This window comes from Salmo salar, chromosome ssa28, assembly GCF_905237065.1.
Source record: "Salmo salar chromosome ssa28, Ssal_v3.1, whole genome shotgun sequence".
Taxonomy (NCBI): domain Eukaryota; kingdom Metazoa; phylum Chordata; class Actinopteri; order Salmoniformes; family Salmonidae; genus Salmo; species Salmo salar.
Window position 1 is genome coordinate 39,742,154 of NC_059469.1, and position 61,406 is coordinate 39,803,559.

General features: G+C 42.8%; 1 protein-coding gene across 1 annotated transcript; it reads right to left on the reverse strand.

The window, feature by feature from the left end:
- Positions 1–715: 715 nt before the first annotated feature.
- LOC106589993 (uncharacterized) lies at positions 716–42,256 on the reverse strand. The gene is made up of 13 exons (XM_014180472.2): positions 40,670–42,256; positions 37,071–37,221; positions 35,946–35,995; positions 29,853–29,958; positions 14,352–14,510; positions 13,929–14,049; positions 13,770–13,822; positions 7,425–7,550; positions 5,815–5,864; positions 5,039–5,236; positions 4,353–4,549; positions 2,049–2,178; positions 716–1,514 (listed from the first exon to the last, which is right to left on the reverse strand). The coding sequence occupies exons 1-13, from the start codon at positions 40,691–40,693 to the stop codon at positions 1,473–1,475; spliced, it is 1,407 nt and encodes a 468-aa protein (XP_014035947.2). The 5' UTR covers positions 40,694–42,256; the 3' UTR covers positions 716–1,472.
- Between the last annotated feature and the right edge of the window lie 19,150 nt (positions 42,257–61,406).

A 61,406-nucleotide genomic window follows, 5' to 3' on the forward strand; every position in this document is an offset into this window, starting at 1 on the left:
TGGAGACCTCAGGTTCCTGATGCTCATTGTGCTGGTAGAGTAGAGAGGGGCTCAGTGGAGACCTCAGGTTCCTGATGCTCATTGTGCTGGTAGAGTAGAGAGGAGCTCAGTGGAGACCTCAGGTTCCTGATGCTCATTGTGCTGGTAGAGTAGAGAGGGGCTCAGTGGAGACCTCAGGTTCCTGATGCTCATTGTGCTGGTAGAGTAGAGAGGAGCTCAGTGGAGACCTCAGGTTCCTGATGCTCATTGTGCTGGTAGAGTAGAGAGGGGCTCAGTGGAGACCTCAGGTTCCTGATGCTCATTGTGCTGGTAGAGTAGAGAGGGAGCTCAGTGGAGACCTCAGGTTCCTGATGCTCATTGTGCTGGTAGAGTAGAGAGGGGCTCAGTGGAGACCTCAGGTTCCTGATGCTCATTGTGCTGGTAGAGTAGAGAGGAGCTCAGTGGAGACCTCAGGTTCCTGATGCTCATTGTGCTGGTAGAGTAGAGAGGGGCTCAGTGGAGACCTCAGGTTCCTGATGCTCATTGTGCTGGTAGAGTAGAGAGGAGCTCAGTGGAGACCTCAGGTTCCTGATGCTCATTGTGCTGGTAGAGTAGAGAGGGAGCTCAGTGGAGACCTCAGGTTCCTGATGCTCATTGTGCTGGTAGAGTAGAGAGGGGCTCAGTGGAGACCTCAGGTTCCTGATGCTCATTGTGCTGGTAGAGTAGAGAGGGAGCTCAGTGGAGACCTCAGGTTCCTGATGCTCATTGTGCTGGTAGAGTAGAGAGGGGCTCAGTGGAGACCTCAGGTTCCTGATGCTCATTGTGCTGGTAGAGTAGAGAGGAGCTCAGTGGAGACCTCAGGTTCCTGATGCTCATTGTGCTGGTAGAGTAGAGAGGGGCTCAGTGGAGACCTCAGGTTCCTGATGCTCATTGTGCTGGTAGAGTAGAGAGGAGCTCAGTGGAGACCTCAGGTTCCTGATGCTCATTGTGCTGGTAGAGTAGAGAGGGGCTCAGTGGAGACCTCAGGTTCCTGATGCTCATTGTGCTGGTAGAGTAGAGAGGGGCTCAGTGGAGACCTCAGGTTCCTGATGCTCATTGTGCTGGTAGAGTAGAGAGGGGCTCAGTGGAGACCTCAGGTTCCTGATGCTCATTGTGCTGGTAGAGTAGAGAGGGGCTCAGTGGAGACCTCAGGTTCCTGATGCTCATTGTGCTGGTGTCTATGGGGTGTCAAAACTCATGGTAGATGGGATCAGCCTGGTGGTCAATAGGGTGTCAGTCTCTTGGTAGATGGGATCAGCCTGGTGTCTATTGGGTGTCAATGTCATGCTTGATGGGATTGCCTGGTGGTACTAGGTGTATACTAATGGAGGATGTTGCTTCAAAGAGGAAGGGGTCTTCTGTCTCTTGGGCTGGGAGGAGGAGGAGGAGGAGGTCTACTCAGGATGACTATCCGAGCACTTGGTCCCTGGCGGAGTAGGGGGCTCAGCTCCTCTTCACTGTACCCCATCACCAGTACCCCATTCACCTCCACAAGCCTACAGGAGAAAAACAAGACAGGCTTAGGGCGAGTAGTTGATGTAGGGTTTCAGGGTTAACACAGAAGCTTTAACATTACTAAATAAAACACATTATTAAAACTTCTTCGGGATCGGTGTCCCGTCCACGGGACGGTTGAGCTAACGTAGGCTAATACGATTAGCATGAGGTTGTAAGTAAAAAGAACATTTCCCAGGATATAGACATATCTGATATTGGCAGAAAGCTTAAATTGTTGTTAATCTAACTGCACTGTCCAATTTACAGTAGCTATTACAGTGAAATAATACCCATGCTATTGTTTGAGGAGAGTGCACAGTTTTGAACATAAGAAGTTATTAATAAACAAATTAGGCACATTTGGGTAGTCTTGATACAACATTTTGAACAGAAATGAAATGGTTCATTGGATCAGTCTAAAACGTTAGGGAACCCTTTCCTGGCTGTCCTGCAGTGCAGTCTGTAGATGAGCCACCTGTCTGTCGAGCTGCACCAGGGTCAGGGGTTAAGTTAGGGTCAGGGGTTACGTTTACCTTTACTAGGCTGTCTTGTAGAGCTGTCTGTAGATGTGACACCTGTCTGTTGAGGTAAACCAGGGAGATCTCTTCTTTAAACACCTGACAGTTCAACTTCATCGTATCCAGAAGACAAACCTCTGACGGCCTGTAAGGTCACATGACACAGATGAAGATATATTATAAGCCTTACAATGAGGACATACAGGGAGCTGCCATAATAACGGAAACACAAGTAAATGAAAGATACATATATATTGAAAGGAGGAGCTTCCACACAGGTGTGGTTCCTGACCAGTATCCAATAACAACAACCACCTGACCTTTCAGCCTATCAGTATCCACCAACAACAACCACCTGACCTTTCAGCCTATCAGTATCCAATAACAACAACCACCTGACCTTTCAGCCTATCAGTATCCAATAACAACAACCACCTGACCTTTCAGCCTATCAGTATCCAATAACAACAACCACCTGACCTTTCAGCCTATCAGTACCCATCTATCTTTAGCATATGCGTCAGATGCATTTCAACCCACAAGGTGCAGCAAAGATGAGCACCAACGCTTGATAAATACTCCATAAACTATTTTAAAAGATAAATTGCTTGAAGAAATATAAGTGGAAATATATATATATTTTTAAATAACAATGTATAATTCCACAAAAGTCCTAGAAAAAAAACCGTTGACATTTCCTTTTTGTTTCCCTTCCAATAAAAACATTACAGTGTAATCAATTTGATGTACTTTATTTGTAGATTAGATTAGTAATAGAGTTATATTAATTAATAACGTCCAGTTAAAGCTTCCTTTGACAGAGTAGAAACTAAACTATGATAATAATAATAATAATATAACCAGCCGGAATGGTGAAATGATTTGCTGTATTCCTAAACAAAAGCACGAGTCCAACTGTAAAGGATGAATTGCATAAATAAATAGCATATTTTAATTGACATTTTATTATGTTACTGGTGAGTGAGGGAGTGAGTGAGTGAGTGAGTGAGTGAGTGAGTGAGTGAGGGAGGGAGGGAGGGAGTGAGTGAGGGAGTGAGTGAGGGAGTGAGTGAGTGAGTGAGTGAGGGAGGGAGGGAGGGAGGGAGGGAGGGAGGGAGGGAGGGAGGGAGGGAGGGAGGGAGTGAGTGAGGGAGGGAGGGAGGGAGGGAGGGAGGGAGGGAGGGAGGGAGTGAGGGAGGGAGTGAGGGAGTGAGGGAGGGAGGGAGGGAGGGAGGGAGTGAGTGAGTGAGTGAGGGAGGGAGGAGGGAGGGAGGGAGGGAGGGAGGGAGGGAGGGAGGGAGGGAGTGAGGGAGGGAGGGAGGGAGGGAGGGAGGGAGTGAGTGAGGGAGGGAGGGAGTGAGGGAGGGAGTGAGGGAGGGAGGTGAGTGAGTGAGTGAGTGAGTGAGTGAGTGAGTGAGTGAGTGAGTGAGTGAGTGAGTGAGGGAGGGAGGGAGTGAGGGAGGGAGTGAGGGAGTTTTGAATTATGAGAAAGTTCTGAGGAACTTCTTCTTTTAACTGCTTTCCTTGGTTGACCACCAGAATGACTTTTCCCACCATGTGAACGTGACCATATATAGGATAGATACCCTTATCTTAAAGATACCCTTATCTTAAAGACTGATTTTACACCACCTACTGTATATCTGTATATCTGTATATCTTAAAGACTGATTTTACACCACCTACTGTATATCTGTATATCTGTATATCTTAAAGACTGATTTTACACCACCTACTGTATATCTGTATATCTTAAAGACTGATATTACACCACCTACTGTATATCTGTATATCTGTAAATCTTAATGACTGATATTGCACCACCTACTGTATATCTGTATATCTTAAAGACTGATATTACACCACATACTGTATATCTGTAAATCTTAATGACTGATATTACACCACCTACTGTATATCTGTATATCTTAATGACTGATATTACACCACCTACTGTATATCTGTATATCTGTATATCTTAAAGACTATTACACCACCTACTGTATATCTGTATATCTTAAAGACTGATTTTACACCACCTACTGTATTGTATATCTGTATATCTTAAAGACTGATATTACACCACCAACTTGTTTAGATGCACTATTGTAAAGTGGTTGTTCCACTGGATATTATAGGTGAATGCACCAATTTGTAAGTCGCTCTGGATAAGAGCGTCTGCTAAATGACTAAAATGTAAAATGTAAATGTTTCTGTGAGCTGCTGCATGTCTCATTCTAACAACAACAATGCAGGGTCTGTAGTGCATTGCATTATGGGAACAGTAGGCTTTGTTGTCAACACATAGCAGCCACCTACTTGTTCCTGTGAGCGCCTGTATCTCTCATGGTCTCTCTGAGGCTCTGTAGACTGTGTCTCTTGTCCCTGAGCAGTCCCATAGCCAGCCCCAGGCGCTGCTCCAGCTCAGGGAAGCTCAGCCCTGACGTGTCCACCTCTACATCCATGCTCTTCAGCTCCGAACAGAATGCTACCAGGCCGTGGTGGATCTCCTGCACCTGAGGTGTCAGAAAGAGGAGTCAACAATGAATTAAAATACTCCTAGATGCTATGCTATCCTTAGTTATGCTATCCTTAGTTATGCTATGCTGAGTTGTTATGCTATGCTATCCTTAGTTATGCTATGCTATGCTTAGTTATGTTATGCTATGCTATCCTTAGTTATGCTATGCTATGCTTAGTTATGTTATGCTATGCTATCCTTAGTTATGCTATGCTATGCTATGCTATGCTTAGTTATGCTATGCTTAGTTATGCTATCCTTAGTTATGCTATGCTATGCTTAGTTATGTTATGCTATGCTATCCTTAGTTATGCTATGCTATGCTATGCTATGCTATGCTATGCTTAGTTATGCTATGCTTAGTTATGCTATGCTTAGTTATGCTATGCTTAGTTATGTTATGCCAAGCTATGCTAGCAGAAGGCTACCAGGCAACATGAGGAGAAGAAGAAGAAGAGTTAGCGGTGGGTCGTCACCATCTCACCTGTAGGATGACGTTTTGTAGAGAGTCCACCTGTTGTTTGAGCTCCCGGATCTTTTCCTCTTTACCTGGCTGGCTGACCACCTGTATCGGCCGTGAGCTGACAGGCTGCATCTGGTGGTTCTGACTGACATGTCCGTTGTCACGGTAACCGTTAACACCAGTGGGTGGGGCCTCGCTTACGCTTTTAGATGTCTCCTCCTATTGGAGGGACAGAGTTTATTAAGAGCACAGAGACGACTAGTTCAACAACCCACAGAAAACCCCGTAGGACAAGGCTTGTTGGTTCATCATTAGTTTCTTTATATAAGAGAAACAACTTATTAAACTTGTAAGTTGTATAGTCGCATCTTCTCTTTGATGTATTGAAGCTGGCTGGGTGTATTGAAGCTGGGTGTATTGAAGCTGGGTGTATTGAGACTGGGTGTATTGAAGCTGGGTGTATTGAAGCTGGGTATATTGAAGCTGTGAGTATTGGAGCTGTGAGTATTGAGGCTGGGTGTATTGAAGCTGGGTGTATTGAAGCTGGGTGTATTGAAGCTGGGAGTATTGAGGCTGGGAGTATTGAGGCTGGGTGTATTGAGGCTGGGTGTATTGAAGCTGTGTGTATTGAAGCTGGGTGTATTGAAGCTGGGTGTAGACTACCAGAACCAATACTTTAACTTGTAAGTGGAAATTATTGTGAGCATTTCAGTGATGTCTGGCACAAGAACGAGCTGTTGTCTGTGAAAGCCAGATTGTACATTTTATGCGACAATGTTATTGGGTTCAGTGTTTACCTTTTTGTTATATGTTATATGTTGGTCTGGTATCAGCTCCTCTGAAGAACCTTCATAGCACAGACAAACATGATTTATTGTCACCTATCAATTATACATTCAATGATAAAGTATGGCATAGCCCTAGGCTGGTCCAAGATCTGTTTGTGCTGTCTTGTCAACTCCTACAGTCATTGTCTATGTTTGGCGTGTAACAATGAAAAGAAGTGTTGAGAATACAGTACAAACAGATCTGGGACCAGGTCAACTGAAGTTGAGTAAATTAGAGTAGAGTAAAATAGAATACAGTAAAATAGAGTACAGTAAAATAGAATACAGTAAAATAGAGTACAGTAGAGTAGAGAAATAGAATACAGTAAAATAGAGTACAGTAGAGTAGAGAAATAGAATACAGTAAAATAGAGTACAGTAAAATAGAGTACAGTAGAGTAGAGTAAAATAGAATACAGTAAAATAGAATACAGTAAAATAGAATACAGTAAAATAGAGTACAGTAGAGTAGAGTAAAATAGAATACAGTAAAATAGAATAAAGTAAAATAGAATACAGTAAAATAGAGTACAGTAGAGTAGAGTAAAATAGAATACAGTAAAATAGAATAAAGTAAAATAGAGTACTGTAGAGTAGAACAAAGTAGAGTGCAGTAAATGGGAGTACGGTAAAGTAGAGTAGAATAAAGTAGAGTACAGTAAAGTAGAGTACAGTAAAGTAGAATAAAGTAGAGTACAGTAAAGTGGAATGCAGTAAAGTACAGTAAAGTATAATAAAGTAGAGTACAGTAAAGTATAATAAAGTCGAGTACAGTAAAGCATAATAAAGTAGAGTACAGTAAAGTAGAATAAAGTAGAGTACAGTAAAGTAGAATAAAGTAGAGTACAGTAAAGTATAATAAAGTAGAGTACAGTAAAGTAGAGTACAGTAAAGTATAATAAAGTAGAGTACAGTAAAGTACAGTAAAATAGAATACAGTAAAATAGAGTACAGTAGAGTAGAGAAATAGAATACAGTAAAATAGAGTACAGTAGAGTAGAGTAAAATAGAGTACAGTAAAATAGAATACAGTAAAATAGAGTACAGTAAAATAGAATACAGTAGAGTAGAGAAATAGAATACAGTAAAATAGAGTACAGTAGAGTAGAGTAAAATAGAATACAGTAAAATAGAATAAAGTAAAATAGAGTACTGTAGAGTAGAACAAAGTAGAGTGCAGTAAATGGGAGTACGGTAAAGTAGAGTAGAATAAAGTAGAGTGCAGTAAATGGGAGTACGGTAAAGTAGAGTAGAATAAAGTAGAGTACAGTAAAGTAGAGTACAGTAAAGTAGAATAAAGTAGAGTACAGTAAAGTGGAATGCAGTAAAGTACAGTAAAGTATAATAAAGTAGAGTACAGTAAAGCATAATAAAGTAGAGTACAGTAAAGCATAATAAAGTAGAGTACAGTAAAGTATAATAAAGTAGAGTACAGTAAAGTATAATAAAGTAGAGTACAGTAAAGTACAGTAAAGTAGATTAGAGTAGAGTACAGTAAAGTACAGTAAAGTAGATTAGAGTAGAGTAGAATAAAGAGGTCGGCCAGTCTGCCAGTCATACTATGAGTGGTTAATTCAGACCTCGTTTGTCGGTGAGGCTGAAGAGGTCCTTATTATCAGTCATTCCCAGCATCGTAAAACACGACTCCATCACCTTCCCCACTGTGGTCTCTCTGGGGGTACGCAGGTGCACAATCTGCTCCGACGCTGAAACGTAGAAAAACAGAGAGGACATCAACTTACAGTAGATTGATACGGTAGAGAGGACAGCAACATACAATAGATTGATAAATCAAATGTTATTTGTCACATGCGCAGACCTTACAGTGAAATGCTTACTTACAAGCCCTTAACCAACAATACAGTTAATAAAATACCCCCCAAAAAGTAAGAGATAAGAATAACAAATAATTAAAGAGCAGCAGTAAATAACAATAGCGGGGCTATATACAGGGGGTACCGGTACAGAGTCAATGTGGAGGCTATATACAGGGGGTACCGGTACAGAGTCAATGTGGAGGCTATATACAGGGGGTACCGGTACAGAGTCAACGTGGAGGCTATATACAGGGGTTACCGGTACAGAGTCAACGTGGAGGCTATATACAGGGGGTACCGGTACAGAGTCAATGTGGAGGCTATATACAGGGGGTACCGGTACAGAGTCAATGTGGAGGCTATATACAGGGGGTACCGGTACAGAGTCAATGTGGAGGCTATATACAGGGGGTACCGGTACAGAGTCAATGTGGAGGCTATATACAGGGGGTACCGGTACAGAGTCAATGTGGAGGCTATATACAGGGTATTACGGTACAGAGTCAATGTGGAGGCTATTTACAGGGGGTACCGGTACAGAGTCAATGTGGAGGCTATTTACAGGGGGTACCGGTACAGAGTCAATGTGGAGGCTATATACAGGGGGTACCGGTAAAGAGTCAATGTGGAGGCTATATACAGGGGGTACCGGTACAGAGTCAATGTGGAGGCTATTTACAGGGGGTATTACGGTACAGAGTCAATGTGGAGGCTATATACAGGGGGTACCGGTACAGAGTCAATGTGGAGGCTATATACAGGGGGTACCGGTACAGAGTCAATGTGGAGGCTATATACAGGGGGTACTGGTACAGAGTCAATGTGGAGGCTATATACAGGGGGTACCGGTACAGAGTCAATGTGGAGGCTATATACAGGGGGTACCGGTACAGAGTCAATGTGGAGGCTATATACAGGGGGTACCGGTACAGAGTCAATGTGGAGGCTATATACAGGGGGTACCGGTACAGAGTCAATGTGGAGGCTATATACAGGGGCTACCGGTACAGAGTCAATGTGGAGGCTATATACAGGGGGTACCGGTACAGAGTCAATGTGGAGGCTATATACAGGGGGTACCGGTACAGAGTCAATGTGGAGGCTATATACAGGGGGTACCGGTACAGAGTCAATGTGGAGGCTATATACAGGGGGTACTGGTACAGAGTCAATGTGGAGGCTATATACAGGGGGTACCGGTACAGAGTCAATGTGGAGGCTATATACAGGGGGTACCGGTACAGAGTCAATGTGGAGGCTATATACAGGGGGTACCGGTACAGAGTCAATGTGGAGGCTATATACAGGGGGTACCGGTACAGAGTCAATGTGGAGGCTATATACAGGGGGTACCGGTACAGAGTCAATGTGGAGGCTATATACAGGGGGTACCGGTACAGAGTCAATGTGGAGGCTATATACAGGGGGTACCGGTACAGAGTCAATGTGGAGGCTATATACAGGGGGTACCGGTACAGAGTCAATGTGGAGGCTATATACAGGGGGTACCGGTACAGAGTCAATGTGGAGGCTATATACAGGGGGTACCGGTACAGAGTCAATGTGGAGACTATATACAGGGGGTACCGGTACAGAGTCAATGTGGAGGCTATATACAGGGGGTACCGGTACAGAGTCAATGTGGAGGCTATATACAGGGGGTACCGGTACAGAGTCAATGTGGAGGCTATATACAGGGGGTACCGGTACAGAGTCAATGTGGAGGCTATATACAGGGGGTACAGGTACAGAGTCAATGTGGACGCTATATACAGGGGGTACCGGTACAGAGTCAATGTGGAGGCTATATACAGGGGGTACCGGTACAGAGTCAATGTGGAGGCTATATACAGGGGGTACCGGTACAGAGTCAATGTGGAGGCTATATACAGGGGTACCGGTACAGAGTCAATGTGGAGGCTATATACAGGGGGGTACCGGTACCGAGTCAATGTGGAGGCTATATACAGGGGGGTACCGGTACAGAGTCAATGTGGAGGCTATATACAGGGGGTACCGGTACGGAGTCAATGTGGAGACTATATACAGGGGGTACCGGTACAGAGTCAATGTGGAGGCTATATACAGGGGGTACCGGTACAGAGTCAATGTGGACGCTATATACAGGGGGTACCGGTACAGAGTCAATGTGGAGGCTATATACAGGGGGTACCGGTACAGAGTCAATGTGGAGGCTATATACAGGGGGTACCGGTACAGAGTCAATGTGGAGGCTATATACAGGGGGTACCGGTACAGAGTCAATGTGGAGGCTATATACAGGGGGTACCGGTACAGAGTCAATGTGGAGGCTATATACAGGGGGTACCGGTACAGAGTCAATGTGGAGGCTATATACAGGGGGTACCGGTACAGAGTCAATGTGGAGGCTATATACAGGGGGTACCGGTACAGAGTCAATGTGGAGGCTATATACAGGGGGTACCGGTACAGAGTCAATGTGGAGGCTATATACAGGGGGTACCGGTACAGAGTCAATGTGGAGGCTATATACAGGGGGTACCGGTACAGAGTCAATGTGGAGGCTATATACAGGGGGTACCGGTACAGAGTCAATGTGGAGGCTATATACAGGGGGTACCGGTACAGAGTCAATGTGGAGACTATATACAGGGTATTACGGTACAGAGTCAATGTGGAGGCTATATACAGGGGGTACCGGTACAGAGTCAATGTGGAGGCTATATACAGGGGGTACCGGTACAGAGTCAATGTGGAGGCTATATACAGGGGGTACCGGTACAGAGTCAATGTGGAGGCTATATACAGGGGGTACCGGTACAGAGTCAATGTGGAGGCTATATACAGGGGGTACCGGTACAGAGTCAGTGTGGAGGCTATATACAGGGGGTACCGGTACAGAGTCAATGTGGAGGCTATATACAGGGGGTACCGGTACAGAGTCAATGTGGAGGCTATATACAGGGGGTACCGGTACAGAGTCAATGTGGAGGCTATATACAGGGGGTACCGGTACAGAGTCAATGTGGAGGCTATATACAGGGGGTACCGGTACAGAGTCAATGTGGAGGCTATATACAGGGGGTACCGGTACAGAGTCAATGTGGAGGCTATATACAGGGGGTACCGGTACAGAGTCAATGTGGAGGCTATATACAGGGGGTACCGGTACAGAGTCAATGTGGAGGCTATATACAGGGGGTACCGGTACAGAGTCAATGTGGAGGCTATATACAGGGGGTACCGGTACAGAGTCAATGTGGAGGCTATATACAGGGGGTACCGGTACAGAGTCAATGTGGAGGCTATATACAGGGGGGTACCGGTACAGAGTCAATGTGGAGGCTATATACAGGGGGTACCGGTACAGAGTCAATGTGGAGGCTATATACAGGGGGTACCGGTACAGAGTCAATGTGGAGGCTATATACAGGGGGTACCGTTACAGAGTCAATGTGGAGGCTATATACAGGGGGTACCGGTACAGAGTCAATGTGGAGGCTATATACAGGGGGTACCGGTACAGAGTCAATGTGGAGGCTATATACAGGGGGTACCGGTACAGAGTCAATGTGGAGGCTATATACAGGGGGTACCGGTACAGAGTCAATGTGGAGGCTATATACAGGGGGTACCGGTACAGAGTCAATGTGGAGGCTATATACAGGGGGTACCGGTACAGAGTCAATGTGGAGGCTATATACAGGGGGTACCGGTACAGAGTCAATGTGGAGGCTATATACAGGGGGTACCGGTACAGAGTCAATGTGGAGGCTATATACAGGGGGTACCGGTACAGAGTCAATGTGGTGGCTATATACAGGGGTACCGGTACAGAGTCAATGTGGAGGCAATATACAGGGGGTACCGGTACAGAGTCAATGTGGAGGCTATATACAGGGGGTACCGGTACAGAGTCAATGTGGAGGCTATATACAGGGGGTACCGGTACAGAGTCAATGTGTCAATGTGCGGGGGCACCGGTGTCGAGGTAATTATGTACATGCAGGTAGGATTATTAAAGTGGCTATGCATAGATAATAACAGAAAGTAGCAGCAGCGTAGGGGGGGGGGGTGCAAATAGTATGGGTAGCCATTTGATTAGATGTTCAGGAGTCTTATGGCTTGGTGGTAGAAGCTGTTTAGAAGCCTCTTGGACCTAGACTTGGCGCTCCGGTACCGTTTGCCAACAGTCTATGACTAGGATGCCTGGAGTCTGACAATTTTTAGGGCCTTCCTCTGACACCGCCTGGTATAGAGGTCCTGGATGGCAGGAAGTTTGACACCAGTGATGTACTGGGCCACAGGCACTACAGTGGGGGAAAAAAGTATTTGATCCCCTGCTGATTTTGTACGTTTGCCCACTGATTAAAGAAAGGATCAGTCAATAATTTTAATGGTAGGTTTATTTGAACAGTGAGAGACAGAATAACAAAAAAATCCAGAAAAACGCATGTCAGAAATGTTATCAATTGATTTGCATTTTAATGAGGGAAATAAGTATTTGACCCCCTCTCAACCAGAAAGATTTCTGGCTTCCAGGTATCTTTTATACAGGTAACGAGCTGAGATTATGTAGGAGTTGTTTGTCACTGGGGTTTGTCACTGAAGACAGCCGTTACAGATTAGGAGCACACTCTTAAAGGGAGTGCTTCTAATCTCAGTTTGTTACCTGTATAAAAGACACCTGTCCACAGAAGCAATCAATCAGATTCCAAACTCTCCACCATGGCCAAGACCAAAGAGCTCTCCAAGGATGTCAGGGACAAGATTGTAGACCTACACAAGGCTGGAATGGGCTACAAGACCATCGCCAAGCAGCTTGGTGAGAAGGTGACAACAGTTGGTGCGATTATTCGCAAATGGAAGAAACACAAAAGAACTGTCAATCTCCCTCAGCCTGGGGCTCCATGCAAGATCTCACCTCGTGGAGTTGCAATGATCATGAGAACGGTGAGGAATCAGCCCAGAACTACACGGGAGGATCTTGTCAATGATCTCGTCAATGATCTCAAGTCAGCTGGGACCATAGTCACCAAGAAAACAATTGGTAACACACTATGCCGTGAAGGACTGAAATCCTGCAGCGCCCGAAAGGTCCCCCTGCTCAAGAAAGCACATATACATGCCCGTCTGAAGTTTGCCAATGAACATCTGAATGATTCAGAGGACAACTGGGTGAAAGTGTTGTGGTCAGATGAGACCAAAATGGAGCTCTTTGGCATCAACTCAGCTCGCCGTGTTTGGAGGAGGAGGAATGCTGCCTATGACCCCAAGAACACCATCCCCACCGTCAAACATGGAGGTGGAAACATTATGCTTTGGGGGTGTTTTTCTGCTAAGGGGACAGGACAACTTCACTGCATCAAAGGGATGATGGACGGGGCCATGTACCGTCAAATCTTGGGTGAGAACCTCCTTCCCTCAGCCAGGGCATTGAAAATGTGTCGTGGATGGGTATTCCAGCATGACAATGACCCAAAACACACGGCCAAGGCAACAAAGGAGTGGCTCAAGAAGAAGCACATTAAGGTCCTGGAGTGGCCTAGCCAGTCTCCAGACCTTAATCCCATAGAAAATCTGTGGACGGAGCTGAAGGTTCGAGTTGCCAAACGTCAGCCTCGAAACCTTAATGACTTGGAAAAGATCTGCAAAGAGGAGTGGGACAAAATCCCTCCTGAGATGTGTGCAAAGCTGGAGGCCAACTACAAGAAACGTCTGACCTCTGTGATTGCCAACAAGGCTTTTGCCACCAAGTACTAAGTCATGTTTTGCAGAGGGGTCAAATACTTATTTCCCTCATTAAAATGCAAATCAATTTATTACATTTTTGACATGAGTTTTTCTGGATTTTGTTGTTGTTATTCTGTCTCTCACTGTTCAAATAAACCATTAAAATTATAGACTGATCATTTCTTTGTCAGTGGGCAAACGTACAAAATCAGCAGGGGATCAAATACTTTTTTTCCCTCACTGTAGTAGATTGATACAGTAGAGAGGACATCAACATACAGTAGATTGATACGGTAGAGAGAACATCACAAATCATTCTCTCTCTGTGATCTGCTCTAGTGTACAGTATGATGTTAAATGAACATTGACAAATCAACAAAATGCAGTTATTACCGTTTATGGTGGTCTCCATCAGCTGAGAGTTCCTCTGGACCAAAGGGTTAGGGCTTTGGCATCCATTACAGGCAGCAACCAAAAGAAACAAAGGAAATATATATTTACAATATAGAATAGAATTATGGGTTAGTCCTGATAATTGGTAGACATACATACTTGAACTTGAAGGAATTCATTGGATTAATGTTGAGGCAGCTTATTTGCGGAGAGGACTTCGATTTGCTCATATTCACTAATGCTGCTGTGAATTTCTCTACGTTATTAGGACCCAAGGTTTCTACAGGGAAGAAAAATACACTGCTTATAAAGGAAATGCTTGTTATCCAGTATGAAGTACTTGACGGAGGATTGACAGAGTAACATTGAAAAACGCTTTGATAATCTGGAAAAAACGCAATAGAAATCCAAATCAATCATTATTTGTATTACTGATGAATGACATACTATTTGAGACAACACATTCAACAATAAAGATCAATCATTGTTTGATTGATTTATTGATTGATTGATGAATGGATCTTATAATCGATTAACCAATTGATCGATTGACCAACTAATCAGCTGATTAATTTATCATACCCAGTAGTAAGTCCAGTCTCTGTGAGGTTGTGGATGGTGGGTGCAGTTCTCTGTAGACGGCTGACAAAAGCTGCTCTCTCTCCTGCAGGCTGGAGATGTGAAGGACATCGAGGGTGTTGAGGTCTATGGAGGCTATATCAGCCCCACATAGCTCTGCCTCTGTCAAGGGTCAAAGGTCAGTAAAAACTTCAGCGGACTTAAGCCTGGAATACATTGCAAGTTTTCCCTTGGAGTTCCATCATCGGATCGTATTTTTCAAATTAATTTTAAAAGCCTATAGCCTACATTAGCCACACAAGTTCATTTATTTCAACGTTTTCAAGAAGTAAAAACAAATAGTCTAATAATTTCATTAAATATTAAAGCAACACAATGCAGGCTTTCAATCCACAACAAGAACTTCATATGTCGGCATTAAAACTGAAAGTACAGTAGTTCTGTCAGAGTTACTATCAGGTTCTTGGTCACCTCCGTGACCAAGGCCCTTCTCCCCCGATTGCTTAGTTTTGCCGGGCGGCCAGCTCTAGGAAGAGTCTTGGTGGTTCCAAATTGCTTCAACGCTGCAGACATTTTTTGGTACCCTTCACCAGATCTGTGCCTCGACATAATCCTGTCTCGGAGCTCTACGGACAATTCCTTCGACCTCATGGCTTGGTTTCTGTTCTGACATGTACTGTTAACTGTGGGACCTTATATAGACAGGTGTGTGCCTTTCCAAATCATGTCCAATCAATTGAATTTACCACAGGTGGACTCCAATCAAGTTGTAGAAACATCTCAAGGATGATCAATGGAAACAGGATGCACCTGAGCTCAATTTTGAGTCTCATAGCAAAGGGTCTGAATACTTATGTAAATAAGGTATTTAAGTAGCACGCGCTCCAGCAGGTATATCTCTCTGGTCACCCCCAAGGCCAATTCCTCCTTTGGCCGCCTCTCCTTCCAGTTCTCTGCTGCCAATGACTGGAACGAACTACAAAAATCTCTGAAACTGGAAACACTTATCTCCCTCACTAGCTTTAAGCACCAGCTGTCAGAGCAGCTCCCAGATCACTGCACCTGTACATAGCCCATCTATAATTTAGCCCAAACAACTACCGCTTCACCTACTGTATTTATTTATTTTGCTCCTTTGCACCCCATTATTTCTACTTTGCACTTTCTTCCACTACAAATCTACCATTCCAGTGTTTTACTTTCTATATTGTATTTACTTTGCCATGGTCTTTTTTGCCTTTACCTCCCTTATCTCACCTCATTTGCTCACATTGTATATAGACTTATTTTTCTACTGTATTATTGACTGTATGTTTGTTTATTCCATGTGTAACTGTGTTGTTATATGTGTCGAACTGCTTTGCTTTATCTTGGCCAGGTTGCAGTTGTAAATGAGAACTTGTTCTCAACTTGCCTACCTGGTTAAATAAAGGTGAAAAAAAAATGCTTTTTTATTTTTAATACATTTGCAAAAATAATGTTTTGCTTAATCTTATGGGGTATTGGGACGTCATTATGGGGTATTGGGATGTCATTATGGGGTATTGTGATGTCATTATGGGGTATTGGGACGTCATTATGGGGTATTGTGACGTCATTATGGGGTATTGTGACGTCATTATGGGGTACTGGGATGTCATTATGGGGTACTGTGACGTCATTATGGGGTATTGTGACGTCATTATGGGGTACTGGGATGTCATTATGGGGTACTGTGATGTCATTATGGGGTATTGGGACGTCATTATGGGGTATTGGGACGTCATTATGGGGTATTGGGACGTCATTATGGGGTATTGTGACATCATTATGGGGTATTGTGACGTCATTATGGGGTACTGGGATGTCATTATGGGGTATTGTGTGTAGATTGATAAGGGTTTGTATTTATTTAACGTTATGGAAGGATAATGAATCACTGAAAAGAAGCAGCCACACCTCTCTGCCCAATGAGGTTCTATTGAACTACGATTCTATATCAGACTGAAATGACATGTTATTACAGCAGGCCAGTTATCAGACTATCAGACTGAAATTTCATGTTATTACAGCAGGCCAGTTATCAGACTGAAATGTCATGTTATTACAGCAGGCCAGTTATCAGACTGAAATGACATGTTATTACAGCAGGCCAGTTATCAGACTATCAGACTGAAATGTCATGTTTTTACAGCAGGCCAGTTATCAGACTGAAATGACATGTTATTACAGAAGGCCAGTTATCAGACTGAAATGACATGTTATTACAGCAGGCCAGTTATCAGACTGAAATGACATGTTATTACAGCAGGCCAGTTATCAGACTGAAATGACATGTTATTACAGCAGGCCAGTTATCAGACTGAAATGACATGTTATTACAGCAGGCCAGTTATCAGACTGAAATGACATGTTATTACAGCAGGCCAGTTATCAGACTGAAATGACATGTTATTACAGCAGGCCAGTTATCAGACTGAAATGTCATGTTATTACAGCAGGCCAGTTATCAGACTATCAGACTGAAATGACATGTTATTACAGCAGGCCAGTTATCAGACTATCAGACTGAAATGTCATGTTATTACAGCAGGCCAGTTATCAGACTATCAGACTGAAATGACATGTTATTACAGCAGGCCAGTTATCAGACTGTAATTACATGTTATTACAGCAGGCCAGTTATCAGACTGAAATGACATGTTATTACAGCAGGCCAGTTATCAGACTGAAATTATATGTTATTACAGCAGGCCAGTTATCAGACTATCAGACTGAAATGTCATGTTATTACAGCAGGCCAGTTATCAGACTATCAGACTGAAATTACATGTTATTACAGCAGGCCAGTTATCAGACTGAAATGTCATGTTATTACAGCAGGCCAGTTATCAGACTGAAATGACATGTTATTACAGCAGGCCAGTTATCAGACTATCAGACTGAAATGACATGTTATTACAGCAGGCCAGTTATCAGACTATCAGACTGAAATGACATGTTATTACAGCAGGCCAGTTATCAGACTGAAATGTCATGTTATTACAGCAGGCCAGTTATCAGACTGAAATGTCATGTTATTACAGCAGGCCAGTTATCAGACTGAAATGACATCTTATTACAGCAGGCCAATTATCAGACTAAAATGACATGTTATTACAGCAGGCCAGTTATCAGACTGAAATGTCATGTTATTACAGCAGGCCAGTTATCAGACTATCAGACTGAAATGACATGTTATTACAGCAGGCCAGTTATCAGACTGAAATGACATGTTATTACAGCAGGCCAGTTATCAGACTGAAATGACATGTTATTACAGCAGGCCAGTTATCAGACTATCAGACTGAAATGTCATCTTATTACAGCAGGCCAGTTATCAGACTATCAGACTGAAATGACATGTTATTACAGCAGGCCAGTTATCAGACTGAAATGACATGTTATTACAGCAGGCCAGTTATCAGACTGAAATTACATGTTATTACAGCAGGCCAGTTATCAGACTGAAATTAGATGTTATTACAGCAGGCCAGTTATCAGACTGAAATGACATGTTATTACAGCAGGCCAGTTATCAGACTGAAATGACATGTTATTACAGCAGGCCAGTTATCAGACTGAAATTAGTCATGTTATTACAGCAGGCCAGTTATCAGACTGAAATGACATGTTATTACAGCAGGCCAGTTATCAGACTGAAATGTCATGTTATTGCAGCAGGCCAGTTATCAGACTATCAGACTGAAATGTCATGTTATTACAGCAGGCCAGTTATCAGACTGAAATGACATGTTATTACAGCAGGCCAGTTATCAGACTGAAATTACATGTTATTACAGCAGGCCAGTTATCAGACTACGACGAAATGACATGTTATTACAGCAGGCCAGTTATCAGACTGAAATGACATGTTATTACAGCAGGCTAGTTATCAGACTGAAATGACATGTTATTACAGCAGGCCAGTTATCAGACTGAAATTACATGCTATTACAGCAGGCCAGTTATCACACTGAAATTACATGTTATTACAGCAGGCCAGTTATCAGACTGAAATGACATGTTATTACAGCAGGCCAGTTATCAGACTGAAATGTCATGTTATTACAGCAGGCCAGTTATCAGACTATCAGACTGAAATGACATGTTATTACAGCAGGCCAGTTATCAGACTGAAATGACATGTTATTACAGCAGGCCAGTTATCAGACTGAAATGACATGTTATTACAGCAGGCCAGTTATCAGACTGAAATTACATGTTATTACAGCATGCCAGTTAACAGACTGAAATGACATGTTATTACAGCAGGCCAGTTATCAGACTGAAATTAGATGTTATTACAGCAGGCCAGTTATCAGACTGAAATGACATGTTATTACAGCAGGCCAGTTATCAGACTGAAATTAGATGTTATTACAGCAGGCCAGTTATCAGACTGAAATGACATGCTATTACAGCAGGCCAGTTATCAGACTCTCACACTGAAATGTCATGTTATTACAGCAGGCCAGTTATCAGACTATCAGACTGAAATGTCATGTTATTACAGCAGGCCAGTTATCAGACTGAAATGACATGTTATTACAGCAGGCCAGTTATCAGACAGAAATTATATGTTATTACAGCAGGCCAGTTATCAGACTATCAGACTGAAATGTCATGTTATTACAGCAGGCCAGTTATCAGACTATCAGACTGAAATGACATGTTATTACAGCAGGCCAGTTATCAGACTAAATCTTTATTACAGCAGGCTAGTTATCAGACTGAAATGACATGTTATTACAGCAGGCCAGTTATCAGACTGAAATTACATGCTATTACAGCAGGCCAGTTATCACACTGAAATTACATGTTATTACAGCAGGCCAGTTATCAGACTGAAATGACATGTTATTACAGCAGGCCAGTTATCAGACTATCAGACTGAAATGTCATGTTATTACAGCAGGCCAGTTATCAGACTATCAGACTGAAATGACATGTTATTACAGCAGGCCAGTTATCAGACTGAAATGACATGTTATTACAGCAGGCCAGTTATCAGACTGAAATGACATGTTATTACAGCATGCCAGTTATCAGACTGAAATTATATGTTATTACAGCAGGCCAGTTATCAGACTATCTGACTGAAATGACATGTTATTACAGCAGGCCAGTTATCAGACTGAAATTACATGCTATTACAGCAGGCCAGTTATCAGACTGAAATTACATGCTATTACAGCAGGCCAGTTATCAGACTATCACACTGAAATGTCATGTTATTACAGCAGGCCAGTTATCAGACTATCAGACTGAAATGTCATGTTATTACAGCAGGCCAGTTATCAGACTGAAATGACATGTTATTACAGCAGGCCAGTTATCAGACTGAAATGACATGTTATTACAGCAGGCCAGTTATCAGACTATCAGACTGAAATGTCATGTTATTACAGCAGGCCAGTTATCAGACTATCAGACTGAAATGTCATGTTATTACAGCAGGCCAGTTATCAGACTGAAATGACATGTTATTACAGCAGGCCAGTTATCAGACTGAAATGACATGTTATTACAGCAGGCCAGTTATCAGACTGAAATGACATGTTATTACAGCAGGCCAGTTATCAGACTGAAATGACATGTTATTACAGCAGGCCAGTTATCAGACTGAAATGACATGTTATTACAGCAGGCCAGTTATCAGACTATCAGACTGAAATGTCATGTTATTACAGCAGGCCAGTTATCAGACTGAAATGAAATGTTATTACAGCAGGCCAGTTATCAGACTGAAATGACATGTTATTACAGCAGGCCAGTTATCAGACTATCAGACTGAAATGACATGTTATTACAGCAGGCCAGTTATCAGACTGAAATGACATGTTATTACAGCAGGCCAGTTATCAGACTATCAGACTGAAATGTCATGTTATTACAGCAGGCCAGTTATCAGACTATCAGACTGAAATGACATGTTATTACAGCAGGCCAGTTATCAGACTGAAATGTCATGTTATTACAGCAGGCCAGTTATCAGACTGAAATGACATGTTATTACAGCAGGCCAGTTATCAGACTACGAAATCACATGTTATTACAGCAGGCCAGTTATCAGACTGAAATGACATGTTATTACAGCAGGCCAGTTATCAGACTGAAATGTCATGTTATTACAGCAGGCCAGTTATCAGACTGAAATGACATGTTATTACAGCAGGCCAGTTATCAGACTATCAGACTGAAATGACATCTTATTACAGCAGGCCAGTTATCAGACTGAAATGACATGTTATTAAAGCAGGCCAGTTATCAGACTGAAATGACATGTTATTACAGCAGGCCAGTTATCAGACTATCAGACTGAAATGACTGACGCTTTTAACCAATATGTTATTGCTGTAGGCCATTTATCTTACAGGAGAAATAGCAGGAATAAGGACAACTCTGAAAAGAGTGCTGTTCAATCACAGACCGCTCACCCCTGTTCAATCACAGACTGCTCACCCCTGTTCAATCACAGACTGCTCACCCCTGTTCAATCACAGACTGCTCACCCCTGTTCAATCACAGACCGCTCACCCCTGTTCAATCACAGACTGCTCACCCCTGTTCAATCACAGACTGCTCACCCCTGTTCAATCACAGACTGCTCACCCCTGTTCAATCACAGACCGCTCACCCCTGTTCAATCACAGACTGCTCACCCCTGTTCAATCACAGACTGCTCACCCCTGTTCAATCACAGACTGCTCACCCCTGTTCAATCACAGACCGCTCACCCCTGTTCAATCACAGACTTGCCCACCCCTGTTCAATCACAGACCGCTCACCCCTGTTCAATCACGGACCGCTCACCCCTGTTCAATCACAGACCGCTCACCCCTGTTCAATCACAGACTGCTCACCCCTGTTCAATCACGACTGCTCACCCCTGTTCAATCACAGACCGCCCACCCCTGTTCAATCACAGACCGCCCACCCCTGTTCAATCACAGACCGCTCACCCCTGTTCAATCACAGACCGCTCACCCCTGTTCAATCAAGACTTGCCCACCCCTGTTCAATCACAGACCGCCCACCCCTGTTCAATCACAGACCGCTCACCCCTGTTCAATCACAGACCGCTCACCCCTGTTCAATCACAGACTTGCCCACCCCTGTTCAATCACAGACCGCTCACCCCTGTTCAATCACAGACCGCTCACCCCTGTTCAATCACAGACCGCTCACCCCTGTTCAATCACAGACCGCTCACCCCTGTTCAATCACAGACCGCTCACCCCTGTTCAATCACAGACCGCTCACCCCTGTTCAATCACAGACTGCTCACCCCTGTTCAATCACAGACCGCCACCCCTGTTCAATCACAGACCGCTCACCCCTGTTCAATCACAGACCGCTCACCCCTGTTCAATCACAGACTGCTCACCCCTGTTCAATCACAGACTGCTCACCCCTGTTCAATCACAGACTGCTCTCCCCTGTTCAATCACAGACTGCTCACCCCTGTTCAATCACAGACTGCTCACCCCTGTTCAATCACAGACTGCTCACCCCTGTTCAATCACAGACTGCTCACCCCTGTTCAATCACAGACCGCCCACCCCTGTTCAATCACAGACCGCTCACCCCTGTTCAATCACAGACCGCTCACCCCTGTTCAATCACAGACTTGCCCACCCCTGTTCAATCACAGACCGCCCACCCCTGTTCAATCACAGACCGCTCACCCCTGTTCAATCACAGACCGCTCACCCCTGTTCAATCACAGACCGCTCACCCCTGTTCAATCACAGACTGCTCACCGCTGTTCAATCACAGACCGCTCACCCCTGTTCAATCACAGACTGCTCACCCCTGTTCAATCACAGACCGCCACCCCTGTTCAATCACAGACCGCTCACCTCTGTTCAATCACAGACTGCTCACCCCTGTTTAATCACAGACTGCTCACCCCTGTTTAATCACAGACTGCTCACCCCTGTTCAATTACAGACTGCTCACCCCTGTTCAATTACAGACTGCTCACCCCTGTTCCATCACAGACCGCTCACCCCTGTTCAATCAGAGACCGCTCACCGCTGTTCAATCACAGACTTGCCTGCTTCTGTAAATGGTGTCCCAGTGTTCTGTCTTCGTCAAGTCACTAGGAAGTCACTAGGAACTCACTAGGAAGTCACTAGGGAACTTTTGTATGCTGTGATTTGTTACAGATGTTTAAAAGTCCAGACATGCTTGACCCTTGTCTTCTATGGTTTGCTGCACCTCTGATTGTGGAGCCCTTGGCTCATATTTTAAATTGATCAATTTTCTTGGGTATTATTCAGTATTATTATTATTATTTATATTATTATTATTATTAGGTGTTCTCCCGCTCCACAAAAGGTGGTGATCTCTGCGATCTTAATACGTTAATGTTTAGCTAAATATTTTCTGAACACTTGGTAATTTCTCAGCTGTTGTCCTTTTAGCTCACCAGTCAGGCTTTAGGCCAGGACATCAGTGGAGGCTCCTCAGAGGAGGAAGGGGAGGACCATCCTACTCAGTGAATTTCATTATTTTATTTTTTTTAAATAGTGAAACATAAAAAGGTTATCCCGACTAAATATATTCACCTCACCAAATAATTTATTAAAACCACACAGTTTTGCAATGAAGGTCTACAGTAGCCTCAACATCACTCTGTAGGGTGATGCCATGATGTAGCCGGAGGACAGCTAGCTTCCGTCCTCCTCTTGGTACATTGACTTCAATACCAGGCTATGTTAGAGCTGCAATTGGCTATACATTTATTTAACGGTTGGTTCTCCCATCGATCAGGTTCCCGCCTACAAATATCAGAGCATCTGGATTGAAAAAGACTTAATGTTTAAAAAAAAAAATAATAACATTACGGATGAGCTAGTTAAAAAGATAAGATTTAAAGCGGACTTATTTTTTTTGTTTTTTGAAATAGATCTTTCCTCTCCCGAAATAGCAGGAAGTAGATTGTACAGTCATCTTTTCCTGCCAGTTCTTGATTATGTTGTCACTACTCTTAAACCTTTGTATGCCGTCTACCAATGCACCATAATGTTTTTAAATCACAGGTGACAGTTTTAATACGCATCGCTGCATCCTGTATCAAAAGGTCAGCTGAACTTTACTAAAGTCCCGTAGATCACTTCATCATTCCCTTTTTGTTTACAAAGCCCTACCACACAAAGCTTCCAACTTACACAACTTCATTGTTATTAAAGAATTTTTTTTTTTAAAACATGAGATCCCTCGGGTCCCCAGCGAATTAGGTAAATCCGCTTGTAGTTTTATTAATGCACCTCATTGCTGGGACCAATTGCAAAATGCACTACAATTGGACGGTCTGATTGGGCAATTTAAAACACTCATTGGGGAACTATTAGCGTCCCTGTGGAAGGCGTTCCTAATGTTGTGAATACTCAGTGTATATTGGAGTCAACATGGGTCAGCGTCCCTGTGGAAGGCGTTCCTAATGTTGTGAATACTCAGTGTATATTGGAGTCAACATGGGTCAGCGTCCCTGTGGAAGGCGTTCCTAATGTTGTGAATACTCAGTGTGTATTGGAGTCAACATGGGTCAGCGTCCCTGTGGAAGGCGTTCCTAATGTTGTGAATACTCAGTGTGTATTGGAGTCAACATGGGTCAGCGTCCCTGTGGAAGGCGTTCCTAATGTTGTGAATACTCAGTGTGTATTGGAGTCAACATGGGTCAGCGTCCCTGTGGAAGTCGTTCCTAATGTTGTGAATACTCAGTGTATGTTGGAGTCAACATGGGTCAGCGTCCCTGTGGAAGGCGTTCCTAATGTTGTGAATACTCAGTGTGTATTGGAGTCAACATGGGTCAGCGTCCCTGTGGAAGGCGTTCCTAATGTTGTGAATACTCAGTGTGTATTGGAGTCAACATGGGTCAGCGTCCCTGTGGAAGGCGTTCCTAATGTTGTGAATACTCAGTGTATATTGGAGTCAACATGGGTCAGCGTCCCTGTGGAAGGCGTTCCTAATGTTGTGAATACTCAGTGTGTATTGGAGTCAACATGGGTCAGCGTCCCTGTGGAAGGCGTTCCTAATGTTGTGAATACTCAGTGTATATTGGAGTCAACATGGGTCAGCGTCCCTGTGGAAGGCGTTCCTAATGTTGTGAATACTCAGTGTGTATTGGAGTCAACATGGGTCAGCATCCCTGTGGAAGGCGTTCCTAATGTTGTGAATACTCAGTGTATATTGGAGTCAACATGGGTCAGCGTCCCTGTGGAAGGCGTTCCTAATGTTGTGAATACTCCGTGTATATTGGAGTCAACATGGGTCAGCGTCCCTGTGGAAGGCGTTCCTAATGTTGTGAATACTCAGTGTATATTGGAGTCAACATGGGTCAGCGTCCCTGTGGAAGGCGTTCCTAATGTTGTGAATACTCAGTGTATATTGGAGTCAACATGGGTCAGCGTCCCTGTGGAAGGCGTTCCTAATGTTGTGAATACTCAGTGTGTATTGGAGTCAACATGGGTCAGCATCCCTGTGGAAGTCGTTCCTAATGTTGTGAATACTCAGTGTATATTGGAGTCAACATGGGTCAGCGTCCCTGTGGAAGGCGTTCCTAATGTTGTGAATACTCAGTGTATATCTGCTGGTGGAATTCAGTCTAATCAGTAGTCTAATTTCCATTGTAATGTTGGTTTATCCCTGAATAGTAATAGCGACACAGTTATTTATTCCCGTGCCCCTAAGTGTATAGGTTAGTGGAGGTAATTTGTACATGTAGGAAGTAGGGGCATAGATAATAAACAGCGAGTAGTAGCAGTGTAAATACGAAAGGGGGGCAGCCTTTTGATTAGCTGTTCAGCAGTCTTACGGCTCGGGGGTAGAAGCAGTTAAAAGAAGCCTTTTGTATCTAGACTTACGTTTTACATTTTACATTTTTTAGTCATTTTAGCAGACGCTCTTATCCAGAGCGACTTACAGTAGTGAATGCATACATTTCATACATTTTTTTCCCGTACTGGTCCCCCGTGGGAATCGAACCCACAACCCTGGCGCTGCAAACACCATGCTCTACCAACTGAGCCACACGGGGCGTCAGAGTCGCTCTCTTTCATGTGCCATTGTGCTTAATTCCGTTCACTATTCTCAACATCGTCTTGTCTCTCCATCTGATAATATAGGCCCTATGTGTGATTAGACTGTAGTTTAGGTGTATTAGTTCTGATAGGCTACAGTAGGTTACAGTAGACTGTAGTTTAGGTGTATTAGTTCTGATAGATTACAGTAGGTTACAGTAGACTGTAGTTTAGGTGTATTAGTTATGATAGGTTACAGTAGACTGTAGTTTAGGTGTATTAGTTATGATAGGTTACAGTAGACTGTAGTTTAGGTGTATTAGTTCTGATAGGTTACAGTAGACTGTAGTTTAGGTGTATTAGTTATGATAGGTTACAGTAGACTGTAGTTTAGGTGTATTAGTTCTGATAGGTTACAGTAGACTGTAGTTTAGGTGTATTAGTTATGATAGGTTACAGTAGACTTTAGTTTAGGTGTATTAGTTCTGATAGGTTACAGTAGACTGTAGTTTAGGTGTATTAGTTCTGATAGGTTACAGTAGACTGTAGTTTAGGTGTATTAGTTCTGATAGGTTACAGTAGGTTACAGTAGACTTTAGTTTAGGTGTATTAGTTCTGATAGGTTACAGTAGACTGTAGTTTAGGTGTATTAGTTCTGATAGGTTACAGTAGACTGTAGTTTAGGTGTATTAGTTCTGATAGGCTACAGTAGGTTACAGTAGACTGTAGTTTAGGTGTATTAGTTATGATAGGTTACAGTAGACTGTAGTTTAGGTGTATTAGTTATGATAGGTTACAGTAGACTTTAGTTTAGGTGTATTAGTTATGATAGGTTACAGTAGACTGTAGTTTAGGTGTATTAGTTCTGATAGGTTACAGTAGACTGTAGTTTAGGTGTATTAGTTCTGATAGGTTACAGTAGGTTACAGTAGACTGTAGTTTAGGTGTATTAGTTATGATGGGCTACAGTAGACTGTAGATTAGGTGTATTAGTTCTGATAGGTGACAGTAGACTATAGTTTAGGTGTATTAGTTCTGATAGGTTACAGTTGACTGTAGTTTAGGTGTATTAGTTATGATAGGTTACAGTAGACTGTAGTTTAGGTGTATTAGTTCTGATAGGCTACAGTAGACTATAGTTTAGGTGTATTAGTTATGATAGGTTACAGTAGGTTACAGTAGACTGTAGTTTAAGTGTATTAGTTATGATAGGCTACAGTAGACTGTAGTTTAGGTGTATTAGTTCTGATAGATTACAGTAGACTGTAGTTTAGGTTTATTAGTTCTGATAGGTTACAGTAGACTGTAGTTTAGGTGTATTAGTTCTGATAGATTACAGTAGGTTACAGTAGACTATAGTTTAGGTGTATTAGTTCTGATAGATTACAGTAGACTGTAGTTTAGGTGTATTAGTTATGATAGGTTACTGTAGGTTACAGTAGACTGTAGTTTAGGTGTATTAGTTCTGATAGGCTACAGTAGACTGTAGTTTAGGTGTATTAGTTATGATAGGTTACAGTAGGTTACAGTAGACTGTAGATTAGGTGTATTAGTTCTGATAGGCTACAGTAGACTGTAGTTTAGCTGTATTAGTTATGATAGGTTACAGTAGGTTACAGTAGACTGTAGTTTAGGTGTATTAGTTCTGATAGGTTACAGTAGACTGTAGTTTAGGTGTATTAGTTCTGATAGGCTACAGTAGACTGTAGTTTAGGTGTATTAGTTATGATAGATTACAGTAGGTTACAGTAGACTGTAGTTTAGGTGTATTAGTTCTGATAGGTTACAGTAGACTGTAGTTTAGATGTATTAGTTCTGATAGGCTAGAGTAGACTGTAGTTTAGGTGTATTAGTTCTGATAGGTTACAGTAGGCTACAGTAGACTGTAGTTTAGGTGTATTAGTTATGATAGGTTACAGTAGGTTACAGTAGACTGTAGTTTAGGTGTATTAGTTCTGATAGGTTACAGTAGGTTACAGTAGACTGTAGTTTAGGTGTATTAGTTATGATAGGTTACAGTAGACTGTAGTTTAGGTGTATTAGTTCTGATAGGTTACAGTAGACTGTAGTTTAGGTGTATTAGTTCTGATAGGCTACAGTAGACTATAGTTTAGGTGTATTAGTTATGATAGGTTACAGTAGGTTACAGTAGACTGTAGTTTAGGTGTATTAGTTATGATAGGCTACAGTAGGTTACAGTAGACTGTAGTTTAGGTGTATTAGTTCTGATAGGTTACAGTAGGTTACAGTAGACTGTAGTTTAGGTGTATTAGTTATGATAGGTTACAGTAGGTTATAGTAGACTGTAGTTTAGGTGTATTAGTTCTGATAGGCTACAGTAGACTATAGTTTATGTGTATTAGTTCTGATAGGTTACAGTAGACTGTAGTTTAGGTGTATTAGTTATGATAGGCTACAGTAGACTATAGTTTAGGTGTATTAGTTATGATAGGTTACAGTAGGTTACAGTAGACTATAGTTTAGGTGTATTAGTTATGATGGGCTACAGTAGACTGTAGTTTAGGTGTATTAGTTCTGATAGGTTACAGTAGACTGTAGTTTAGGTGTATTAGTTCTGATAGGTTACAGTAGGTTACAGTAGACTGTAGTTTAGGTGTATTAGTTATGATAGGCTACAGTAGAATGTAGTTTAGGTGTATTAGTTCTGATAGATTACAGTAGGCTGTAGTTTAGGTGTATTAGTTCTGATAGGCTACAGTAGACTATAGTTTAGGTGTGGCCTACTGGACTGATGCATTTCGGACACATTTGACACCTGTATGTCGTAGTGGAGACCAATATCTGTCTTGTGTTAAAACTGCTTTGGGATAGGGGGCAATATTTTCACGTCCGGATGAAAAGCGTGCCCAAAGTAAACTGCCTGTTACTCAGGCCCAGAAGCTAGGATTATGCATATAGATTTGGATAGAAAACACTCTGAAGTTTTTAAAACTGTTAATATTATGTCTGTGAGTATAACAGAACTGATATGGCAGGCGAAACCCCGAGGACAAACCACCCCCCCCTCCCCAAAAAAACAAATTCAGCCTACCACTGTTTTCAATGGCTGTCACTTTTATTATAAGGCGAAGTCCTCCCAGATTGCAGTTCCTAGGGCTTCCACTAGATGTCAACAGTCTTTAGAAAGAGTTTCAGGCTGGTTTTTGGAAAAATGAGCCAGAAATTGTAGTTTCTCTAAGTGGCTCCCATTTTGGCTGTAGTGTTTCCAAGCACGTGGAGGAAAGCGCGTTCTTTCTTATTTATCTCCTTTAATGAACCTACTATTCTCTGTTTATTTGAGTATTAGGATACCTAAGGTTTGATTATAAACATTGTTTGACTTGTTTGGAAAAGTTTATTAGTAACGTTTGGGATTCATTTTGTATGCATTTTGATGGAGGGAAACTAGATGGATTATTGACTGAAGCGCGCCAGCTAAACTGAGTTTTTATGGATATAAAGAAGGACATTATCGAACAAAAGGACCATTTGTGACGTATCTGGGACCTTTTGGAGTGCCAACAGAAGAAGATCATCAAAGGTAAGGCATTTATTATATCGCTATTTCTGACTTCCGTGTCGCACCTGCCTGGTTGAAACATGTTTTTCATATGTTTGTATGCGGGGCGCTGTCCTCAGATAATCGCATGGTTTGCTTTTGCCGTAAAGCCTTTTTGAAATCTGACACAGCGGCTGGATTAACAACAAGTTAAGCTTTATTTTGATTTTTACACTTGTGATTTTATGAAAGTTAAATATTTATAGTAATTTCATTTGAATTTGGCGCTCTGCAATTTCACCGCTAACGGCACGCCTTTCCCAAAGAGGATGTTATAAAGCTTTATAAAACAACAGTTGTTGATGTGTATTGCTGCATTTCAGATACATTGTTGTACATTTGACTGTTGCAGTAACAAGACCTATAGGGCTAGTGGCCAAAATCTAAATTGCAGCTGGTCTGGAATAATACTTTATGGCCTTTCTCTTGCATTTATTTCAAAGATGGTACAAAAAAAATACAAAAGAATGGTTGGTTTTTTCTTTGTATTATCTTTTACTATTGTGTTATATTATCCTACATTCAAAATCAAATTAAATGTATTTATATAGCTCTTCTTACATCAGCTGATATCTCAAAGTGCTGTACAGAAACCCAGCCTAAAACCCCCCAAACAGCAAGCAATGCAGGTGTCGAATTTCCACATTTCCACAAACTTCAAAGTGTTTCCTTTCAAATGGTACCAATAATATGCATATCCTTGCTTCAGGGCCTGAGCTACAGGCAGTTAAATTTGGGTATGTAATAAAAAAATTAAAAAAAATCCATATCCTTAAGATCAGACACATGTACTCATTAATTCAGCATCTATTTCCTACTGAGATGTAAATACTTTCAGAGATGACATGGTTTGTTCAGCGGATCAAATCGAGGAGGGACATGATGAAAGGGTGTTACCTCTGATGAACTGGAGTCTCTTCTGAAGGCCGATAGTGCTGAACCACCGGCAGACTTCTTCTGTGTTCAACTCTCCTAGAGGTTTACCCCTCTGTCTGTCCGAATTCTATACCCCACACACACACACACACACACACACACACACACACACACACACACACACACACACACACACACACACACACACACACACACACACACACACACACACACACACACACACACAGTTAAAATGTCAATTCCATTTCAACAAAAATAAATGGCGCGAGAGAGGGGTAGCGTTCCTGAGGTTTTCTGATGACAAACTTTGCAGACTTCTTACATTGTTACTTTGCAATTTACAACGTCACACCGAACAGTGACAAGAATATTTAGGCAGGAAGACAGAAAGAAGGAAGACTGAACTATTGGAAAAATGGGGCAAAGAGAGAGAAAAAAAATCACAGTTTTAGAGATAATCTCATGCTATTCTACATATTTTGCCATGAGGCTGAGATAATTTTGCGTTTTTTATGATAATTCCCTACAAATCTAAACATAGTTCCATGGGGCAGAGAGAAAAGTGTGCAGTTTTATTGCTAATATCATGTTATTCTACACATTTTACAATGAGGCTGAGAGAATTATGCATTTTTAAAGCTAATTGTCTGCTATTCTACACATTTTGCAATGAGGCTGAGAGAATATTTCCCCCGAGAATATTTCCCCCGACTACTGCCGGCTCTTAGCAAACTTTTGGGAAAGATTTGTGTTTGACCAGAGACTTTCAGCAAGTCAACATGTACTTGAGACTGAGACAAATGATTGGCTGAAATAAATTCATAATAGGAAGATTGTGGAAGCTGTACTTGTTAGACTACAGTGGAGCCTTTGATGTTATTGACCATAATCTGCTAGTGGAAAAACGTATGTGTTATGGCTTTTCATCCTCGATATTGATTTAATAGAACACTGAGGGTTTCATTTAATGGGAGCCAATGTCGAGTGTGGTATTCTGCAAGGCAGCTGTCTTTGCCCATTACTGATTGCGATTTTTACTAATGACCTACCGCTAGCCTTTAACAATGCCTGTGTGTGTGTGTGTGTACAGTGAATTTGGAAAGTATTCAGACAGCTTTACTTTTTCCACATTTAGTTACGTTACAGCCTTATTCTTGAAATTGATTAAATAAAACATTTTCCCTCATCACCCTACACACAATACAATAAAAAACAAACAAACTGAAATATCACAATATCACTGAAGCACCTTTGGCAGCGATTACAGCCTCGACATCTTCTTGGGATTGACACTACAAACTTGGCACACCTGTATTTTGAGAGTAACCCATTATTCTCTGCAGATCTCTCAATTTATGTCAAGTTGGATGGGGAGCGTCGCTGCACAGCTATTTTCAGGTCTCTCCAGAGATGTTCAATCGGATTCAAGTCCGGGCTCCGAAGCCACTCCTGCGTTGTCTTGGCTGAGTGCTTAGGGTCGTTGTCTTGTTGGAAGGTGAACCTTCACCCCAGTCTGAGGTCCTGAACGCTCTGGAGCAGGTTTTCATCAAGGATCTCTCTGTACTTTGCTCCATTCATCTTTTGCCTTGATCCTGACTAGTCTCCCAGTCCCTGCCGCTGAAAAACATCCCCACAGCGTGATGCTGCCACCACCATGCTTCATCGTAGGGATGGTGCCGGGATTCCTCCAGACGTGACGCTTGGCATTCAGGAAAATAGTTCAATCTTGGTTTCATCAGACCAGAGAATCTTGTTTCTCCTGGTCTGAGAGTCCTTTAGGTGCTTTTTGGCAAACTCCAAGCGGACTGTCATGTGCCTTTTACTGAGGACTGGCTTCCATCTGGCCATTCCACCATGAAGGCCTGATTGGTGGAGTGCTGCAGAGATGGTCATCCTTCTGGAAGGTTCTCCCATCTCCACAGAGGAACTCTGGAGCCCTGTCAGAGTGACCATCGGGTTCTTGGTCACTTCCCTGACCAAGTCCCTTCTCCTCTGATTGCCCAGATTGGCCGGGCGGCCAGCTCTAGGAAGAGTCTTTGTGGTTCCAAACTTCTTCCATTTAAGAGAGAATGATGGAGGCCACTGTGTTCTTGGGGACCTTCAATGCTGCAGACATTTGGTGGTACCCTTCCCCAGATCTGTGCCTTGACACAATCCTGTCTCTGAGCTCTACGGACAATTCCTTCGACCTCCATGGCTTGGTTTTTCCTCTGACATGCACTGTCATCTGTGGGACCTTACATAGACAGGTGTGTGCCTTTCCAAATCATGTCCAATCAATTGAATTTACCACAGGTGGACTCCAACCGAGTTGTAGAAGCATCTCAAGGATGATCAATGGAAACAGGATGTACCTGAGCCAAGGGTCTGAATACTTATGTAAGTGTGATATTTCAGTGTTTTGTCATTATGGGGTGTTGTGAGTAGATTGAATACATTTTTCCTCTCATCAATCAATTTTAGAAATAAAGCTGTAATATGACAAAATGTGGAAAAAGTCAAGGGGTCTGAATACTTTCCGAATGCACTGCATGTCGACGATTCAATCCTATACACATCAGTGGCCACATCAAGTGAAATCACTGCAGAGAGTTCCTGTTAGTTCCAGAATAGGTTTTCAGTAATAAACTGGTCCTGAATATATATATATATACAAGACTAAGAGGATAATAGTTCGTACAAGTCATTCACTAAGGTCTAAACCTCGGCTGGATGTGATGACGAATAATGTGGCTATTGAGCAAGTTGAGGAGACGAAATGACTTAGTGTTACCTTGGATTGTGAACTGCCAGGCTAAAAACATATTGATTCAACGGTTGTATTGATGGGAAGGGGTCTGTCTGTTTATTTATTTGGTAACCAATTAGCTCCCGGGGGGGTCGACCAAAAACATGACAAGTAACGAAACACAGATACACTGACAGACAAGGACAGTCACACAACTGTAAAATACAAACCATATATAAACAACACAACAACGAACATGAGGTGTGTGTGTGTGTGTGTGTGTGTGTGTGTGTGTGTGTGTGTGTGTGTGTGTGTGTGTGTGTGTGTGTGTGTGTGTGTGTGTGTGTGTGTGTGTGTGTGTGTGTCCGCCGTTCCATGAGTTGTTTTGCTGTTTGCTGAGTCATAGGAGATGGGAGGGTGTTCCATGTGATCATGGCTCTGTCTAATACTGTGAAGGTAGTTCCATGTGATCATGGCTCTGTATAATACTGTGAAGGTAGTTCCATGTGATCATGGCTCTGTCTAATACTGTGAAGGTAGTTCCATGTGATCATGGCTCTGTCTAATACTGTGAAGGTAGTTCCATGTGATCATGGCTCTGTCTAATACTGTGAAGGTAGTTCCATGTGATCATGGCTCTGTCTAATACTGTGAAGGTAGTTCCATGTGATCATGGCTCTGTCTAATACTGTGAAGGTAGTTCCATGTGATCATGGCTCTGTCTAATACTGTGAAGGTAGTTCCATGTGATCATGGCTCTGTCTAATACTGTGAAGGTAGTTCCATGTGATCATGGCTCTGTCTAATACTGTGAAGGTAGTTCCATGTGATCATGGCTCTGTCTAATACTGTGAAGGTAGTTCCATGTGATCATGGCTCTGTCTAATACTGTGCGTTGCCGTGGTTTTGGACATGGGTAATGTGAAGAAGACCTGTGATAAAGAAATGCTTAGCTTAACATATGGAATTGTTTTAAGATGGTCAAAGATATACTCAGCTTAACACATGGAATTGTTTTAAGATGGTCATACCATGGATCATTTAGCTATTCCATTTGGAATTTTAGTGTGCGTCAATCGACTCTTAAAACTACACTGGACCAAACAAGTATCTTATCTTGACTACTGCCTGGTAAGATGGTCAGAAAGACATAATAAAACTATGGCTGGCCCAGAACAGAGCAGCACGTCATCCCCCTGCAATGTTCCCAGAAAGCTAATGTCAACAAAATTAATGTTGTTCTTCCCTGGATCAAAGTAGAGAACAAACTGTCTACATCACTTCTTGTTTTTTTTTGTAAGAAATATTATGTGTTAAAAACTCCTAAATGTATATTAAATCAACTAACATACTGCTCTGACAGACATTCATACACCACCCTCTTACATGTGCTGTCTGCCCAACGCATCACCCGGGGGGCAAACTACCTGCCCTCCAGGACACAGAAAGGCCAAAAAGATCATCAAGGACATCAACCACCCGAGCCACTTCCTGTTCACCCCGCTATCATCCAGAAGGCGAGGTCAGTACAGGTGCATCAAAGCTGGGACCGAGAGACTAAAAAACAGCTTCTAATCTCAAGGCCATCAGACTGCTAAACAGCCATCACTAGCACTCAGAGACGCTGCTGCCTACATTGCCAGCCGGCCTCCACCCAATCACTGGACACTTTAATAAATGGATCACTAGTCACATTAAACACATCACTAGCCGGCCTCCACCCAGTACCCTGCCCTGAACTTAGTCACTGTCACTAGCCGGCTACCACCCAGTACCCTGCCCTGAACTTAGTCACTGTCACTAGCCGGCCTCCACCCAGTACCCTGCCCTGAACTTAGTCACTGTCACTATCCGTCCTCCACCCAGTACCCTGCCCTGCACCTTAGAGACTGCTGCCCTGTATACAGAGACATGGAATCACTGGTCACTTTAATAATGTTTACATACTGTTTTACTCATCTCATATGTATATACTGTATTCTATTCTACTCTATTTTAGTCTATTTAATTCGAGATTGCTCGTCCTAATATTTATACATTCTTAATTCCATTCCTTTACTTTAGATTTGTAGTGTATTGTTGTGAAATTGTTAGATATTACTTGTTAGATATTATTGCTCTGTTGGAGCTAGAAACACAAGCATTTCGCACAAGCATTTTGATAGTCTTACTCACGGTCGGCCACTGAAATCGAAATAGCCTAATGAAACCCATAGCGGGTGATAGTGTAATTCTTTACATTATATCTCAGCTAACCCAATATGGGTGATAGACTGTAACAAGGCTTGAGATTCAAGGCCTGGCTATTTCATGTTCATGAACGTGGCATTTTACCTGATGAAACCCATAGCGGACGGTAAGTGTAACAAAAGGCCTGCACATTTAAGAGACGGCGCGGTGAGTCTGTCCTATATCGCAGTGTGAATGGGGGAGTTGTCATTGTGAGGATGTATTACAGACACTACGGTAGTCGGGGATGTATAGATCATTGTGAATGGGGGAGTTGTTATTGTGAGGATGTATTACAGACACTACGGTAGTCGGGGATGTATAGATCATTGTGAATGGGGGAGTTGTCATTGTGAGGATGTATTACAGACACTACGGTAGTCGGGGATGTATAGATCATTGTGAATGGGGGAGTTGTTATTGTGAGGATGTATTACATACACTACGGTAGTCGGGGATGTATAGAACATTGTGAATGGGGGAGTTGTTATTGTGAGGATGTATTACAGACACTACGGTAGTCAGGGATGTATAGATCATTGTGAATGGAGGAGTTGTTATTGTGAGGATGTATTACAGACACTACGGTAGTCGGGGATGTATAGGTCATTGTGAATGGGGGAGTTGTTATTGTGAGGATGTATTACAGACACTACGGTAGTCAAGGATGTATAGATCATTGTGAATGGGGGAGTTGTTATTGTGAGGATGTATTATAGACACTATGGTAGTCGGGGATGTATAGATCATTGTGAATGCAAAGGCTCCAGTATAACTGTAATTTATCCATTTCTATTTCTTAGTTGCTTACACAGGAAATAGACTTTTCACTTCTACATACTAACTGGCCAGATGTTTCTCTATGGTCACCAGGGATACATACCAAATTGCACTCTATTCCCTATAGAGTGTACTGCCTCTGGTCAAAAGTACTGTTCTATGCAATCCCAGTTTGGCTAAACCTGGGCACTGTGACCACGATCCTGAGAATATTCACTGAGTCATTGCTTTGAGTAGTTTGGGTTGTATTTCTGAAATGTAGACGCATTGTGTTTTATAATTATATTTGGGGCAGCTTTCTGTTTCCGTGCCGTTGCCACCCTGAAAGTCTTGCTTTTTATGGGGATTGGCTGTACCTTCTCTGGGAAGTTTCCATTCTGGTCATTAGACTGTGGCATGAATGATGCTGTGAGAGGGAAGAGAGAGAGGGAAGAGAGAGAGGGAAGAGAGAGAGGAAGAGAGAGGGGGAAGAGAGAGGGGGAAAGAGAGAGGGAGGAAAGAGAGAGGGGGAAAGAGAGAGGGGGAAAGAGAGAGGGGGAAAGAGAGAGGGGGAAGAGAGAGGGGGGAAGAGAGAGGGGGAAGAGAGAGAGGGAGGAAAGAGAGAGGGAGGAAAGAGAGAGGGGGAAAGAGAGAGGGGGAAGAGAGAGGGGGGAAGAGAGAGGGGGAAGAGAGAGGGTGGGAAAGAGAGGGGGAAGAGAGAGAGGGAGGAAAGAGAGAGGGAGGAAAGAGAGAGGAGGAAAGAGAGAGGGGGGAAAGAGAGAGGGGGAAAGAGAGAGGGGGAAAGAGAGAGGGGGAAGAGAGAGGGGGAAGAGAGAGGGGGAAGAGAGAGGGGAAGAGAGAGAGAGGGAGGAAAGAGAGAGGGGGAAAGAGAGAGGGGGGAAGAGAGAGGGGGGAAGAGAGAGGGGGAAGAGAGAGGGTGGGAAAGAGAGGGTGGGAAAGAGAGGGTGGGAAAGAGAGAGGGGGAAAGAGAGAGGGGGAAGAGAGAGGGGGAAAGAGAGAGGGGGAAAGAAAGAGGGGAAAGAGAGAGGGGGAAAGAGAGAGTGGGAAAGAGAGAGGAGGAAAGAGAGAGAGGAGGAGAGAGAGAGGAGGAAAGAGCGAGAGGAGGAAAGAGAGTGTGGGAAAGAGAGAGAAGGAAAAGGAGAAGTGAGCTCTGTTAATTTTTCAACTCATGTAACAGGACAGGAATGCTCATGTTCTGTTCTTCCAGGGGCGATGAATAAAAGGAAGGTCTTTTATTCATTGTGTAGTGCTAAACCCTCTGATTGATAGGCAGGGAAATGTATCGACGATATCTGGCACTGTAACACATCATGTAGACTACTGTGTGCATAAAGAACATCAAATGTGTCATGAGAGGATCTGAAGAGTACAACATTATCTGGAATTGTAGTAGTATCGGTATTAGTCAGAGTAACAGTATTAATTGTATTGACTGTATCGATAACACAACAATAAACCAGTTTAACGACTGGAGACCTCACCAACTGTGATGCGCCGTTGCCGTGGCGACCCTTCCTCCTCCTCCTGGGCGTGGTCAGGGCTCTGATTGGATAAGGAGTGAAAGGTGTGGCTTCTAGGAACGGTCACGGTGGTGGACACGCCCAGACTGCAGGAACAAGCTACTCCAGGTTTCTACAGTAAATGGACATATAACATACATACGCCATTCTGTAATCCAAACAGGAAAAACAAAGAGTACACTTGAACATTCCCTGTCTTGGATTTAAAAGCATTGGATTGGTGTAAACATTAGCTGGAGGCAGATCCCACCGTTGTTAAATCCATGACAGGGAGTCTGCAAGTGCACACTTGGAAAGAAAGGGTGGGCAATCAGGACACTATGTTATCCCTGCAGACATCGAACCCATGACCTTAGACAACCTCGTACCCTCGTAACAACTGAGACACACGGGAGCATAAAAACAAGCACGTTATTTTGGTGAATTAACTAACTCAACAAAGAGAAACCTCTATATCCATCATCGTCGGTACTCAAAAACGAAAGGAATAAAATCAATTTACATTTACGGCCATCCCTTACTTCCTTCATTCATTATTCATCTAAATAACCTAGCTAAATAACCTAGCTAAATAACCAAGCTACAAAACCTAGCTAAATAACCTAGCTAAATAACCAAGCTACAAAACCTAGCTAAATAACCAAGCTAAATAACCAAGCTACAAAACCTAGCTAAATAACCAAGCTAAATAACCTAGCCAAATAACCTAGCTAAAAAACGTAGCTAAATAACCAAGCTAAATAACCAAGCTACAAAACCTAGCTAAATAACCAAGCTAAATAACCAAGCTAAATAACCAAGCTAAATAACCAAGCTAAATAACTTAGCTAAATAACCTAGCTAAAAAACCTAACTAAATAACCTAGCTAAAAAACCTAACTAAATAACCTAGCTAAATAACCTAGCTAAATAACCAAGCTACAAAACCTAGCTAAATAACTTAGCTAAATAACCAAGATAAAAAACCTAGCTAAATAACCTAGCTAAATAACCAAGCTACAAAACCTAGCTAAATAACCAAGCTAAATAACCTAGCTAAATAACCAAGCTAAATAACCAAGCTAAATAACCAAGCTAAATAACCAAGCTAAATAACCAAGCTAAAAAACCAAGCTAAATAACCAAGCTAAATAACCAAGCTAAAAAACCAAGCTAAATAACCAAGCTAAATAACCAAGCTAAAAAACCTAGCTAAATAACCAAGCTAAATAACCTAGATTTAACCTAGCTAAATAACCTAGGTAAATTAGATCAAGGAGAAATGTTGCTGTGCAGACATACTGTACTACTGAGAAAGGACCAGGCCAGCTTGGTTTGGTTCAGTAGTGGATCAGTAACCAGGCCAGACCAGGCCAGCTTGGTTTGGTTCAGTAGTGGATCAGTAACCAGGCCAGACCAGGCCAGCTTGGTTTGGTTCAGTAGTGGATCAGTAACCAGGCCAGACCAGGCCAGCTTGGTTTGGTTCAGTAGTGGATCAGTAACCAGGCCAGACCAGGCCAGCTTGGTTTGGTTCAGTAGTGGATCAGTAACCAGGCCAGACCAGTACAGCTTGGTTTGGTTCAGTAGTGGATCAGTAACCAGGCCAGACCAGTACAGCTTGGTTTGGTTCAGTAGTGGATCAGTAACCAGGCCAGACCAGTACAGCTTGGTTTGGTTCAGTAGTGGATCAGTAACCAGACCAGTACAGCTTGGTTTGGTTCAGTAGTGGATCAGTAACCAGGCCAGACCAGGCCAGCTTGGTTTGGTTCAGTAGTGGATCAGTAACCAGGCCAGACCAGGCCAGCTTGGTTTGGTTCAGTAGTGGATCAGTAACCAGGCCAGACCAGGCCAGCTTGGTTTGGTTCAGTAGTGGATCAGTAACCAGGCCAGACCAGTACAGCTTGGTTTGGTTCAGTAGTGGATCAGTAACCAGACCAGTACAGCTTGGTTTGGTTCAGTAGTGGATCAGTAACCAGGCCAGACCAGGCCAGCTTGGCTTGGTTCAGTAGTGGATCAGTAACCAGGCCAGGCCAGCTTGGCTTGGTTCAGTAGTGGATCAGTAACCAGACCAGTACAGCTTGGCTTGGTTCAGTAGTGGATCAGTAACCAGACCAGTACAGCTTGGTTTGGTTCAGTAGTGGATCAGTAACCAGACCAGGCCAGCTTGGTTTGGTTCAGTAGTGGATCAGTAACCAGGCCAGACCAGGCCAGCTTGGTTTGGTTCAGTAGTGGATCAGTAACCAGGCCAGACCAGTACAGCTTGGCTTGGTTCAGTAGTGGATCAGTAACCAGACCAGTACAGCTTGGCTTGGTTCAGTAGTGGATCAGTAACCAGACCAGTACAGCTTGGTTTGGTTCAGTAGTGGATCAGTAACCAGGCCAGACCAGGCCAGCTTGGTTTGGTTCAGTAGTGGATCAGTAACCAGGCCAGACCAGGCCAGCTTGGTTTGGTTCAGTAGTGGATCAGTAACCAGGCCAGACCAGTACAGCTTGGTTTGGTTCAGTAGTGGATCAGTAACCAGGCCAGACCAGGCCAGCTTGGTTTGGTTCAGTAGTGGATCAGTAACCAGGCCAGACCAGTACAGCTTGGTTTGGTTCAGTAGTGGATCAGTAACCAGACCAGTACAGCTTGGTTTGGTTCAGTATTGGATCAGTAACCAGGCCACACCAGGCCAGCTTGGTTTGGTTCAGTAGTGGATCAGTAACCAGGCCAGACCAGGCCAGCTTGGTTTGGTTCAGTAGTGGATCAGTAACCAGGCCAGACCAGTACAGCTTGGTTTGGTTCAGTATTGGATCAGTAACCAGGCCAGACCAGTACAGCTTGGTTTGGTTCAGTATTGGATCAGTAACCAGGCCAGACCAGGCCAGCTTGGTTTGGTTCAGTATTGGATCAGTAACCAGGCCAGACCAGTACAGCTTGGTTTGGTTCAGTAGTGGATCAGTAACCAGGCCAGGCCAGCTTGGTTTGGTTCAGTACGGGATCAGTAACCAGGCCAGACCAGTACAGCTTGGTTTGGTTCAGTAGTGGATCAGTAACCAGGCCAGACCAGGCCAGCTTGGTTTGGTTCAGTAGTGGATCAGTAACCAGGCCAGACCAGTACAGCTTGGCTTGGTTCAGTAGTGTTAACAATCCAGGCCATATGACTGTGGTCTCCGAAAATGTAGCCAGCTGAAGTGTAAACAGATATAGGACTCATCTTTGTCTCTGTGCCAGTATGGTGTCAGTGACAACACAGGTAATACCATTGAGGCTAGCTTCATTTTAAAGTTGATAAATGTTCTTCTTCTTTTGTGTTTGAAAAAAGCGTAAATCTAAATATTGGTGATTTACAGCCACCTGCAGTGCTGGAGTACTGAACCAAATCTTGTCTCATTTATATATTGTGGCCACTAGATGGCGGTGATACAGCATAAGTCATTTGTAAATCAGCCACAGGCAACCCAATGTGAAGAAGAAGAAGACAATGCTCTGGATCCCCATCCAGTTGAAAACTTTAAAATGGTGGAAGACCTAAATGGTAATGTCCATGCTAAAATGGGTTATATCCATCTCGTCTTTTATTTATCTCTATGGGCCTTACCTTTTGGTAGATAAAGGCCTCCATCTTGGCGCTGAGAGGAAGCAGTCGCAGTTCTGCTCTCAGTAACTCATGGCAACTGGCGTCCGCGTTCCTCCAGTCATCTGTAGAGAGAAACAGAGAGCCATGTTATTAAACAACATGCCACATCAGTCATCTGTAGAGAGAAACAGAGAGACATGTTATTAAACAACATGCCACATCAGTCATCTGTAGAGAGAAACAGAGAGCCATGTTATTAAACAACATGCCACATCAGTCATCTATAGAGAGAAACAGAGAGACATGTTATTAAACAACATGCCACATCAGTCATCTGTAGAGAGAAACAGAGAGACATGTTATTAAACAACATGCCACATCAGTCATCTGTAGAGAGAAACAGAGAGACATGTTATTAAACAACATGCCACATCAGTCATCTGTAGAGAGAAACAGAGAGACATGTTATTAAACAACATGCCACATCAGTCATCTGTAGAGAGAAACAGAGAGACATGTTATTAAACAACATGCCACATCAGTCATCTGTAGAGAGAAACAGAGAGACATGTTATTAAACAACATGCCACATCAGTCATCTGTAGAGAGAAACAGAGAGACATGTTATTAAACAACATGCCACATCAGTCATCTGTAGAGAGAAACAGAGAGACATGTTATTAAACAACATGCCACATCAGTCATCTGTAGAGAGAAACAGAGAGACATGTTATTAAACAACATGCCACATCAGTCATCTGTAGAGAGAAACTGAGAGACATGTTATTAAACAACATGCCACATCAGTCATCTGTAGAGAGAAACAGAGAGACATGTTATTAAACAACATGCCACATCAGTCATCTGTAGAGAGAAACAGAGAGACATGTTATTAAACAACATGCCACATCAGTCATCTATAGAGAGCAACAGAGAGACATGTTATTAAACAACATGCCACATCAGTCATCTGTAGAGAGAAACAGAGAGACATGTTATTAAACAACATGCCACATCAGTCATCTATAGAGAGAAACAGAGAGACATGTTATTAAACAACATGCCACATCAGTCATCTGTAGAGAGAAACAGAGAGACATGTTATTAAACAACATGCCACATCAGTCATCTGTAGAGAGAAACAGAGAGACATGTTATTAAACAACATGCCACATCAGTCATCTATAGAGAGAAACAGAGAGACATGTTATTAAACAACATGCCACATCAGTCATCTGTAGAGAGAAACAGAGAGACATGTTATTAAACAACATGCCACATCAGTCATCTGTAGAGAGAAACAGAGAGACATGTTATTAAACAACATGCCACATCAGTCATCTGTAGAGAGAAACAGAGAGACATGTTATTAAACAACATGCCACATCAGTCATCTATAGAGAGCAACAGAGAGACATGTTATTAAACAACATGCCACATCAGTCATCTATAGAGAGAAACAGAGAGACATGTTATTAAACAACATGCCACATCAGTCATCTGTAGAGAGAAACAGAGAGACATGTTATTAAACAACATGCCACATCAGTCATCTGTAGAGAGAAACAGAGAGACATGTTATTAAACAACATGCCACATCAGTCATCTATAGAGAGAAACAGAGAGACATGTTATTAAACAACATGCCACATCAGTCATCTATAGAGAGAAACTGAGAGACATGTTATTAAACAACATGCCACATCAGTCATCTGTAGAGAGAAACAGAGAGACATGTTATTAAAACTTCTTAGGTATAGCCCCCTTTTTTCAATATTCACCTAAATGACATACCCAAATCTAACTGCCTGTAGCTCAGGCCCTGAAGCAAAGATATGCATATTATTGGTACCATTTGAAAGGAAACATTTTGAAGTTTGTGGAAATGTGAATGTAGGAGAATATAACACAATAGATCTGGTAGAAGAAAATACAAAGAAAAAACCAACTGGTCTTTTTCTACCACCATTTTTGAAATGCAAGAGAAAGGTCATAATACTAACCATCACTCTGGTTGTAATTCTGATAGTGTCCACAAGATGGCAGCAGTGGATGTGCAAAGTTTCAGATGGATAACCTGAAGTATGACTGATCAACATGAGACTTTTAGTGTCTTGTCCCCAGGTACATTTGGGCAAATCGTGAAGGAGACATTCGCATTCATATTACATTTTTCTGTAAGAATATTGTCAAATCTGGATACTTGGACTTTGATTTAGCTTTTCCAGTATTAGTAGCCATATTATAAAAGTTCAACATTTGCAAAACAACCAGTTTTCATAACTGAATATCCTTAGAATTTCTGTGCAAAATGAAAAGACGTGCTGTCATACAAGGTTAGTAGCTACATTTTACGACAGATGCATGGTTTCCGCATACTCCCGTAGAGCCCAGCTCATTGGCTATCTAGCTAGCTTTGTTTGACCCTGAATGGTGCTTATTTGACAAAGATACAGTCCTTCAAGTGATGGCCGCCCGCGTCATTGGTGTGCCATGAAGGAGTCGCTCTCTTACCAAATATGGTGTCCTATAGGATATACTACACCCCTAATGATATAGTGAAGTCTTGTTACCTTCTAGGATCTCTGAGGAATAGATACGAATGTGATTTGACTGGTTCAAACAACGTTTAGGGTGAGATTTTCACAGATTCCTTTCTTTGCAAATTGAACGAATGGAAATACAAAATCGATCGTGCGTGCTATATGGGTCTTAGGATATGAAAGGATTTTATCTAACAAAACAACACTTCATGTTATCTCTGGGACCCTTTGGATTATAAATCAGAGGAAGATTTCAGAATGTAAGAACACATTTCACCGTCAGAGGTGAATTTATCAAACCTATCGAGTTGAAAAAAGTGTTTTGTTGTTAGGAGCTCTCCTTAAACAATAGCATGGCATTTTTTCACAGTAATAGCTACTGTAAATTGGACAGTGCAGTTAGATTAACAATAATTTAAGCTTTGAGCCGATATAAAACACTTGTACCGATATTTGTTGTTTCTCTAAAATCTGCGATCTTGACGATACGCGCTACATGATTTAGAAAGATAGCTTGGATGGAAACTGATTAATTATTTAATGTAGTGTCTTTGTGAAACATTTATTTTGGATCCAAGCCTACAGGCAGCCAGGGGGAATGATTTTGTCCCTATGAAATCTTCTTTGTATCATCAGAAAACTGACACCATGATCCCACATATGGGAAACCAAACTTACATTGCCCTGTATCACATATCACTAATAATGGGGTTGCTGGCTTAGACAGATCTGAAATAGAAAGAGTCCCCTCCTTTTCTCTAAAAACCAAACAACTCTGACCCTTGATATGCTTAAATGGGAAAACATGAGTGACGAACCCTAACATCCTACCACATCAACAACAAGACAACATGAGCCATGAACCCTAACATCCTACCACATCAACAACAAGACAACATGAGCCATGAACCCTAACATCCTACCACATCAACAACAAGACAACATGAGCCATGAACCCTAACATCCTACCACATCAACAACAAGACAACATGAGCCATGAACCCTAACATCCTACCACATCAACAACAAGACAACATGAGCCATGAACCCTAACATCCTACCACATCAACAACATGAGCCATGAACCCTAACATCCTACCACATCAACAACAAGACAACATGAGTCACGAACCCTAATATCCTACCACATCAACAACATCAGCCATGAGCCCTAACATCCTACCACATCAACAGGACAACATCAGCCATGAACCCTAACATCCTACCACATCAACAACATCAGCCATGAACCCTAACATCCTACCAAATCAACAGGACAACATCAGCCATGAACCCTAACATCCTACCACATCAACAACATCAGCCATGAACCCTAACATACTACCACATAAACAACATCAGTCATGAACCCTAACATCCTACCACATCAACAACATCAGCCATGAACCCTAACATCCTACCACATCAACAACATCAATCATGAACCCTAATATCCTACCACATCAACAACATCAGTCATGAGCCCTAACATCCTACCACATCAACAACATCAGCCATGAACCCTAACATCCTACCACATCACCAGCAGGACAACCTCAACCATGAACCCTAACATCCTACCACATCAACAACATCAGTCATGAACCCTAACATCCTACCACATCAACAACATCAGTCATGAACCCTAACATCCTACCACATCAACAACATCAGCCATGAACCCTAACATCCTACCACATCAACAACATCAATCATGAACCCTAATATCCTACCACATCAACAACATCAGCCATGAACCCTAACATCCTACCACATCAACAACATCAATCATAAACCCTAACATCCTACCACATCAACAGGACAACATCAGCCCTGAACCCTAACATCCTACCACATAAACAACATCAGCCATGAACCCTAACATCCTACCACATCAACAGGACAACATCAGCCCTGAACTCTAATATCCTACCACATCAACAACATCAGTCATGAACCCTAAAATCCTACCACATCAACAACATCAGCCATGAACCCTAACATCCTACCACATCAACAGCAGGACATCATCAGCCATGAACCCTAACATCCTACCACATCTAATGAACCCAAACCCTGTGTCATTCTTGGATCTAATGGACCCAAACCCTGTGTCATTCTTGGATCTAATGAACCCTAACCCTGTGTCATTCTTGGATCTAATGAACCCAAACCCTGTGTCATTCTTGGATCTAATGAACCCAAACCCTGTGTCATTCTTGGATCTAATCGGGAATGCTCGTCTGCTGCAGAGAGACATGTTCATCTTCAATAATAATCTCTCTGTGCATTTTGAGTAAAGTGTTTCCCTTCTCTCTCTAGAGTCCTTAAGGTTAAATCTCTCCAGTTATGTTCTCACTAGGACAGAGCCAAAAATGTAGAAAGTTGGTGCATTGACGTTTCTGCATTATAATGTATTTACATTAAACTAAATGATACGGCAGCCGTTTTAATGCTTCCATTATTAAGATATTTAAACAACAACTCTCTAAATGTCTCTGCTCCAAGGTGATTGTCCCCATTAACCTCTCTTGGGCTAGGGGGGCAGTATTTAGAAGTTTGGATGACAAACGTGCCCAAAGTAAACTGCCTGTTACTCAGGCCCAGAAGCTAGGATATGCATATGCATGGTAGTAATGGATAGAAAACACTCTGAAGTTTCTTAAACTCTAGGGTGATTATCCCCATTAATAAATGGGTTGTTTGGATCCTGGATGCTCATTGGTTGGTAGAAGGGAGTTATTCACCACAAACCTCACATTCTCTGGGTAACAATTCCATTTGATTTTATCACATTCACTGTCCCACAGCCCAGCCAGTGAGTATGATCTGTCTGCGGACCACAGACTGGAGGAGGGCGCGGCGTGTGAGGTGTCCCAAGTAGGGCCAAGAAAGAGTTGGGTTGAATAGGGTCTGGCTCCAGCCAATACAGTGGAAAGAAAAAGTATGTGAAACCTTTGGATTTACCTGGATTTCTGCATAAATTGGTCATCAAATTTGATCTGATCTTCATCTAAGTCACAACAACAGACAAACACAGTCTGCTTAAACTAATAACACACAAATTATTGTATTTTTCCTGTCTATATTGAATACATAATTAAACATTCACTGTGTTTGTTGGAAAAAGTATGTGAACCCTTAGGCTAATGACTTCTCCAAAAGCTAATTGGAGTCAGGAGTCAGCTAACCTGGAGTCCAATCAATGAGACGAGATTGGAGATGTTGGTTAGAGCTGCCCTGCCCTATAAAAAAACTCACAAAACTTGAGTTTGCTATTCACAAAAATAATTGCCTGATGTGAACCATGCCTCAAACAAGAGATCTCAGAAGACCTAAGATTAAGAATTGTTGACTTGCACAAAGTTGGAAAGGGTTACAAAAGTATCTCTAAAAGCCTTCATGTTCATCAGTTCACGTTAAGACAAATTGTCTATAAATGCAGAAAGTTCAACACTGTTGCTACTCTCCCTAGGAGTGGCCGTCCTGCAAAGATGACTGCAATAGCACAGTGCAGAATGCTCAATGAGGTTAAGAAGAATCCTAGAGTGTCAGATAAACACTTACAGAAATCTCTGTAACATGCTAAGATCTCTGTTGACGAGTCTACGATACGTAAAACACTAAACAAGAATGGTTTTCATGGGAGGAATCCATGGAAGAAGCCATATTGCTGCACGTTTGAAGTTTGCAAAAGTGCACCTGGATGTTCCACAGCACTACTGGCTAAATATTCTGTGGACAGATGAAACTACAGTGGAGTTGTTTGGAAGGAACACACAACACTATGTGTGGAGAAAAAAGGCATAGCACACCAACATCAAAACCTCATTCCCACTGTAAAGTATGGTGGAGGGAGCATCATGGTTTGGGGCAGCTTTGCTGCCTCAGGGCCTGGACAGCTTGCTATCATCGACGGGAAAATGTATTCCCAAGTTTATCAAGACATTTTGCATGAGAATGTAAGGCTATCTCTCCACCAATTGACACTCAGCAGAATTTGGATGACGCAACAGGACAACAACCCAAAACAAGTAAATCAACAACAGAATGGCTTCAACAGAAGAAAATACGCCTTCTGGAGTGGCCCAGTCAGAGTCCTGACCTCAACCCGATTGAGATGCTGTGGCATGACCTCAAGAGATCAGTTCACACCAGACATCCAAAGAATATTGCTGAACTGAAACAGTTTTGTAAAGAGGAATGGTCCAAAATTCCCCCTGACCGTTGTGCAGGTCTGATCCGCAACTACAGAAAACGTTTCAGGTTATTACTGCCAAAGGAGGGTCAACCAGTTATTAAATCCAAGGGTTCACATACTTTTCCACCCTGCACTGTGAATGTTTTCATGGTGTGTTCAATAAAAACATGAAAACATATAATTGTTTGTGTGTTATTAGTTTAAGCAGACTGTGTTTGTCTATTGTTGTGACCTAGATGAAGTTCAGATCACATTTTATGATCAATTTATGCAGAAATCCAGGTCATTCCAAAGGGTTCACATACTTTTTCTTGCCACTGTATGTGTACTCGCCAGCGAGCTAGTATGTACTAGCTAGCGTGTACTACAGGTAACTGCCAAAACAAAGGAAACACCAACATTACCCAAGTGTCTTAGTAAGACGTAGGGCCACCACGAGCCAGAATGCATCTTGGCTTAGATTCTACAAGGTTCTGTAACTCTATTGGAGGGATGTGACACCGTTCTTCCACAAAATAAATTCCATAATTTGGTGTTCTGTCTCGGGCACCGTTTCAGAATCTCCCATATATATTCAATTGTGTTGAGATCTGGTGAGTGAGATGGCTGACATCGTTTTCATGCTCATCAAACCATTCAGTGACCACTCGTGTCCTGTGGATGGGGGCATTGTGATCCTATGGGGGCATAGCCTGGTCAACCAAAATAATGGACAAAATAATGGCCTGCCCAACATTTTTTTATACATGACCCTAAGCATGATGTTAAATGATTAATTAACTCAGGAACCACACCTGTGTGGAAGCACCTGCTTACAATATACTTAAAAAAAAATTATAATAATCTAGGGCTGTATCTAGCTAGTGTTGTAGTATTGCAATAATATATATTTATACATTTCTTCATTCCGTTATTTTACTTTTAGACTTGTGTGAATTGTTTGATATTACTACACTGTTGGAGCTAGGAACACAAGCCTTGAGCTACACCCAGAATATGTGACCAATACAATTTGATTTGATTTGATATACGGTAATGCTTGTAGTGACGTAATGCTAATGGCCTTCGTACTGTTAAAACTAACCTCAATGGCAGTGGGCTTGGCGTGTAGTGGAAGCAGGGTGAAGTGGGACTGGCACGTAGTTATTACAGTTTTCAGGTAGATATTATTGTAGCTAGTCAATTTATAAATTGAATCTCCCCTGGAAATAAGTGTCTAGACAATATGTGACTCGTTTCAGGAAACGAGGCGTATGTCACGCATCACTACTTCACAGGAGAACCGTTGGTACGTAAACATTTATTTTTTTATCCAAAATGTATTTTTGGGGCAGAAATGTCTTCTGAAACATGTGAACTTTCATGTGCCTTAATAATAACCTTGTACGCCATCTGTAAATACTAATACAATGGTTAAATTATGAGCCTAGTTGGTTTAACCATGGAAAAAGTCAGGAACCTTCCCACTAGCCATGATTGGTTGAGATAATGGATGTGCTGGAAATGCTGAGAGAGGATTGGTCTGCCATGTAGCTCGCTTCTGTCTATAACATGAGCTCCTTATTATGTGTAGCTCATTAGCGGCTTTTAGGTAACCCGTCGCTTTTTTTCCAAAGATATCATGAAGAACTGCAAAAGTGTTGCTAAGGCTCTCCACTTTCTGGAGAACAGAGTTTTGAAATAGAAGCAGAGTATGATAGCTAAGGAGATGGAGAAAATTCAGGCATTTGATTGCAAATGCGGAGGGAGTCGAAAAGAGAAAATAGAAGGCTGTTGTACAACACTGTTGTCTCCGGATTACATCTTCAAACTAAGGGCAACCATGGCATCCATGACAGAGAGTGGGAAGCTTTCATCCATGTATACGGGTAAGAGAGTCTAGCTAGCTACATTTTCAGATATTATACATTTCTAATTGTGTCAGAAAGTCATTTTCATTGCAAGTTAAAGCGTACTGTTAGCTAGCTAGCTAACATTAGCTGGCTGGCTCTCTAGCTAATATGTATGATCTGTGTTGTAGTATTATTGATATCTCAGAGCCATTTGCTTTGCTAGTTATAGCCTAATGTTAGCTAGCTAGCTAACATTGAACCTAGTTGGTGGTTAGCTTTAGCTACTTGTAGGTGCAGTATAGTAACGTTATGATTCGGGATTATGGTTCGTTGTTTAGCTAGCTAGCTACATGTCTGAACAAAAGACTCCACTATGCAAGTAACCATTTCACTTTACCGTTTACACCTTCTGTATCCTGTACATGTGCCAAATAAATGTTGATTTATTTGATGTAGTTTATGTTTACAAGAGACGGTAATGTGAAGAACAGCATGACCTGCACCAAAGTCAAATTAGGATATAACGTTAGAAAATTCTCCGGTAGAATGCCCTGCTTTTATTTCATCACAATCACAACTGTAAACTATTTTCTGTAATTAGCTCACCATTAACTTGTAAATAATGATCTTGTTGTGAGTTCATGTTCCTGTAATAATGACTACAACTTAGCTAAAGTGAAGACGTTGTCAGCTATATGACATGGTCATACCCCAGCTCAAAGGCCGGCAGATGGGGATTTTGAGTCATTTCATCTTATCGTCCAAAGGGAATCTATGTAGCCGGCTAGCTATACACTTTATGAACTGGTTCGTACATAAAATATTCTCCATTCAGCCTGCAAAGACGTCAATTTCCACCTTAACTCGATTTAATGGCAAGAAGGCGGGAAACATTTTTGAAAATATGCTTCCGTTCTTTATGAATCACAATTTTCCACCAACATGCTAGAGCAGCTAATGCTAATCCCAGATGTTGCACATTGCGTTCATCCAATCATGTTGCTGCAGTCTGTTTTTTTTTTCGTCTCTGTTCTGATAGTTTCACAGTAAATTATTGCTGCAAACTGATTGGCTGACTGTGATATGTAACATCCGGTACTAGCAATATCTGCTCTAGCATAGTGGTGGAAAATGGTGTTTCATAATGAAACTATGCATATTTTCCACAATTCTTTCTACCTTCACGTCAATAAATCAAGTTAAGGAGGAAAATCGAGGTCTTTGTAAAATGCTTTACACCCTGCTGGCTTATCAAAGCTCTAAATATTCCCCCAGTTGTCACTTCTCCCTAGAGTTATCATAATTCTTATCATAGCATAATGCTCCGTTTCCAATTTGCTAGTTTATTCTGGACTCAGAGTGTGATTGGCTGGCAGCCTATATTATACCGTAACCGTAGGACACACTGGCTGGCTGAGCTCTGGCTGATGACAGAGTGTGTTCCAAATGGATCACTGTTCCCTCAGGAGTGCTATTGGCTCTGGTCAAAAGTAACACACTATGTAGGGAACAGGGGTGCCATTTAGGAAACAGATTGTTTTGTGACACAAACCGGGTTCTTTCCCACAGAAAGCTGACATTCTAACATTCCCATAACAGAACAGAGATCTGTGGAGCTGCAAAATGCCTTTCCTTTTTTTTAACCTTTTTAAAACAAGCAAGAAGAATGATTAATGCTGGGAAACAAGGCTGGGAAACAAGCCTGGGAAACAAAGCTGTAAAATAAGCCTGGGAAACAAGACTGGGAAACAAGACTGGGAAACAAGACTGGGAAACAAGACTGGGAAACAAGACTGGGAAACCAGGCTGGGAAACAAGGCTGGGAAACAAGACTGGGAAACAAGACTGGGAAACCAGGCTGGAAAACAAGGCTGGGAAACAAGACTGGGAAACAAGACTGGGAAACCAGGCTGGGAAACAAGGCTGGGAAACAAGGCTGGGAAACAAGGCTGGGAAACAAGACTGGGAAACAAGACTGGGAAACAAGACTGGGAAACCAGGCTGGGACACAAGGCTGGGAAACAAGACTGGGAAACAAGACTGGGAAACAAGGCTGGGAAACAAGGCTGGGAAACAAGGCTGGGAAACAAGACTGGGAAACAAGACTGGGAAACAAGACTGGGAAACAAGACTGGGAAACAAGACTGGGAAACAAGACTGGGAAACCAGCCTGGGAAACAAGGCTGGGAAACAAGACTGGGAAACAAGCCTGGGAAACAATACTGGGAAACCAGGCTGGGAAACAAGACTGGGAAACTAGGCTGGGACACAAGGCTGGGAAATAAGACTGGGAAACAAGACTGGGAAACTAGGCTGGGACACAAGGCTGGGAAATAAGGTAACAAGGATGGTACACAAGGAAACAAGGCTGGGAAAATAAAAAAACAAGTAAATGAGGCTGGGAAATAAGACTGGGAAACAAGCCTGGGAAACAATGCTGGGAAATAAGACTGGGAAACAAGCCTGGGAAACAATGCTGGGAAATAAGACTGGGAAATAAGACTGGGAAATAAGGAAACAAATCCACTGCGGCCTTGAAAATGTGGATGGAGGCGTTGAGGGAGAGAACATTTTCCTGGCACCACTCCGTCAGTGCTCACATCTCTTCCCTGTAGGCTGTCTTGTTGTTATTGGTAAAATCTGATGGGCCGATCCCCACTGTTGCGTCGTCAGCAAACTTGACGATAGAGTTGGAGGGAGCTGAGCACGCACCCTTGTGGGACCCCCGTGTTAAGTATCAGCGAAGCACAGGTGTTGTCACCTACCTTCACCCCCTCGGATCTGCCAGGAAGTCAAGGACCCAGATGCACAGGGATGGGTTCAGACCAGGGGGTCATATGACTCTATATTGATGATTTTGAAAAAGTCACAAAAAAAGGCATGTGCTCTGATCCTTGCACAAGAGACACAACTGCATTGTTGCTCCGCTTGTTAGGAAAGTTAGGAGAGATCCAGTCAATGGAAGATGGATTTAAAATGACAGAATTAATAGTGAAATGAGACAGAAAGGTTTGACAAAAAGCCAACAGGTAGGATGCTCTTTAGGATATCTACTAAATGGAGTTGTTGTCATGTGTAGCTAACTGTTAAGACGGTGAGAAGTGCAGTAACACTATGTCTTGCCTTAATTACCCTAGTTAGATAGCTTCTCTCAGTTTGATGCAGCCAAGACAGGTACTATGTAATCCAATGGGATGATAAATAACTAGGAAGAAGTTAGTCTAGCGCGAGTTAACAGCCCTAGGTGGGATAGGGTAGTGTGCAGTGTAATAGCGATTGCCGATCTGTTGGGGCGGTATGCAAATTATAGTGGGTCTAGGGTGTCAGGTAACCGGGAGATAGTAATTTAGTTTAGTTACCTTCGCTTTCCTGGGCACAGGAATAATGGTGGACATCTTGAAGCAAGTGGGGACAGACTGGGGTAGGGAGACATTGAATATGTCTGTAAACACTTGAGCCAGCTGGTATGTACATGCTCAGAGGATGCGGCTTGGGAGGCCGTCTGGGCTGGCAGATTTACAAGGGTTAACTCGCTTGCATATCTGACTCACAAGAGCCACGTAGATCGAGAGCACACAGTCCTCATGAGCGGCGGGTGCCCACGTCGACGGCTTGGTGTTGTTTTCCTCAAAGCGGGCAAAGAAGGTTTTTAAATCGTCCAAGAGTGATGCGTCAGATTCCGTGAATTAGCTGGCTTTCCCTTTAAAATCTGTGATTGTCTGGAGGCCGTGGTTAAATGTGGTGGTTTGCGCTTCCAGTTTTGAGCGTTTTTTTTTTGATCCAGAGTTCTAATTGTCAAAGTAAGAACAACGTCCCAGTTCATCAATGTATACATCTATACTATTTCCCAGAGGTGACCCGGAACATTTTCCAGTCTTGAAGCATAGATTCTGATTGGTCAGATCAACACTGAACAGTCATTCCCACAGGTGTTTCCAGTTCAAGTTTCTGCCTACAGGCAGGGAGTGCGTGATCTAATTTCCCGAAGGGGAGGGCAGGGGAGGGCCTTGTAGTTGTCCCGGTAGAGAGTGTAACAATGGTCAAGCGTGTTCTATTCACGTGTAGCACAGGAGATGTGTTGATAGAATTACAGGAGCGTTTTCCTCAGATTCCCTTAATTAAAGTCGCCAGCTACAAGAAATGTGATCTCAGGATATGCGATTTCCAGTTTGCACAAAGTCCAGTTTAGTTCATTGAGAGCCGTCGGTGTGTCGGCTTGGGGGGAAAACACACGGCCATGACAAAAGCCATACCTTAGACACTGTCACTGTGTAACCCATGACTGTCACTCATGGTCCCCTGCTTCATTTGCAATAGTATGCGAATATCAGACCATTGTTAAGACAACGACAGAACTACATGAGTGAAAACATGTGAATTGCATTCCCACCCTCAGACATAGTCTGGTCCCAGATCTGTTTGTGCTGTCTTGCCGACAAAGCCCATAAAAGTAGGCAAGATGGCACAAACAGATCTAGGACCAGGCTACCTCATTCAGACAGGCACTAATAATAAAACCAATGTCCTAGGCTTCATCACTCTATTCCCTATGTAGTGTACTGCTTCTGACCAGGGCCCATAGGGGTCTGCTGAAGGAGGAGAGTAGGAGGAGGAGGAGGAGGAGGAGGAAGAGGAGGAGGAAGAGGAGGAGAAGGAGGAGAGTAATAGGAAAAGTGTGCCATTTGGGATGCAGCTTTAATGAGAGCAGACCTCTCTGATAGTTAGACTACATTCCAGACAGGAGGAGGAAGGAGGAGAAGGAGCAGGAGGAGGAGGAGGAGGAGGAAGAGAAGGAGGAGGTGGAGGAGCAGGCAGAGGAGGAGGAGCGGGAGGAGGAAGAGGGGGAGGAAGAGGAGCAGGAGGAGGAGGAGGAGGAGGAGGAGGAGGAGGAGGAAGAGAAGGAGGAGGTGGAGGAGCAGGCAGAGGAGGAGGAGCGGGAGGAGGAAGAGGGGGAGGAAGAGGAGGAGGAGGAGGAGGAGGAGGGAAACAATGTCTGATATTCTCTCACTAAGCTCTATAAACACGTATTTGGCTACTGGAGCCCATGAGTAATCCAACTAGAATGAAAAAGAGCAGGTAATCTTGTCCGTTTGAGGAGAGAGACAAAATAAAAGCAACACATGTCCTGCATTTGGGGGTCATGTCTGTTTTTGTGAACGTGTGGTTTGACATGAGTTGAGTTGAGTGGGAGTTAGGATCAGATAGTTAAATTGAGTTTAGTGGGAGTTAAAATCAGTTAAGGCACTGTAATTGGTTTAAGTGTGACAACAGTGGAATCCTGTCTGTCTGGGCCACACAGAGACAGTAGAACACTAAGACCTCTGAAGAAGGATAGTAGGGGACGATGAGACTACTGAAGGAGGATAGTAGGGGACGATGAGACTACTGAAGGAGGATAGTAGGGGACGATGAGACTACTGAAGGAGGATAGTAGGGGACGATGAGACTACTGAAGGAGGATAGTAGGGGACGATGAGACTACTGAAGGAGGATAGTAGGGGACGATGAGACTACTGAAGGAGGATAGTAGGGGACGATGAGACTACTGAAGGAGGATAGTAGGAGAATAGTAGGAGGATAGTGAGACTACTGAAGGAGGATAGTAGGAGGATGGTAGGGGATGATGAGACTACTGAAGGAGGATAGTAGGAGGATGGTAGGGGATGATGAGACTACTGAAGGAGGATAGTAGGAGGATGGTAGGGGATGATGAGACTACTGAAGGAGGATAGTAGGAGGATAGTAGGGGATGATGAGACTACTGAAGGAGGATAGTAGGGGACGATGAGACTACTGAAGGAGGATAGTAGGAGGATAGTAAGACTACTGAAGGAGGATAGTAGGAGGATGGTAGGGGATGATGAGACTACTGAAGGAGGATAGTAGGAGGATGGTAGGGGATGATGAGACTACTGAAGGAGGATAGTAGGGGACGATGAGACTACTGAAGGAGGATAGTAGGAGGATAGTAGGGGACAGTGAGACTACTGAAGGAGGATAGTAGGAGGATAGTAGGAGGATGGTAGGGGATGATGAGACTACTGACGGAGGATAGTAGGAGGATAGTATGGGACAGTGAGACTACTGAAGGAGGATAGTAGGAGGATAGTAGGGGACAGTGAGACTACTGAAGGAGGATAGTAGGAGGATAGTAGGAGGACACCCTTACACCCCTACTGCATTTGTGTCCTATTGCCTTGAAGTATGCTGCTATTGCAACAGAAGAACTATAGCATGACGGGGTAGTGATAAACACTTCATCCTCTGGGTTAACTGAAGAAGAAGAGGTAGCTGCAGCTCCTGGGAAGGTTACAGTGGAGCAGCACTGACTCAGCCCTGTCCCAGCCCTTAGACGGGCCGTCTGAGTCTTCCAGGAAAGCCACACACAGATGAAGACAGCCAGAAAGGAATGTCTGGGCTGAGGCATGCTGAGGGTGGGGTGAGGGAGAGTGCCCAATGGTGGCATCGAGCCTCAAGCTGGGCGGATCCGTTTTCCACCAGCCAGTGGGGTTAACCACGAGGGCCATGTTTTCCACCAGCCCAGTGGGGTTAACCACGAGGGCCATGTTTTCCACCAGCCCAGTGGGGTTAACCACGAGGGCCATGTTTTCCACCAGCCCAGTGGGGTTAACCACGAGGGCCATGTTTTCCACCAGCCCAGTGGGGTTAACCACGAGGGCCATGTTTTCCACCAGCCCAGTGGGGTTAACCACGAGGGCCATGTTTTCCACCAGCCCAGTGGGGTTAACCACGAGGGCCATGTTTTCCACCAGCCCAGTGGGGTTAACCACGAGGGCCATGTTTTCCACCAGCCCAGTGGGGATAACCACGAGGGCCATGTTTTCCACCAGCCCAGTGGGGTTAACCACGAGGGCCATGTTTTCCACCAGCCCAGTGGGGTTAACCACGAGGGCCATGTTTTCCACCAGCCCAGTGGGGTTAACCACCAGGGCCATGTTTTCCACCAGCCCAGTGGGGTTAACCACGAGGGCCATGTTTTCCACCAGCCAGTGGGGTTAACCACGAGGGCCATGTTTTCCACCAGCCCAGTGGGGATAACCACGAGGGCCATGTTTTCCACCAGCCAGTGGGGTTAACCACGAGGGCCATGTTTTCCACCAGCCAGTGGGGTTAACCACGAGGGCCATGTTTTCCACCAGCCCAGTGGGGATAACCACGAGGGCCATGTTTTCCACCAGCCCAGTGGGGTTAACCACGAGGGCCATGTTTTCCACCAGCCCAGTGGGGTTAACCACGAGGGCCATGTTTTCCACCAGCCAGTGGGGTTAACCACGAGGGCCATGTTTTCCACCAGCCCAGTGGGGATAACCACGAGGGCCATGTTTTCCACCAGCCCAGTGGGGTTAACCACGAGGGCCATGTTTTCCACCAGCCAGTGGGGTTAACCACGAGGGCCATGTTTTCCACCAGCCAGTGGGGTTAACCACGAGGGCCATGTTTTCCACCAGCCAGTGGGGATAACCACGAGGGCCATGTTTTCCACCAGCCCAGTGGGGATAACCACGAGGGCCATGTTTTCCACCAGCCCAGTGGGGTTAACCACGAGGGCCATGTTTTCCACCAGCCAGTGGGGTTAACCACGAGGGCCATGTTTTCCACAATTTGGCCCAGCGTTGACCCGGGTTAGGGTTTGGCCGGGGTAGGCCGTCATTGTTAATAAGTATTTGTTTCTTAACTGACTTTCCTAGTTAAATATATATATATATTTTTTTAAAGACTCCGCCATGAAGAAACAGAATCAATAGATCATCTCTTTTCCTACGTTTTTTTAGGTGGCTTGCTTTTGGAGTCCAAAGGTGGTTGTTGAGTCATAATGTCCGCGTTCAGATGAACCTACAAAACAGTCCTGTTCGAAGGTCTGAAAAAACCGCGATCAATCCATGGGAAATGTGATTATACTCTTAGATTTTATTTCTATAAAATGGTCCAAATAGAGAGGTTCATGACCCCTCGTAAGACAGATGTACTGCAGAAGGAAACAGCACAATTTGTATATACTTGGAAAGACATCTGATGGGTGGAATTAAAGAGCGACTGCATCTATTAAAAAACAAAAACCGAACTACTCCCTTTGAGTCATCGATATGAGTCAGAAACATTTATTCTAGTGGCAAAATTGACTACAAACTGGAAATAGGATAATTTTGGTCATAAAGTCAGTCTTGTCTAAAACTGAGTTTAGCACCTCAGTGGGTCACAACAAGTAACTGAAAGAGTTGAGTTTGGATTACAAATCATACCCCAATTTTGCCAAACTCCAAGTGAAAATCTCCCCGACGTTTACTTCATTGAATGGGGACTCTGTTGTGTCATCGCCACCATAGTGAATGACAGTGGCCAAAAAGCCATTTGAGCACTTCCACCATTTTCAATATAGTCAACTGGGTGGGACATCCAACTTCATTGGCTGATCCCTCATGATACATTTACATTTTAGTCATTTAGCAGATGCTCTTATCCAGAACAACTTACAGTAGTGAATGCATACATTTCATACATAATTTTTTGTATTTTTTTTTCATACTGGTCCCCCATGGGAATCGAACCCACAACCCCTGGTGTTTCAAACACCATGCTCTACCAACTGAGCCACACGGGACATGATGACCCTGTTCGAGTCATGGAGTCAAAATGTAATACTTCAAAATTGAGATTTTCTCAATAGTGCTAACCGTGCTGTCACAGCACCCGTTCAAAGGATCACATCCATTTTATAATGAAAATCCCAATACGGATTGGCCATGCTAGCATGCTTTCAGCAGGATGCACAGCCAACTGGTTTGGAAGGACCGTATCATGTGGAATAGGTGGCTGGAGTTTCTTGGTGTTGAGTTTAGCTAGACTATAGCCTGTTGGTTATATTTTAATCATCATTATCACTGTCATCACTTGCACAGCTGACGACACATTAGATAGCTAGCTACAAACTAGCTAGCCGGCTAACGTTAGCTTTACCTCAGTAAAACTCAGATTTGGCTTGTATTCATTTTTATGTTATTTTATTTTTATTAACTTTTATGTAAATAGGCAAGTCAGTTAAGAACAAATTCTTCTTTATAATGACAACCTTGTAAACAAGATACCATTTTAAAAAAGAAGGCAAATAATTGATTGTGGTGTCGCCAGACTCCAGATGCAATATAACTTTAACCACCGACCACCGTATTTTACCTAAGTAACATTCGCATTGCTAGGTATGTTTTTACTAACTTTGCTAGTAACAGTAATGGCAGCATTGCCATCTCTCTAAAATAAATTTACCGACGTCATAATATGGCAAAGCTGTTTCCTACTAATGATTTGCTAACATCGTACTAGCCACTCTAAATTAGTGTAATCTAGACGAAACAGTCACATTTGCCTCCGAGGTTCAAACCCCATGTCCAGGGCACAAATAAATATTTGATGCAGCTGTGGCACTAGCTAACTCACGTCTGACTACAACAGTGTGCTAACTAGCAGCAACAAACTCAATAGGGTAACGGCATCACCGGCCTGACTCTAATACAATCTGGAGCCAGCCAGTCTACATCTGTAAAAAAAATAAAAATAGAATTTAGCTTCCAAAACGAGATTACGCTATTTCTCGTGCTACGTTTTATAACTGAGAGATGATGACAATCGTTGACCCTGTTTTTCTGTTAGACAATGTGTACAGTTGTGTGCCAGACTGATCCCCCCCCCCCCCCCCATGGTCATGAACGGACGCTGGGACCTGGCAGAAGAAGAAGAAGCAGAGTAAGGTATCATAACATGTTCAGTAATGTGATTGCAATGGTCCTCCAGAAATATCATTTCACTTGCTATTTTCATAAGCTTGTCGGGTAATACCTCAGAATACAAGTGTTTTAAATCTCCCTTGACTCCTATGAAAAGGACACGCCCTAAATCGCACCCTATTCCCTATATAGTGCACTACTTTTGACCAAGACCAAAGTAGTCAAAAGAAGTGCACTATAAAGTGAACAGGATGCCATTTGGGACTCACAAACCAGTGTGAATGCTAACACTTTAAACGCACACTCATTATGTGAGTTACTATACTGATAACACAGACGGCTTCGTCAACAACAACAGGGAATGTATGTTATGTGAAAAGTTGTATTAAATAATACTTGATAAACGAGGAGGCTAATTCCCCAGCCAAGCAGATGCAACTAGTAGAGACATTTTGGATGTGAAGTGAATTAGAAAAAAACTTTGTCCTTTCTTTTTAGAACAAAATTCAATTTACCACTTGTTCAGGAGCAGAACGACAGTCAGCTCAGGGATTCGATCTTGCAACCTTTCAGTTACTAGTCCAACGCTCTAACCACTAGGCTACCTGCCACCCCTTGAATGAGTAGATGTGTCCAAACTATTTATACATACATATATATAGATATGCATATATATACATATATACACATATATACATATATATACATATATATACATATATATATATATACACATATACATATACACATATACATATATACATATACATACATACATACATATACATATACATACATACATATACATATACATATATACATATATATATATATACATACATATATACATACATATATACATACATATATACATATATATATATATATATACATACATATATACATATATATATACACATATACATATATATATACATATACACACACACAACCAAGGGCCAAGTAAAGAAAAGGGGATCAAGAATGTTATTTCATATCTGATCCATCCCATAATAATAATGTTCAACACGTAATTCAATTATTCTCATCACGTCCTGTGTCATGGATTATCTCCTTAGAGCTGCTTGTTTTTTTTGTCCGAATACTTTGTACCAACATCAACATGGTAACTTGGTTATAGTTACCGTTTAATATTATTCTCAGAGTCATTACATTGCGGTGTTTTCAGTAAGTAATAGAGTAGCCAGACAAATAGAAGAAGCAGCCAGACAAGGAGTTTTTCGGGCTGGAGGTGTCCGGGGAGCCTCCCCCACCACTTGAGTAGAAAGACATGACTTTACAATTAAAATGACTGAAAATGTATGAATTAATAGTGTTGTCGATATCCAAAAATGACTACACATAGAATATGATCAGGACTTTTCCCTAAATAAGATAACCTTTTTTTTTAACATTAAACCTGCCTTATCTTGAGATTAAAATCACATCTACAGTTTTACTGCAAGATAAGATTGGCCACATTGATGTTTGTTCTTCATATTATGTATTTTATTGGCTCTGCTGCTGTGGACACTTAGTGTTTATTTCTTTTATTTTACCTTTATTTAACCAGGTAGGCCAGTTGAGAACAAGTCCTTTATTTAACCAGGTAGGCAAGTTGAGAACAAGTTCTCATTTACAATTGCGACCTGGCCAAGATAAAGCAAAGCAGTTCGACACATACAACAACACAGAGTTACACATGGAGTAAAACAAACATACAGTCAATAATACAGTAAAAAAATAAGTCTGTATACAATGTGAGCAAATGATGTGAGATAAGGGAGGTAAAGGCAATAAATAGGCCATGGTGGCAAAGTAAATACAATATAGCAAGTAAAACACTGGAATGGTAGATTTGTAGTGGAAGAATGTGCAAAGTAGAAATAATGGGGTGCAAAGGAGAAAAATAAATAAATACAGTAGGGGAAGCGGTAGTTGTTTGGGCTAAATTATAGATGGGCTATGTACAGGTGCAGTGATCTGTGAGCTGCTCTGACAGCTGGTGCTTAAAGCTAGTGAGGGAGATAAGCGTTTCCAGTTTCAGAGATTTTTGTAGTTCGTTCCAGTCATTGGCAGCAGAGAACTGGAAGGAGAGACGGCCAAAGGAGGAATTGGCTTTGGGGGTGACCAGAGAGATATACCTGCTGGAGCGCGTGCTACAGGTGGATGCTGCTATGGTGACCAGTGAGCTGAGATAAGGGGGGACTTTACCTAGCAGGGTCTTGTAGATGACCTGGAGCCAGTGGGTTTGGCGACGAGTATGAAGCGAGGGCCAGCCAACGAGAGCATACAGGTCACAAAACGGATGGCACTGTTATAGACTGCATCCAGTTTATTGAATAGGGTATTGGAGGCTATTTTGTAGTCGAGATTGAAGTCGAGATTGTAGGATGGCTGGGGTGTTAAGCATGTCCCAGTTAAGGTCACCTAGCAGCACGA

Excerpts from the sequence above, each read along its gene's own strand:
- LOC106589993 (XM_014180472.2), bottom strand. The coding sequence starts at position 40,693 with ATGGAGGCCTTTATCTACCAAAAG. Across the intron at positions 37,222-40,669 it reads AGGCCTTTATCTACCAAAAG|AAACCTGGAGTAGCTTGTTC; the intron begins GTAAGGCCCATA and ends CATTTACTGTAG. Across the intron at positions 14,511-29,852 it reads GAGACTCCAGTTCATCAGAG|AGGCAGAGCTATGTGGGGCT; the intron begins GTAACACCCTTT and ends GACCCTTGACAG.